General features: G+C 45.0%; 1 protein-coding gene across 2 annotated transcripts; it reads right to left on the bottom strand.

The window, feature by feature from the left end:
• Positions 1-16,759: 16,759 nt before the first annotated feature.
• Positions 16,760-69,421, bottom strand: SLC13A2 (solute carrier family 13 member 2). Of its 2 annotated transcripts, none has more exons than XM_075850849.1 (12): positions 69,296-69,421; positions 68,367-68,503; positions 67,486-67,633; positions 67,320-67,398; positions 64,881-65,043; positions 60,816-60,938; positions 59,482-59,703; positions 53,388-53,488; positions 38,911-39,023; positions 23,115-23,276; positions 20,420-20,557; positions 16,760-17,213 (listed from the first exon to the last, which is right to left on the bottom strand). In XM_075850849.1, the coding sequence occupies exons 1-12, from the start codon at positions 69,392-69,394 to the stop codon at positions 17,085-17,087; spliced, it is 1,614 nt and encodes a 537-aa protein (XP_075706964.1). In that variant the 5' UTR covers positions 69,395-69,421; the 3' UTR covers positions 16,760-17,084. The 2 variants fall into 2 exon arrangements, with proteins under 2 accessions (XP_075706964.1, XP_075706963.1); XM_075850848.1 differs by having other exon boundaries at positions 64,881-65,070; positions 67,489-67,633; positions 69,296-69,418.
• Between the last annotated feature and the right edge of the window lie 2,668 nt (positions 69,422-72,089).

Genomic DNA, 72,089 nt, shown 5'->3' with positions numbered 1-72,089 from the left:
TATGTGTACTTTAACAAAGGCCAAATGTAGGATTTTTAAAGGGGTGTCCATATGGAGATATTTCTGGAGATAGCAACACCCCACCCGATATACTCAGTCTGCCAACTTTCTACATCCACTATATGACATGTTTTTTCATAGGCTGGTATGGGGAAGAAATACCTAATATGCGAAAGAGTAGGGTGCTTTAGAGGTTACTATCTACTATCCAGGGTGGTCTACAGTGGTTAAATGGTGAATATCCTAAATCTTTGGATGTGTAGTCTGGTTTTCTGTCTAATTCAGTTTACATGAACGTGATGCCATGGCCAGTGTAGTTTTTAGGCACCAGTGTACACCTGCTTGGTGTACATTGTAAAACCTATGTGTTACCTTTATTCACTGGGTTAACACGTAGCATAAATACTGCAAATTTTTAGCAACGGATCTCGCAACATAATCTCGAAAAATCTGCAACATAATACAGTAGCAGCAGAGTAGATGAGATTTGAACAAATCCAATCCACACGTGTAGGAGGAACTACCGCGGTTGGTACGCAATGAACAAGACACACCTTCGGTTTTGGGCAACTTCTTTACTGCAGCGGACAAATGACAATAACTTCTTTTCTATGGAGCAGACAGGAAGCTCGAGGTTGAGGACTTCGATCCCGCTGGAAGTCCCCCGGAGAGAGGTTGTGCCTGACCCCACGTTGCCGGCTTGGCTAAGGAAACGCCGCTGTCAGTCACGGCGGGAGCTACCCGCTACTGGCAGCCTACCCTAGGGTAAGAGTCACACTCTCGGCCCACGGATCGCGTCGTGGGAATCAGCGACTAACGTACCTACTAGCACCGTCACGGGTCCTTGCGGAGCTATCCGCTACCTTTCATGACAAACCCTCTCTCTCCTCAGTCGGTGGTCCGAACGGTGGACCACCTAGGACGCAACTGAACTGGCGGGCTGACGCTACGAGTTACACGAAGTCCAGCTAATAGTCCAACAAAGTCCCGTCAACCCGACCGTTCCTTCTGTCTGCTTCTGCTCCAACAAGATTCGTAAATAACAGTTCTATGCAAGGTTACATGCGACGTTCTAGCAATAACAGTTTCATGCAAGAGTGACACGCGGTGCTTTAATTATAACAGTTCCATGCAAAAGTGACACGCGGTGCTTTAATTATAACAGTTCCATGCAAAAGTGACACGCGGTGACTGAGATAGCAAGTCCTCTGCCTTTGGGCCTTTCTGTGAAAGTGTTGTTTGTCCCTTTTGAGACTATTCTTTTGAGAGTAAGGTGGGAGTAAGGTGGCGGTAGTTAGCGATGGACGTCACGCCAGAAACGGTCACAGACTAGGACACGGGTACTTTGGTCATGGCGGGAATCTAGTTCCTGGTCAGGGGTCTTAAGGTCTGGGCACGGTACCTGTGGCTGTTGGCACACTCCTTGTGCTTTGGCTGGTCCTCTGTCCTCCTCCTGGCTCTCCTCAGACACCCGTGCTGTCCTTCTTCCTCTATTCTGAGGCTGCAGCTGAGAACCCACGGCTGTCAGGCTCCTGCCTTCTCTATCACGGTGCCTTCCTGTCCCTCTCGCTTCTCAGTGCACCTCTTCTCTCCCTTTCACTCTCCGTCCCACTCCCCTTCTTCACCCCCCCTTTACTCCTGCTCTCTCCCTCTCCTCTTCGCGCCACTCGCTTCCTCCGCCCCCTCCTTTTTGGCGCGCTCACACTCCTCTCTTCTGTCCTCCCTCTTGCTCCCGTCACGGCCCCTCCTCCTCCTGCTTTCTTCTGTCTCTGCTGGAGCGTCTGCGATGGCTGTCGGCACCGCGGCCGTTTCCATGGCGACCAGGACGCTCCTCCGCCCGACTCCTGTGCCAAAGACCGGCGGTGATTTCCTGCGGGGTTCCCCCTCCTTGCGGACAGGTAAGTGCACCCCTTACACACGCTGCGTAAATGATAAATGGAAAAAATGCTCAGAAATGGACCTGCGGTGCGTTTTTTTAATCTGCAGCATATCAATTGTATTTGCGTAATGAAATTTGTTCAAATCTCAACCACTCTTCTGCTACTGTATTATGCTGCAATCTGTAGCGGAAAATCTGCAGTATTTACGCTACGTGTGAACCCAGCCTTACAGTATGGCTTCTACATTGTAGCAGCTTGTGGCTGGGGTGGGGGGTTAGGAATATATAAGAATTCAAGTTTCTCTTTAATAATAGGGCTTATTTACTTTAATATGGGTAGTATTTGATAATTCACATCCCATGTCAATGCAACCCCTCGAACGGAAATCTCAAGGACTTCCTTGTAAAGAGGTGACTGTGGTTACATATGAATGCCTTTAAAGGCTATGTAAACCTTTGAAATGCAAATTATCTTTTTTAAAAAGGGGGATTAGTGTGTTTTGTGTAACTTTCTAAACACTTTTTATTCAAAATTATTTGTACTTTTTTAGATACAGCTGCTCTGTATTCTCTATACAGAGCAGCTGTATCTAGCGCTATTCACTGAATCCCTCAGTCCCACGGACCTCACGGCTTCAGTGACAGAGGTGGCTCCACCTGTAAACAAGTATAAACTTAGATCAAAATATATTACAGGTGGATCCTGCGTTTCAAAGCAAACAGTCAGTTCTTGAAATTAACCCCTTCCTGCTGCAGCCATTTTTCGGATTTTCATTTTATTTTTTTTCTCACCACTTTCCAAAAGCCGTATCCTTTTTGTTTTTCGTCGATAAAGCCCTATGAGGGCTTGATTTTTGTGGGACGATTTGTAATTTTTCATGGCACCATTTATTGTACCATATAAAGTACTAGGAATTGGGGAAAAAAAATTTGTGTGGTGGAAAATAAAAAAAAACAGTGATTCCTTTATTGTTTTTTTGCGCTTCGTTTTTACAATGTTCACCGTGCAATTAAAATTAGATGTTAACTTATTCTGCGGGACAATACAATTATGGCGATACCAAATTTCTAACGTTTTTTTATTTTATTTTACTAAATTTAGAAGAAAAAACTAACTGTAAAAAATAACATTTCATTTTGTGTTGCCAAATTCTGAGAGCCATAATTTTTTATTCTTATGTTGATTAAGCGGTATGAGGGCTTATTTTATGCGGGACGAGCTGTCGTTTTTTATTGTACCATTTTGAAGTACATGCAAGTTTTTGATCACTTTTTATTACATTTTTTGTGGATGATGTGGTGACCAAAAAACAGCCATTCTGGCGTTTTACTTGTTGAAAAAAAATGATATAAATGATATATTGTAATAGTTCAGACTTTTACGGACGTGGCGATACCAATTATGTTTATTTATTTTTTTCGCACATAAAATAAAACTTTATTTATCCCCCAGGGGACTTATAGTAATGTATTGCAGTATCATGGTTCTGACAGGCTTCCATTAAGCCCTGCTGGAGACAGTGCTTAAAGAGTCTCTGTCACCAGCTATCTCCTACATAATCTGATCAGCGCTGGAATGTATATAACAGCAGTGGTTTTTATTTTGAAAAACGATCATTTTTTAGCAAGTTATGAGCAATTTTAGATTTCGTTTCTTAATGCCCAACTGGGCGTGTTTTTACTTTTGACCAAGTGGGTGTTGTAAAGAAGTGTATGAGGCTGACCAATCAGTGACCAATCAGTGTCATACACTTCTCATTGAAAATGGGCACCAAGGTGGCACTGAACGACACTGTTAATAAATGGAAGATGGGCACATTGTTCAGTTGCTCCATAGTGCACATTTACGATTTGTTGCCTTTTAAGACCCTGTGCACATTATGTTAAAGGGGTTAAAAAGAAATTGTGTTGAAGCAGTAGAGGAGAAGTTAAAATAAAAAAAGAACTTATACTTACTTTTCTCCTCCCAAACATTCCTGTGCTGGTGGCTCCCATCACCTCTGTTCACTGTTTGTACACAGAGCAGCTGCAGCGGTGATGTACTGTCGACGTGATGTCACCACTGCAGGCGCTCTGTATACAAACCGAGAACAGAGGCGACGGTAGCCCCCCGCCTTCCTAGAGCCATAACTTTTTTTATTTTTCCGTCAATAGGGTGGTGGTTATTTTTTGCGGCATGAGTTATAGTTTCTATTGGTACCATTTAAAGTACCATATAATGTACTGGGAAACTAAAAAAAATTCTTTGTGGACTGAAATTAGAAAAAAACTGTGATTCCTCCATAGTTTTTTGGGTTTCGATTTTACGATTATGGTGGTATCAAATTTATATAGGTTATTTATATATTTTACTACTTTTACAAAGAAAACTATTTGTAAAAAAAAACCAAAAATGTCATTTCACCACATTCTGAGAGACATAACTTTTTTTATATTTTTGTCTAAGCGGTGTGAGGGATTATTTTTTGCGTGACGTGCTGTAGCTTTTATTTGTACAATATTTTGGTACATGCAACTTTTTGATAATTTTTTATGATTTTTTTTTTAGAGCTAATGTAAACAAAAAACAGCGATTTGGGCTATTTCTTTTTTTGTGAAGTGTGAAGTAATAAAAAGTACCAACATTGCCCACGTGGACAGCAGTTTTAATATTTTTTTCTGTTATAAAAAAGATAGCCATTGCGTAAACAGAGTAAGGGCCTGTTCACACGTTGCGTAAATACTGCGGATTTTCCGCAATGGAATTCGCTGCAGAAAATCAGCAGCAAATACAGTAACAGCAAAGTGGATGAGATAAAAAAAAATCTCATCCACACGCTGCGTAAACACTGAGCGGAAAAAACTGACCTGCTGTGCAGAGTTTTATTCTGCAGCATGTCAATTGTATTTGCGTAAATGCGTCTTATTTGTTGCGGGTTTTCCCCATTGTATTCAATGGGGAGGTAAATTCCGCAACAGATAGCAGTTGTTGCATTTTTTGCGGTGGGTTCGCAGCGATCCCGCCGCAAAAAACGCCACACAGAAAACACATAATATATTAGGGCCTGTTCACATCAGCGTTGGCTTTCCGTTCCGGGGTTCCGTCGGAGGTTTCCGTCGGGTGAACCCCGCAAAGGAAAGTCAAACTGAAACCACAGCTTCCATTTCCGTCACCATTGATATCAATGCGGGGTTCACCCCACGGAAACCTCAAACGGAACCCCTGAACGGAAAGCCAACTCTGATGTGAACAGACCCTTATACTTACCTAGGAATCTGTGTTTTATCCTCAGTCCTGGGATGACGCTTCATCTCATGTGACCTCCGCTGCAGCCAATCACAGGCTGTAGCGGCGGTCACATGGATGAAACGTCATCCCAGGAGGCCGACCTGGATGATGTCAGAGGGTCGGCCTCCTGGGATGACGCTTCATCCCATGTGACCACTGCTGCAGCGGTCTCCTGGGATAAGAGGTCATCCCAGGAGGCCGGCCTGCAAGCAGGCTGGCTAAGTGCTGCAGTTTTTCGCTGCAGACATTCCAGGCGAGAAACTGCCCCACAGTTTGGTGCGGTTTTTCGTCCCAAATTCCCTGCCGCACACAGGGCGGATACGCTGTGTTCTTTTACACAGCGTATCTGCGCCGTGTGATCTCAGCCTAAAGGTAATTTCACATTACATCCTGCCCATCCGTGTAATGTATGCACCGGGAAAGCTCCCAGAACGTATGGTAAACAGTCCCATACACCTGATGGAGGTTAAAAAAGCCTCAGTTCGAGGGAGACTGCGCTATTTTATGCAGTGGCATCCAGTAAAAAAAAAATGATACTGCATGTTTTTTGTGTCCATTTAATGTATGCGCCAGGAGCTTTTCCACCGCATATGATAAATGGACAGGCAGGACGTAATGTGAACACAGCCTTACCAAAACATAGGCCTTTTTCACATTTTACTTAAAATGGCGGAAAAACATCTGCCCATTGGGAAAACGGCGTGCTGTTCCGACGGGGCGTTTTTTATGCAGCCGTTGTGAAAAACAGCAGCGAAAAAGTGCATGTCACATCTTCAGCCGTTTTTGGGGCCATTTTTCATAGACTCTATAGAAAAACAGTTCCAAAAACGGCTGTTAAAAACGCAGCGAAAAACGCGACTTTGAATAAAAAACGGCTGAAAATCAGGAGCTGTTTTCCCTTGAAAACAGCTCCGTATATTGAGTCGTTTTTTATTTTGTGCGTGCACATACCCTTAAAAACACTAGTGTTTTTGTAAAGTTATTTTTAAACTACAGGCGCTTTTGATGTGTATTCATCGCTTTTTTTGCACGCCTTCAGCGTGTTTTTTGGCCTCTCAATCAGAACTCCCATTGACTATAGAAATTAGGTGCAATTTTGGCGCATTTTCGGCGCGTTTTACGTGCTAAAGAATTGACCTGATGCTTCTTTTTTTACGCGACACATTTTTAAACAAAACGCGTCGTATGCACTAACGGCGCGATATACCATTGTCAATGGGACTCTTAAACCAAACATTTTTTACGCGTTTTTCGGCGTGACAAATGCACAAACAAAAGCACCAAATGCCAACAATACTTAACAATGATAAATGGAGTGGGGGGCACCAAAGGGCAATTCCGCACAGGGCACCCTGTAGCCTAAGGCCGGCCCTGGGGGTCGCCCTGCTCTTTCTAAACTTTAGAAGCCGCAGCCGCTATTGATGGTGGCATCTATGGGGTTACAGTAAAGTGACGGCTGTAACATATAGCCAACACCCACATTGTATGGAGAGGGCTCAGCCGGTGAGTACGCTCCATACTGCCACCTACCCGGCTAGTGAGTATACGTTATACGTCGGGAAGGGGTTAAAGGGAGAGATATATCAAAACTGGTGCAAATGAAAAGTGGTGTAGTTGTCCATGCCAATCAGGTTCATTTTCCAAAAGGCCCCTGAAAAATGAGAAGTAGAATCTGATTGGTTGCCACGAACAACTACTCCACTTTTCGGGTATGTGCACACGGTAGCAGGCTTTTACGTCTGAAATGACAGACTGTTTTCTGCATTTTGCAAGGCTTCTCTGACAGCCGTAAATTTTGAGCTGCTCTTCATTGAGTTCAATGAAGAACGGCTCAAATTACGTCTGAAAGAAGTGTCCTGCACTTCTTTTGAGGAGGCTGTATTTTTACGCGTCGTCGTTTGACAGCTGTCAAACGACGACGCGTAAATGACAGGTCGTCTGCACAGTACGTCGGCAAACCCATTCAAATGAACTTGGCAGATGTTTGCCGACGTATTGGAGCCGTATTTTAAGACGTAAAACGAGGCATAATACGCCTCGTTTACGTCTGAAAATAGGTCGTGTGAACCCAGCCTTCCATTGTAGCAGTTTTCCTTCACTGTGTTGGAAGCAGAAAAAATGGGTATAAGGATCTAAGCAACTTTGACAAGGGCCAAATTGCGATGGCTAGATAAAATGTCAGGTCTTATTGGGTGTTTCCATTATACCGTGGTTAGTACCTAGTCCATGGAAGGACAACTGGTTCACGGGACCCTAAGGCTCAGATAACAACATAGTCTATATAAGTGTATAAAAGATTATAAACGCCTTAAGGTGGTTTTACACGGGCAGATATCGCCTGTGTTTACCATTTTTAAAACAAGCGCCGATCGGTGCTCGTTGCTCCCGTTAAATGGAGCACTGATTGTTTACTATGGGGACGAACGATCATTACTACGATCACACATCCCCATGCATTTGCATCATGTCAGCACCACATCTCCCTGTTTACACTTTACACATGATATTTAGTGCTGCATAAAAGATGCGATCAGACGATGAATGAGCGTTTGCTCATTCATCGGCTGATTTTTGCGCTGTTTACACAGGGCAATGATCAGGAACAGGCGTTCATATGAAACCTCGTTCACCCAATCATTGGTTCGTGTAAAAGGGCCTCAAGGCTCATTGATGTGTGTGAAGAGAAAGCCTAGCCCATCTAGTCTTATCCCACAGAAGATCTACTGTAGCACAAATTGCTGAAGAAGTTAATGCCGGCTATGATAGAGAGATGTCAGAACACACAGTGCATAGCAGCATGCTGTGTTTGGGGCAGGGGCGGACATACCATTGGTGCAACCTGTGCAGCTGCTCTGGGGCCCAGTAGGTAGGGGGCCCACTGCCACCTTAAAAGCACCTTTTGACAGAGCTTTTGGCAGTGGCTCAGAATAATTGATGAATTGTTAGAAAGACATGACCGCAGGATGTTCCTTGATGAGCTAATGGAGAGTTAGAGGCCCACATACTGTTCTTGCACGACTGCCCTCTGCTGTCTTTGTCTGCTACTGGTTTGGGGCTATGTAGCCGAAGACTCGTCAGAGTGCCCATGCTGATACCTGTCCATTGCACACTGCTGAGGGACACCTTCAGACGTCTTGTGGAGTCCATGCCTCGTTGAGAGCTGTTTTGGTGGTACATGGGGAGACAGGGCCGCCTTCAGGAATTTCAGGGCCCCATACAGCTAAATTTTCTGGGCCCCCCTTTTACTGCTCGCTGGAAAAAGACACCGACGCCTCCCATTGAAATCAATGGGAGGCATTTTCGGGCCGTTTTTGACGAGTTTTGCGACGCGGTTTCCGCGTCAAAAAACTCGTCAAAATACTCTGTGTGAACATAGCCTTACACGTATAAATTCCCTGCGAGTGGTGCAGCACCCCAGCCTACTGTATAATGACATTCTGCAGCTTTCTGTCTTCCTGCTTCAGTTCTTCATGATTTTCAAGATCTCTGCCTGCTGTCTGTGAATGAGAACATTAAAACCAGTCCTGGCTTATTACTTTCACAGCTGATGGTCTTGTTACAATGTATCAGTGTAGATAAGAGCCATCTGCCTGGAGTCCAGCACAGGAGAGGGGTTTGTGCTGTTGCTGCGTTTAGCTCACAGATGATTGACTGATACATTGTAACAAACTTTCTTATATACAACTTTGACGCAGTACAATGGCAGAAAACGTTGTGCCCCCATATAGAAGTAAGGCCCTGTTTATGCCCCTATATAGAAGTTAGGCCCCAATTTTGTGCCCCTATATATTTAGTTCCCTCTGTAGATAGTGCCACAGTGCCCGCTGTAGATTGTGCCACATGGCCCCCCTCCCAGATAATGCTACACAGCCCCCCTCCCTGGTAGTGCCACACAGCCCCTATCCTTGGTGGTGCCATACCATCCCCCCTCCTTGTAGATAGCGCCATTGGGGCTTCCTCTAGGAGTGGAATGCCCAGCCAGAGCATTCCCGACGCTCTGGCTGGGGATTCCCAATGTGACTGTCCTTATATGGGTAGTGACGTCAGGGGCAGTGGCGTAACTACCGCTGTAGCAGCCGTAGCGGCTGCTACGGGGCCCGCGGCATGAGCGGGCCCGTGTCGCCCGCCGGCACGGGCCCCCACCATGGCCGGAGGCTCCGCTAGCAGCTGCTATGGCTGCTACAGCGCGACGCCACTTAACACTACGGCAGAGCAGGGAGGTATCTCCCCGCTCTGCCATTAAACAAAAGACATGTATCCCCTATCCACAGGATAGGGGATACATGTGTGATCGCTGGCAGCGATAGGGAGAACGGGGGACTGAAAGTCCCCTGAAGTTCTCCATCACAAACCTCGGACTTCCGGGGTCTGTGTCGGCAGCTCCGTAGAAATGAATGGAGCGCCGGTCACGCTTGTGCGCATGCGTGACCAGCGCTCCTTTCATTTTCATTGAGCTGCGCAGACACCGGAAGTCAGATTTTAGTCATGGAGAACTTCGGGGGACTTTCGGTCTCCCTATCGCCGCCAGCGATCACACATGTATCCCCTATCCTGTGGATAGGGGATACATGTCTTTTCACACTGTAGGTCGCATTATTTTGGGGGTTTGGGGACGCTGTATGGCATTCCCTACAGGGGGGGGGGGGCTGTATAGCGTTCCCTACAGGGGGGGGGGTTGTATGGCGTTCCCTACAGGGGGGGGGCTGTATGGCATTCCCTACAGGGGGGTCTGTAAGGCGTTCCCTACGGGGGGGCTGTATGGCGTTCCCTACAGGGGGGGCTGTATGGCGTTCCCTACAGGGGGGGGCTGTATGGCGTTCCCTACAGACCCCCCCTGTAGAGAACGCCATACAGCCCCCTCTGTAGATAACGCCATACAGACCACCTGTAGATAACGTCAAATAGCCCCCCCCTGTAGATAACGTCAAATAGCCCCCCCTGTAGATAACGCCATACAGCCCCCTTTGTAGATAACGCCATACAGCCCCCTCCGTAGATATCTACAAAGGGGGCTGTATGGCGTTATCTACAGGGGGTCTGTATGGCGTTCTCTACAAGGGGGTCTGTATGGCGTTCTCTACAGTGGGGGCTGTATGGAGTTCTCTACAGAGGGGGCTGTATGGCGTTCTCTGTGGGGGGGGTGTATGGCGTTATCTACAGGGGGGCTATATAGCGTTACCCACAGGGGGGCTGTATAGCGTTACCTACAGGGGGGGCTGTATAGCGTTATCTAGAAAGGGGGCTGTATGGCGTTATCTACAGAGGGGGCCGTATGGCGTTCTCTACGGGGGGGGGGGGGTGTATGGCGTTATCTACAGGGGGGCTGTATAGCGTTACCCACAGGGGGGGCTGTATGGCGTTATCTACAGGGGACTCTGTATGGCGTTCTCTACAGTGGGGGCTGTATGGCGTTATCTACAGAGGGGGCTGCATGGCGCTAACGCTATACAGCCCCCCCTGTAGGTAACGCTATACAGCCCCCCTGTAGGTAACGCTATACAGCCCCCCCTGTAGGTAACGCTATACAGCCCCCCCTGTAGGTAACGCTATACAGCCCCCCTGTAGGTAACGCTATACAGCCCCCCTGTAGGTAACGCTATACAGCCCCCCTGTAGGTAGCGCTATACAGCCCCCCTGTAGGTAACGCTCAACAGCCCCCCCTGTAGGTAACGCTATCCAGCCCCCCTGTAGGTAACGCCATGCAGCCCCAACCCCCCCAAAAAAATCTGACCTACAGTGTGTCCTACAAAAGACATGTATCCCCTCTCCACAGGACAGGGGATACATGTGTGATCGTTGGCAGCTATAGGGAGAACGGGGGACCGAAAGTCCCCCGAAGTTCTCCATGACTAACCTCTGACTTCCGGCGTCTGCGCAGCTCAATAAAAATGAAAGGAGCGCTGGTCACGCATGCGCACAAGCGCGACCGGCGCTCCATTCATTTCTACGGAGCTGCCGACACAGACCCCGGAAGTCCGAGGTTTGTGATGGAGAACTTCAGGGGACTTTCAGTCCCCCGTTCTCCCTATCGCTGCCAGCGATCACACATGTATCCCCTATCCTGTGGATAGGGGATACATGTCTTTTGTTTAATGGCAGAGCGGGGAGATACCTCCCTGCTCTGCCGTAGTGTTCAGTGGCGTCGCGCTGTAGCAGCCATAGTGGCTGCTAGCGGAGCCTCCGGCCATGGTGGGGGCCCGTGCCGGCGGGCGACACGGGCCCCCTCATGCCGTGGGCCCCCGGCGGTAGTTACGCCACTGGCCGGGCCCCTTACAGAAGTACCCCTAATACCCCCCTGATGGCGGCCCTGTGGGGAGACCTACCCAATAATAGGCAGGTCAATTTAACGTTATGGCTAAACGGTGTATTTCACAACAGGAATGCGCCTTTCCATATATTGGAGGTTTATATCAGTCATAATAATTTTCTAATAATTTCCAGTATGGGAATCAATAAATCAATTAAGAAATAAGCATAATCTAATCTGTACATGGAGGTGTAGAATTCTAAAGAAGAAAAAAAAGCTCATGACAAACTCTTAATTATGAGTAAACCCTGGTATTTATTGAGCAGGTACAAGAATTATGAGTTGGACTGAAACTAAATTCATAACGTTTATTGTTGAAAGTGATTATTTCCATGGGATCTATGCAACAGAACAAATGCACTAATCACTGTGCCCTAAGCCTCAATTAAGAAACATTATATGATATTACGAAATAATGTTATGTGCCAATTAATTCGGCCTAATTTTCTCAACAATATCCTTCTGCAATTAAAATATGTTAATACTCGTACAACTGGTTGGAATGTGTTTCTACAAGTACTGATTGTGTTCTCACAGCCCCCTCTGCTGGTAGTGCTTTGAAATGGCTTAAAAACTTTTGTATTGTGTCTCTGGAAAGTAAAAATTAAGTGTCAATGTGGTTATATTTTACGGAAAAACGTTAGTAAGGGCAACAGATAAAGTGTACCTCCAATTATAATGAACTTCGCATTTATAATTAGCACAGATCACCAACAGTGTCTTTGCAAAATGTGTGTTTTACCTATTATGTAGCATTCGTCTCGTACGTTGCTTGCTGTTTCCTGCCATAGGTGACAATGTAAAGTATTTGATTAACGTTCTCACCGCATTACCTCTGAGTTTCTGTATCCAGCACTAGATACGGATTCTCTATACGTGCTTCCACTGCTGTTGTACAGCAAAATAGCGGGTGCTCTCCCTCATTCTGGACATACTGTCATTGTTGGAGAAGTTAAGACAGATTGTGGTCTGCATGGCCTGTGTCCTTGGCCCATATGTAAACGTGGGTCTTTTTTTCTTATTACAATTTTTTCAATTATATTAGGCCTATTTTCCTTTGTCCACCATCATTTTTCGGCACAGGTGCGAGGCTGCATTGCATTTAAAATATAAACATCACAACGAGAAGGCTTGAGCAATAAGAAGATTTTCAACAAGTAAAAAGAAGAGACTTCCACAAGCAGGGTATGGTTGAAATGATCTTTTGACTGAGAAGTTCTAGGGGGCAGAAAAAAGAAGCAGCTTCACGTCTAGCTTAATTGACGCTGTTTTTCTCCATTGGTTCTGCGCGGGCCGCTCTGGTGTTTCTCATTTTGTTCGCAGGGATTCATGGTTTTCATTAGATTCCCTCAATGACATCACAGAGCCTTGCTCCTTGGGTTTTCGGCGAGCCTATAAACTACACAACTCCCTTGCTACCGTCCGTCCCCCGTATCCTTTGCTCGTGCTAATACCCCGCCGGAAACTATGTATTCGGAGTCAGGCAAAGTTAGACACTCCCTCTCATTGATATACGCCATGTTGGGGACCAATCCAGAACTGCAATCCTCAACCTTCATCTCGATTTGGGAAAGGGATTTGAATCTATTCTCCTCTGAGGCACCAGCTATATCTCCTGGCCCAAAGCTCATCGATCTCAAGTCGCCTTCAGACAGCAGGCTACAAATTGCTCTCCAGTTGGTACCGGGTACCCTCCAAATTGCATATGATGATGCCCTCGTTCCCTTTCACCTGCTGGTGCTGCTGTAATGCAGAAGGCACTATCCAGCACATTTTTTGGGATTGCCTGGCCTTGGTCTATTTTTGGAGAGAGGTGCATATCTCCCAACTTTTGAATTCGGAAAAGAGGGACATTTTTAAGCCACGCCCCCTAACCACGCCCAATATTCTGCATAAACACATCAAATCACACCCAGATCCTTCTGCAAATAACGCGTGCACATTCTCACTGCGGATCTCTAGGCTGTCTGGATATCACAGATATTATGGATCCGGTTATATCATCACTTAAATCGTCTTTGTTACTTTTCCTATCTTGGGTATATCATTTGCTCATCACGGCGGCAGCTGCAGGACAAACCAAAAGGCTGAGAACAATGAAAGTCAAGAGGGAGACCCTGTGGTGGATGACTTTTCAATTGACAGGTAGCAGAGTTACATGATGGGGATTTTTTTTTCCAGTTGTGTAACTCTGCTACCGGTCAATGGAAAAATCATCCACCAGAGCCCCCCTGTAGATTGCTCCACACACAGCCCCCCTGTACATAGCGCCAGGCACAGCCCCCCTGTAGATAGCTCCACACACAGCCCCCTGTAAATAGCTCCACACACAAGCCCCCCTGTAGATAGCTCCACACACAACCCCCTGTAGATAGCTCCACACACAGCCCCCATGTAGATAGCGCCAGACACAGCCTCCTTGTAGATAGCTCCACACACATCCCCCTGTAGATAGCGTCAGACACAGCCCCCCTGTACATAGCTCCACACACAGCCCCCCTGTACATAGCGTCTGATACAGCCCCCTGTATATAGTGCCACACACAGCCCCCTGTAGATAGCGCCAGACACAGCACCCCTGTACATAGCGCCAGATACAGCCCCTCTGTACATAGCATCAGATACAGCCCCCTGTAGATAGTGCCACACACAGCCCCCTGTAGATAGGGCCACACACAGCCCCCTGTAGATAGCGCCACACACAGCACCCCTGTAGATAGCGCCACACACAGCACCCCTGTAGATAACGCCACACACAGCACCCCTCTAGATAGCTCCACACACAGTCCCACTGTAGGTGCCACATTGCCGCCAGAGCGGAGAACTGTAGAGGTAGGTTTTATTCACACGACAGGGTCCGAGGGTCGGCCGATAAAAACGTCCGTTTTGGGCCGTTTTTCCAGGCCGCTTTGCATACGTTCCAATTCTGTTCCGGGCCGTGTTGCCGTTTTTAACGGCCGATTTTGACCCGTTTTGCATCCGTTTTTTTCCCTATCCGTTTTAAAATTAATTAGATTAATTTCATTTAAATTTGTTGCAACACACAGCCCTCTGTAGATAATGCCACAACCCCCCTGGTAGGTAATGCCACCCAGCCCCCTGTAGGTAATGCCACCCAGCCCCTGTAGGTAATGCCACACAGCCCCCTGCAGGTAATGCCACACAGCCCCTTGTAGGTTGCACCCATCCCCCTCCTCACAGGAGAAGTCACTGACTTCAATGTCCATATATGGACAGTGTAGTCACTGACTTCTCCTGGAGAGGAATCCCCGGCCACAGGGTCGGGATTCCGCTTCAGAAGTGAGTGACGTCACTGTGTCCATATATGGAAGGTGTGGTCACTCACTTCTTCTGTAGCGGAATCCCCAGCCACAGGGTCGGGGATTCCGCTTCACAAGTTAGTGGCGTCACTGTGTCCATATATGGACAGTGTAGTCACTCACTTCTCCTGTAGCGGAATCCCCGGCCACAGGGTCGGGGATTCCGCTTCAGAAGTGAGTGACGTCGCTGTGTCCATATATGGACAGTGTAGTCACTCACTCTCCTGTAGCGGAATCCCCAATCCCCGGTCGGGGATTGGGGATTCCGACTCCTACAGGGAGCAAAAAAAGACCCTCCTCCTCCTCACATGAACTCTGCACTGTGAGCAGGAGGAGGAGAGAGAGCGCGAGCGACGGAAGACACGGCCGTCACTCGGGACATATCCGGTGATGGCTGTGTATTACCCGGCCCCATAGACTTCTATGAGAGCCGGGTGGCCGGGTAAACGGCCGAAAAAAGGGCATGTCCCATTTTTTGACAGCCAGGTTTCCCGGGCCGTCAAAAAATCGGTCGTGTGAATAGCCCCATCACTCATCGTCAGAAGAAGGCAGGAGTCTTGGAGCGGCGTTCTCACTGGTGTCGATGCCGGCCCGGGAGTGAACCAGTCCAGTCACCTGACCGGTGAGGTCAGATGACAGGTCAGGTGACAGGTCAGTGAGAACACCACCGCAAGACTCCTGCCTTCTTCTAATCGCTGCTACAGTCAGCAGCGATCAGCTGTTCTCATTCAGCGCCCAGCGTGGCATTTACAGACCGCTCGGGACGGCGGGACAGCGGTGAGAAACCGGGACTGTCACGCAGGATCTGGGACGGTTGGGAGGTATGGAGGTGTACAGAATTACCACCACAGTTACGGATTACTCTATACCTTTCATGCCTGCCATCTTCTTTCTTCATTACGCGACATTCCCATGAGGTCATATCGAATTTCCATTCTGAGACATCTGGAGAATGCGGCTAGAGGCTGCATTCCAGTCCTAAGGAGGCTTACAGACCCCTTCTTCTTAAAAATGTGGCTACAAAAGGTAGAGGATCTGCGATGCGTGGAGGATCTGACAGATCAGATTTATAACCGCCACGACTCATTCCTTAAGTCATGGCAGTAATGGCTAGTGTCCCAAGACTACTAAACAATGTTAGCACAATTTCTGCTTTCGTGCTGGGGCTATCACCAGTGTGGAGGGCATGTTAGAGAGCTCCCCCCCCCCGCTGATTTCCCCTTCCCCCCATTTAATTGAAGAGAGAGCAGAGCGGTGGAGAGAGCAGAGTGCACCAGCGTCCCAGAGTGGGGAGACGCAGAGAACAACGAGCCTGGCGGCTGCTGTTTATATCACTTTGGAATATACCAAGACAGTCTTTCCCAAAGCCAATGTTATATTCTGTTAAGCACATATAGGATATTTTCTTTTAGTATTGTTTTAAGATTTGTATGAGAGTTTTGATATAAAAAAACAAATGTAAAAATGTATAGGGCTGCGTTCACATCTGCGTCAGGGCTCCGTTCCGATGTTCCGTCTGACCTTTCTGTCGGAGCAGAGCCCTGACTAACACAAATGGAAACCATAGGTTTCCATTTCCATCACCATTTCAATGGTGACGTATCCGGTGCAAATGGTTTCCGTTTGTCTCCGTGGGGCAAGGTTTCCATAGTTTTGACTAAATCAATAGCGCAGTTGACTACGGTATTGATTCCGTCAAAACGACGGAACCCTTGCACAACGGAGACAAACGTAATCCATTTGAACCAGATCCGTCACCATTGAAATCAATGGTGATGGAAACGGAAACTTTTGTGTCAGTCAGGGCTTCGTTCCGACGGAAAGCTCTAACGGAATGTTGGAACAGAGCCCTGATACAGATGTGAACACAGCCTAAGATTATTTAAGTTAAGTAAATAAACAATGCTGTTACAATGTCAAACTTATAGAGTGTTTTATAGTAACTTCTGTTACAAAACATGGTCTCTTCAACTACTAAGCATGGTCTACAGCTACATTGTGTTTTTTTTAATAATCCTGACCTGCAAAGTGGAGGACATTTTGAACATGCTATTTTCTTTTTTGCAGTCATTTGACTTTTCTAATTCATTGTTAGGCACATTACTTGGTGCTAAGCTGGCGTGTTCTGTGCCCATTTGTGGGTGTCTGTCAATTCAGAGTCCAGGGTCCTGAGCAGTCCTGATAGGATAATTTGCTGTTACACAATATTGCAGGGTCCTTGAGGAATGAATGTGACCCTAAGTGGGCATCCATTTCTGCTTCTCGGTGTTAATACTAAGTATGTGTTCTCTCTCCCCAAATGGAAAGTTGTTATGGCTTTACTGTGGAGTTTGCCCAAGAAGGGAATGTACCCAGATCAAACATATAAAATCCCCAGCTGTTAATTGCCAAAGTAATAACAAGAACTCCTATGATATTCAACAAAAATCCAGATTTAGCCTGCAATTAGAATAGAAAGAAAATTATATTTAATCTTAGTGTTATAAGTGTCTTTTAAGTATCTAGTTTCACATTCACATCAAAATTTAGCTACCAAATATATGCGAAATGAGACAAAGTATTGTATTTTATTCATATTTAACATTAACCTTAATCATGTTCATATCAAATGTCCGGAAATGCGGTTAATTGCTGTTTTAAAGTCATTTTCAGTGTTTCTGGGATATAAAAATATTTTTCTCATCTGTTTTTGCTCTCTGTGTCCCTGTAAAGGACACAGGGACACAGTGCAGGGAGCCGGGCTCCTAGCATCATACTTATGTACGATGCTAGGAGTCCCTGCCTCTCCGTGGAACTACTGTCCCGTACTGTAATCATGTTTTCAGTACGAGACAGTTGTCCTGCAGCGAGGCAGGGACTCCTAGCATCGTACATAAGTATGATAGTAGGAGCCCGGCTCCCTGCACTGTGTTCGGTCCGGTACTTGCGGCCGAAATACGTCCGTCAATTACAGACGTAATTAGTGTGTGTGCACATACCCTTAGGGCTCATTCAGACGAGTGTAAAACTCATCCATGTGATGTGCGTGGAAGTCACTCACGGCACACGGACCCATTGATTTCAATGGGGCGTTCACACATACAGGCGGTTTCACGCAGCGAGAGTCCGTTGCGTGAAACTCACTGCATGTCCTATATTGGTGCATTTTCACGCAGCTGCGCACCCATTGAAGTCAATTGGTGCGTGAAAACAACGCACAGCACACGGATGCAGTGCGTGATTTGAGCATCATTTCCATTGGAAAAAAAAAAAGAAGTGCTTTGCGAGTGTGTGAAAAACACAACATGCCACTCGCAAAGCACAGATGAAATAACGCAAAGCACATGGACCAGATTTACGCAAGTTTTTTGCGCGCGTAAATCTGTCACGCTCATGTGAATGTAGCCTTATTGCTTCTGCTTATCTGTGCTTCTGAGGGCGTGCTATGAGCAGAATCAGTCTTCTTCCCGTCTGACAGCTGAGAATATTGTCCTTTCTTACTTTCCCTGCATATAGTTAACATTGAATCCAGAGTAATGAAGATATACTGTATACTGTGTGACATCCACAGTATGCACTCCATTAGAAACCAATCAAAATATAATGAAATAAAATAATAAAGACTGAGTAAGCATGTGCAGGGTTCATATCTGCTGTCAGGATGCAGAGCTTTACAATCCTAACAAGGGGTCTGGTCCAGGGTCTGAAATTAAGGTGTCTGGTCTTGGGTCTGAATAAATTTAGAGATCTGGGATCTGAAGTAATATAATAGTCTGGTCTGGGGTGTGAAGTATTTTTACGGTCCGGTCAGAGGTCTGAATTAATTTAGAGGTCTGGTCTGAAGTCTGAAGTAATGTAGGGGTCTGATCTCGGGTCTGAAGTAATTTAGAGGTCTGGTCTGTGGTTTGAATTAAATTAGAGGTCTGGTCTGCCGTCTAAATTTGTCTTCCTACAAAGGGTGGGAATAGACTGCAGAAGCAAGGGGCCAAAGGTGTCTAGGAAGCAAACTCTATGGTCTTTGGGAGAAGTTGTCATAGCAGTCTGGGCCGGATGGAGAAGGAAAAGAAAGTGAACGACTCAGAAAAGACGTCACCTGTGAATCACCAGATTTAATTGACATTTATTCTGCTTGTGACTGCATCTGATCAATACTATAGTCTGTTGTATAGTCTGCAGTGGTCTGCACTAATGATACTCTGCAGACCATCTGTGTACAACTGGTATCTATATGGTCACTGTATGCTGGTATTATTGGTTATATGGATTTTTGTATAGTGGTAGTAAACACTTGTCACTGACTGAAAGAGCGAGTGTACGCTAGTTCCTGACTGTGTTATTAGGTATTTCTGTGATCCAATTTTATTTCCCGTCTTGTGTTCAAAGTGTGGCTTACATATTTACAGGAGTAGCGAGAGGCGTAACCAAACAAAGCAAAATTTATCACATTAAGCGCTGCGGTTTTCCACTGCCCCTTAGAATTCAATCTCGGATCAACCCCTGCTCCTTAGCTACTGCCATTCTAATGTGGAGGCTCTGCTCCTACCCTGACAAGAAGGGTAAAAAGCTATTTCTATTGGCTGCTCTGCAGCAAACAGAATATCACTAAACTGAGACATGGCTGTGGCGGGAGTGAATAAGCATGTGTGTCCACCAGCACTTAGCTCAATAGGTGGATGTGCACATTCCTATAGTCTATGAAAATCAGATGGCACCATACTATGTAAGTAAATGCCAAAACTCCTCATTAAATAGTTTTTGTAACAGCATGTAAATAGCAAAAATTGTTTATTTTTTATGATCTATACAATTATGATATTAAAGGTGGGACAGCCTCTTTAATACACATACACGTGAACACCTTTAAATATATTGTGATGGATGCTGGCATCTGTGTATTTCTCTGCTCCATCATTTTTAGTTCAGCTAGCCTCCTTTTCACCAAGCTTTTTTTCTTTTCTTTTGGTGACTAGAATAGTGAAGTCAGCTACTCTAAATGGAAACATGAAAAAATTTAAACCTGAATGGATCCTATCTATCTATCTATCTATCTATCTATCTATCTATCTATCTATCTATCTATCTATCTATCTATCTATCTATCTATCTATCTATCTATCTATCTATCTATCTATCTATCTATCTATCTATGTTTTTCAGAAGAAATAAAGGTTACATAACATGTTGCAATATATTGGTTATGGAAGCAGCAAGGGAAAATATTGTTTACAATGTTTTATTTACACAGTTAGTATAAGGCTCTATTTACATCTGTGCTACGGCTTCTATTTAAAACAGAAGCAATACCGCTGTGCCGGATCCGGATTATAACGCTGCATGTCTGGAGGAAAGTCTCAACGCAGATGTGCCTAAATGATATACCAAATATAATCTGCACCATTTGAGACTTCAGCATTCACTGTGAAAGATGTTTTATGTGGGTCTAGACACCTCTCTGATGGATTATAGTGCCACCTACAGGCATTGCACTGTCAATAGCAGTGATCTTGATTTCCCAACTATCTATATCTAATTATAAAGACCCGACCTCTCACATTTACAGTAAATGTCACAAATGTATACACAAGAATTCAAACATATAGTAAAAATAAATCTAGTTTAGACTGTACAAATCAGACAACTTAGGTTTAGCGCAGGGAGATACATACCATATCAACAACTTTAAGCTGCCCATATGAAAAAGCGATGGCATTAGGAGGTGTTGCGACTGGTAACATGAATGCAAACGAGGCAGAAAGTGTGCATGGAAGCATTATGTATAATGGGTTCAGGTGTATTGCTTTTGCCTAAAAGATAAAAAGGAAGTTGAGTTTTCAATTGTGTAAGTATTATATCTGATAATAGATCAAATGGAATATAATATGCAGCACCACAATAGGTGAAATAAAACTTTACCCAAATGTATTGAAACCAATGGCTAGGTCTGAAGTTTTTCTGTGCTGAGAAAAATATGAATGGGGTTGCAGTGCTTTACAAGCTTTGCAGGTCTTTGTTCTAGGGATGAGTGGTACCTTACTTTAGGCCAGGAGCACACTTAGGCTAGGGCTGTATGGTCACTTTGGCGGCAACACAGGTCGCACGTCCAAAGACCGCTGTGTCAGACTGCATACATCACAGTAATGAGAGTCAATGTGGCTGCGTTGTGACCCGCAAGTTGATGCGACTGTCAAAAGAAATCAAAATCAAAACTTTTGGGATTTCTTGCGACGGTCAAGTCGATGTTGCGGCAATTTGCTGATCACAACGTGGCCACATTTATTTACATAACTGTAATGTAGGCAGTGTAATACAGCAATCTTTGCACGTACAATCAAAGTCACCATGTAGCCCTACCCTAGGGGAGCTTTTCTAGTGCCTGGAAATCCCCATCTGTGTGCAATTAAGTAAAAAAAACTCTGACCAGTATAAGAATTCTGGACCTATTTATTAAATACAATTAAATTATAGGTAACACTCCTGCCCCAGACCACCACTGCCCCCGAACCATCCTAAACAATATAATAATATTATGTAAATATATAATTACAATAAATGGTTAAGTACTAACCACTAAAACACCATAGACCTCTAGGGATATTAGATATTAAACTATAACAACAATGTATATCAATACCCCTTTATCACCTTAGACCAACAGACCACCAGATGTACGATAGGAATACGATTGCTAACCCCTAAATCCACCATTTAAAAGTGTATGATGTAATTTATGCATAGACGTTGGCAAAGGTTGTTTAATTAGGGGCACTTTGTGGCCACCAATGCACCTGGAAACTCCCCCTTAAAAAACCTGTGGCTTTCCCTGCTTGTACACCAGACATTAAACCCAGTGGCGTAACATATCAGCTGCTACAGGGCCCGCGGCAGGAGGGGGCCCGTGCCGCCATGGCCCCCCCATGGCCGGTGGCACCGATAGCAGCCGCTACGGCTGCTACAACGGTAGTGACACCACATTCAATAGTATCTGCGTCCTTAGGACGCAGATACTATTGAGCTCTATGACAGAGCAGGGAGGAATCTCCCTACTCTGCCATTTACTAGGCTACAGGCCATGTTTGTCCTGCCGCCTATCAGGCGCAGGGACGGGATCCCGTCGGCGTTGATTCGCTCTGGGAACGGGGCCTAGGAGAGTATGACTTTTTTGTTTTATTTGTTTGGGGGGTCACCATATGGCGCTATCTATTGGAGTGGGGCTGTGTGGTGCTATCTACAGGGGGGCTGTATGGCACTATCTACTGGGGGAGCTGTATGGCGCTATTTACAGGGGGAGCCTATGGCGCTATCTACAGGGGGATGCGTATGGCATTGTCAACAGGGGGGCCATATGGCATTGTCAACAGGGGGGCCGTATCGCACTATCCACAGGGGGGGCATATGGCACTATCTACAGTGGGGCTGTATGGCACTATCTACAGGGAGACCGTCTGGCGATATCTACAAGGGAGGCTGTCGGGCACTGCTTACACTGGGGCTGTAAGGCGCTATATACAGGGGGGCTTTATGGCGATATCTACAGGGGGGCTGTATGGCACTATTTACAAGGGGAAGATGGGGTGATATCTACAAGTGGGGTGTTACAGTGTCTACAGGGGGGCTTATGGCACAATCTACAGGGGGGGCTGTATGGCACAATCTACAGCGGGCTGTATGGCACAATCTACAGGGGGGGATGTATGGCACAATCTACAGGGGGACTGTATGGCACAATCTACAGGGGGCACTATCTACAGGGTGCATTATCTACAAGGAAGGCTGTGTGTCGCACCTAGGGCAGGGGCGGCAGTCAAAAGTTTGCTACTAGAATTTCCTAGTTACGCCCCTGATCAAACCCCTGATAAGTATCTTCATGATAAGGCATCATTTTAATGCATGAAAAAAACAAACGGGAAACCTTTTAAAATGAAATACATTAGATAATGCAATTTATTAGAAAACTACTAAAAAAAGTTGATTTCTGTTATGTTAAAAATGTAACGCCTTGGTCTGTATGAAGCAGTTATTATATGACTATAGAAATATGAATCACCCATTTATGCCCCTTTTGATTGTTTTTGAAACACAAGGACGTACATTACAATGATCACGGTGATGTTCTGTGTGCTATGAATGTATATCCTAGATGTGCTTATGTGCGATGATTTATGTGTCACACTGGATGGTAAAAGATATGTATTACTAGTGATGTGCCAACATGTCTTTGATGAGTCAACCCCTTTAATGTATTCAAAATGACAAAATAGCATATTTGCAAACGGGACTGAAAAAAATGGATATTATTTAAAGAAAAAAGGTCAGAATTAATATCAGCTTAGACAGACGACAAGTTCTCTTTAGTACTTTTACCATGGATGCCAGGATGGGTAAGAAAAGTGTTGTTGTGGCCACATTACTGGTACATTCAGTGAACGTAGCAACCAGCAAGCACAAGACCAGCGCAATGGCTACAGGGGGTATACTCTGAAGTGGCGTCAATTTCTCTCCAAGCCAAGTGGATAGTCCTGATTCCTAAAATATATAAAAAGTAAATGTTTCATTTGTTTTTCTTGTCTTAGGAAATAAAACTATGGTGTTCAATATCTTATAGAACCCAGGACCAAAGTAACCTGTTACAAAGGTACAAGGCTGCAATGGTACACACATTAAGGCTATGTTCACACGGAGTATTTTGCCGAGTTTTTTGACGCGGAAACCACATCGCAAAACTCGGCAAAAACGGCCCGAGAACGCCTCCCATTGATTTCAATGGGAGGCGTCGGCGTCTTTTTCCCGCGAGCAGTAAAACTGCCTCGCGGGAAAAAGAAGTGACATGCCCTATCTTCGGGCGCTTCCGCCTCTGACCTCCCATTGACTTCAATGGGAGGCAGAGAAAGCGTATTTCGCTCTGTTTTATGCCCGCGGCGCTCAATGGCCGCGGGCGAAAAACGGCGCGAAAATCGCCGCGAAAATCGGCGAGCAGGGAGAGGAATATCTGCCTCAAAGTTCCAAACTGAATTTGAGGCAGATATTCCTCCCCCAAAATACTCCGTGTGAACATAGCCTAATGAAGACAAGGCAGATTATATTATCTATAATTGTCTTTGCTTTAACAAGGAACTTGTGTAATATAAGGAATCTGTAGATTAAATGCAATAGATGTCAATTTGGATTGGTTTAAACGTTCTCTGTCGATCAGAATACATTGACCTATGTATAATTTACAGGTGAGTGGTATTCTCAATAGTACATCTGTATTATTATGTGCTATGACATTTTAATGTAAGTTTATGCTCTTCCATGTCTAAAATAAAATGTAAATCTTACAATGCAGCATCAGGTTCCATTCTATAGAGAATATGTAACTTCATTTGTTACCCTTTCATACAGGATTTACACTTGACCTTGAGGTATAATTTTGTAGAAAGCTGGCTCCAGGGGTGGACTGAGAAGATTGGCAGTGCCCAAGGGATTGTCCAGGTTTCCCCTTTGCCCCACAAAGATAATTATATCCAACAGTGGATCCCTGCCGGAGCTTGTCAGTGGAGTCGATTACATTAAATGGTGTCATATCATTAAGCGGAGTGACTTCACTAGACCCAGTATGAAGGTCCACATCTACCAAAAAATACCAGCCGAATAAAAAAAAAGGAGTGTAATTTTAGGATTTTAATTTCTTATATCCCTAGAGTAGTGGAAGGGTTAATACTAACCTCCTTAGCGGTCTAGGGTAGTTAAGGGTTAGTACCAGCTCCCCAGGTGGTTTAGATACTGAAGTGGTCGATGCCAAGATCCCTGGTGGTCAAGTGTATTGAAAAGTTCAATGTCAAAATTTCTGGTGGTCTAGAGCAGAGACGGGGTTAATTTCAGCATCCTTGGTGGTCTAGGGGCAGTAACGGGTTAATGTCTGCATCCGTGGAGATCAAGACCAGTAAGGGGTTAATGTCCGCATCCTTAGTGGTCTAGTGCAGAGAATGGATTATTGTATAGCGGTTAATGTAAGCATTCATGGTGGTCTAGTGTGGTGAAGGGGTTAATAATTCCTGCTGTCTAGTGGATTACTCCCCTCCCCAGGCTCCAGCGAACCAGCTTCTTGTTACAGAGATCAGAGCTGGGAGGGAAAGAGAGGATTCTGCGGCTGTAATTGACAGAATCTTACACCGGCCTTAGGATATATGGTGCCCCATCCCAAAAAATTTTTCAGTGCCCCACCCCATCATAAAAAAAATGCCCCGTAAAAAAGTATAATGCCCCCCCACAGTATAATGCCCTTTAAAGTGCCCCCACACAGTATAATGCACCCCCACACAGTATAATGTCCCCTAAGTGCCACACACAGTATATTGCCCCCTGTAGGGCTTCTACACAGTATAATGTCCCTTTAGTGGCCCCCACACAGTATAATGCTCCCTTAGTGGCCCCACCCACAGTATAATGTTCCCCCTCCCCTAGGTGCCACACGCAGCCCTCCTTGTAGATAGCGTCCCCCTGTAGTTTGTGCTATATAGCCCCCCCTGTAGAATATGCCACACAGCCCCCTGTAGATTCTGCCATACAGCCCCCCACGTCCCCCTTGTAGACAGTGCACCCCACCTCCCCTTTGTAGATAGTGTCATACAGCCCCCACCTCCCCCTTGTAAACAGTGCCATACAGTCCTCCACCTCCCCTTTGTAGATAGTACCATACAGCCCCCACATCCACCCTGTAGATTCTGCCATATAGCCCCCCACGTCCCCTAGTAAACAGTGTCCCCCCACCTCCCCTTTGTAGATAGTGCCATACAGCCCCACCTCCCCCTTGTAAACAGTGCCATATAGTCCCCCACCTCCCCTTTGCAGATAGTGCCATACAGCCCCCCACCTTCCCTTTGTAAACAGTGCCATACAGCCCCCACCTCCCCTTTGTAGATAGTGCCATACAACCCCCCACCTCCCCCTTGTAAACAGTGCCATTCAGCCCCCACTCCCCCTTTGTAGATAGTGCCATACAGCCCCCAAACTCCACCTTGTAAACAGCACCATACAGCCCCCACTTCCCCTTTGTAGATAGTGCCATACAGCCCCCCCAACTCCCCCTTCTAAACAGTGCCATACAGCCCCCACCTCCCCCTTTGCCGACAAGATCCCTGCATAGGCCGGCATGATCCAGTGGCGTCCTCACGCCGGCCTGCGCATTGATCCTGTCCCTGGGCCTGAAAGGCTGCAGGCCAAGAGGCCTGTAGCCTATGGCAGAGCAGGGAGATATCTCCCTGCTCTGTCACAGGATTCAAATGTATCTGCATCAGGGGAGAGAAGGTGCTCCCGGCGGAAAGGCAGCTGCAGATTCGCCGGGCCTGCGCGCTTCACAAGCAGGAAAAGGGAGCCAGCACAGTACCCCCCATCCACCTGCTGGAGTGATGCGCCCTGTGTAATGGCACAGGTCGCACACCCCAAAGGCCGGCCCTGCCTAAGACACTTCCCTGGCAGGATTTGTATGGATTATATATATCTTTGTCATTGTCGTTACAATGTGCTGCATGGGTATGATCAATGTAACTGTCAGGATTCTGTTGTTGTACTGCAAAATTACCACTAGTGGCCGCTGTTTTACACTTTGAAGAATTGTGCTGCACTTTTACTCCTTACCACTGGAGGCTGCTGTTTTGCCCTTAAACCTGCCCTTAACCAAGATGGCAAATGTTGCATCGTGTGTAACCACCTTGTTTCCTGTTTGGGCCTACTTCAGACCACATGGAATACCAAACAGTGCTTGAGTATTGTGACTTGTTCCAGTCTCCTGCTCCTGAGAACTGTCTTTGCCAGACTGTTCCTACTTCCTTGCTATTGACTACTACTCGTGTTCCACCCTCCAAGCACTGTTCCTGGGGACGTCTCACCGGGTTCTGCACTGTGCTCCGCTCGCTACTTCTGACCATAGGATTCCAGCAGTGTTCGCCAGTATCGTAACAGGATACTCAAGCCATTTCCATGGAATCCGCCAGAGAAGCAAGTTTGGAGGTTCGTGTGAACAATATGAACTGTTTGCTTACTAACATCTTTGCTGACATGCAAACTTTAAAGACTAAATATTTGGCGTTTGAAAATCAAACAACCCATGATGTTCAAATTTATGGACAAGCTACACAGGATTTACAAGGTATGGTGGCTCAGCAAGCAGAGCTGATCCGGGAACTTCAGAATCGAGTTGTGACCCCAGCCTCTTCATCTACCCTGCCGCTTCCACCATTCAGGTTTGGTGGGGATCGTGACAAATACCGTGTATTTATAAACCAATGCAAGTTATATTTTGGTGCACATCCTGCTCACTTACCTACTGATAATTCAAAGGTGCTGGGTATTATTATGCTTCTGACACACAAGGCTGTAGCCTGGGCAAGCCCCCTTATTGAAACCAACGATGCTCGGCTTGATGACTTGGACGCCTTCCTAGCAGCCATGAGCCAAGTATTTGATGATCCTAACCGGTGTACTACAGCAGAAGCAGCGTTGATGGCTCTACGTCAGGGCAGACGCTCTGTTGCCGAATATGCCACAGATTTCAGACAGTGGGTGATGGATACTGAGTGGAATAATGCTGCGAAATTAACATTCTTTAAAAAAGGACTATCTAGTGCACTTAAGGACGAGTTAGAACGGGCTGAAGCTCCCACAGAGTTTGATGATTTTGTACACCATTGTATTCGAATAGACACTCGGCTGTCAGAGCGTCGACAAGAAAAATGGGGTTCTACCTGGTCCCGTAATAATAACTATTACTCGTCTGCTCCAGCTCCCACTCCTAGAGACTCTGAAACAAAGAATTACCAAGAACACCAAGCTGAACCTATGCAAATTGACAGTATACAAAAGCGTGAAAGTGCCGACAGAAGAGAACGAAGGTTTCGAGAAAATCAATGCTTCTATTGTGGTAAGACTGATCACTTCCTTATCAATTGTCCATGTCGTCAACGCAAGATGGTGGCGGTAGTAGCAGATCATGAATTCTCTGATGTAGAATCTGTTTCTTCTGAACAAGTGCCACCAGTGCATGCACTTATTCATTCAGTCTCCTGCACAGCACCCAATATTAAAAAAGAACACAAAGACACTCATTGCTTTATTCCCATCAAGTTTAGAATTGATTCTCAATGGATATCCGCCTCTGCCATGGTGGACTCTGGAGCAAATGGGAACTTTATGGACATTTCTTTTGCTAATAAACATGGTGTAAAATTTCAAGAGAGACTGTCACCCATTCTTATGGAAACTGTAGACGGATCCCCTCTGAACTCAGGTCCAGTTGATCAAGAGACTGAACCATTGGAGATAATTATGAGACCTAATCACCATGAGGTTCTATCTTTCCTATTAATTTCATCCCCACATTTTCCAATTATTTTTGGACTACCATGGCTGCAGGCTCAGAACCCTACAATTGACTGGGAAACCAAAGAAGTGTCTTTTCCATCGGAGGTCCCCTCCTCAGAGTCTTTACCAGAACAATCTCACGAAAAGATTGAAGGGGAGCTTGAAGTATCTCCTAAATTACCTCCTCTATATGACGAATTTACTGATATATGTGACAAAGAGAATGCTAATAAACTTCCTCCACATCGACCTTACGATTGTCCGATTGAACTGTTGCCTGGAGCAGCTATACCTTTTGGATGCATCTACCCATTAGCAGAGCCGGAACTGAAGGCTCTTAAAGAATACATAGATGAAAATTTAGCTAAAGGTTTTATTCGTCCATCTTCATCGCCAGCAGGTGCACCTATATTTTTTGTTAAAAAGAAAGATGGCTCTTTGAGACCTTGCGCTGACTATAGAGAATTAAACAAAGTCACAATTAAAAACCGTTACCCTCTGCCATTGATTCCGGAGTTGCTGGATAGAGTTCGTCAAGCTAAAATATTCACCAAATTGGTTCTTCGAGGTGCATATAATTTGGTTCGCATTAGACCAGGTGATGAATGGAAAACAGCGTTTAGATCACGTTATGGACATTATGAATATCTAGTCATGTCTTTTGGACTTTGCAATGCTCCTGCAACCTTTCAGCATTTTATTAACGATATCTTCAAGGACTTGTTAGATCAGTTCGTAGTCATCTGTCTGGATGACATATTAATCTTTTCTAATTCTGCAGAAGAACATCAGAATCATGTGAGAATGGTGTTGGAGCGTCTGAAAGCATATCAAGTCTATATCAAGTTGGAGAAATGTGAATTCCATCAAATGGAAATACAGTTCTTGGGTTATATCATTTCTCCCCTAGGGTTACACATGGATTCTAGCAAGATTCAAGCAATTAGAGACTGGCCAACTCCAAAAAATGTGAAAGAGGTCCAACGATTTGTAGGATTTGCTAATTTCTACAGACATTTTATCAAGAATTTTTCGGGCATTATTACACCAATTACCCAATTAAGAAAGAAAGGGATACCTTTTGTGTGGTCTCCTCAGACACAAGATGCTTTTTTCAATCTGAAAACAAAATTCACAACAGCCCCTATACTGGTTCATCCTAACCCTGAAAAAGCGTTTATTGTTGAAGTGGATGCTTCAGACGGTGCAATAGGGGCTATTCTATCACAGAGAACTGGAGAGAAAGATTTGCTGCACCCTTGTGCTTACTTTTCTCGAAGTTTGACTTCTGCTGAAAAGAATTATGACGTGGGGAACAAGGAACTCCTAGCCATCATTGCTGCTTTCAAAGAATGGAGACATCATTTAGAAGGCACAGCTCAACAAATAGTGGTTCTAACTGATCATCGTAACCTTGAATTTGTTAGATCTGCCAAATGTTTGTCTCCCCGCCAAGCCCGGTGGAGTCTGTTTCTAAATCGTTTCAACTTTGTGATCTCTTACAGGCCTGGTTCCCGAAATGGTAAGGCCGATGCCTTATCTAGGTTGTTCTCCAATGACTCCTCCTCGACAGTACCACCAACAACTATTCTTTCCGAGTCCAATTTCCTGGGGGTGATCCATAGCAAGGACTTGCTTGATGAGATAAAGGAAGCCTATGAGACCGACCCAATTCTTTTGCACCCACCAGATGAAGTGTCCCTAACTTTCAAAAATCAAGTATGGACTAACAAGCACTGCATTTACGTTCCAGAAACTGTAAGATTAAACGTGCTAAAATTAATGCATGACTCTAAACTAGCAGGTCACAAGGGGATTCAGAAAACACAAGAATTTCTTTCCCACTTCTTTTGGTGGCCCAATTATCAAAAAGATGTGAAGAAATATGTTTCTTCTTGAAACACCTGTGCCATGTACAAAACTCCTCGTACCTCACCCATGGGATTATTGCAGCCTCTGTCCATTCCATCTCGTCCTTGGGGATCTATCTCTATGGACTTTATTGTCGACTTACCAGTCTCCAAAGGGAAGAATTCCATCTTAGTAGTGGTTGATCGGCTCACTAAAGCAGCCCATTTTATTCCTTGCCCTGGACTACCTTCTGCTAAAGAGACTGCTGATCTTATAATTCAGAATGTGTTTCATCTTCATGGAATACCAGATGAAGTGGTTTCGGATCGCGGAGTACAATTCACATCAAGATTCTGGCGGAGTTTTTGCACAGCACTCGACATAAATGTCAGTTTGTCTTCTGCTTTTTATCCCCAGTCTAATGGTCAGACTGAGCGCACAAATCAAACGTTAGAACAGTATCTCCGATGCTACATCTGCCATTTACAGGATGACTGGGTCGATTTGCTTCCAATGGCGGAGTTCTCCTACAATAATTCTCAGAATGCCTCCACTAAACAAACACCGTTTTTTGCAAATTTGGGTTACCATCCCAGTATTCTTCCTAATCTTCCAAGAGAAACTTTTATTCCTGCAGTGACTGACAGAATACAATCACTTCAACAGAATCTGGAAATGCTAAAAATCACATTATCAATTGCCCAGGAGAAATATAAGGAAACAGCAGATAAATCTCGTAGACCTTCTCCAACCTTCAAAGTGGGAGATGAAGTATGGCTTTCCACCAAGAATCTGAAACTTCACTTACCTTCAGCAAAATTAGGCCAAAAATTTATTGGTCCTTTCAAGATTATTGGACAAGTAAACTCAGTGGCTTTTCGTCTCAAACTTCCCAGACCAATGAGAATACATCCAGTGTTCCATGTATCCCTACTGAAACCTGTTGTTCCAAATCCATTTCCAGGACACCACCTGCCTCCCCCTGATCCTATCGAAGTTGATGGACAAGAACATTATACTGTTGAAAACATCCTAGACTCCAGGATATTCAGAAATCGGTTGCAATATCTAATAAAATGGCAAGGATATGGCCCTGAGGATAATTCGTGGGAACCCGTAGGCAATCTCAATTCTCCTCGACTGGTTAGGGAATTTCACCAAAGATATCCAGATAAACCAAGTCATACATCGTCCTGAGGCCGCTGTCGAAAGGAGGGAGTAATGTCAGGATTCTGTTGTTGTACTGCAAAATTACCACTAGTGGCCGCTGTTTTACACTTTGAAGAATTGTGCTGCACTTTTACTCCTTACCACTGGAGGCTGCTGTTTTGCCCTTAAACCTGCCCTTAACCAAGATGGCAAATGTTGCATCGTGTGTAACCACCTTGTTTCCTGTTTGGGCCTACTTCAGACCACATGGAATACCAAACAGTGCTTGAGTATTGTGACTTGTTCCAGTCTCCTGCTCCTGAGAACTGTCTTTGCCAGACTGTTCCTACTTCCTTGCTATTGACTACTACTCGTGTTCCACCCTCCAAGCACTGTTCCTGGGGACGTCTCACCGGGTTCTGCACTGTGCTCCGCTCGCTACTTCTGACCATAGGATTCCAGCAGTGTTCGCCAGTATCGTAACAGGATACTCAAGCCATTTCCATGGAATCCGCCAGAGAAGCAAGTTTGGAGGTTCGTGTGAACAATATGAACTGTTTGCTTACTAACATCTTTGCTGACATGCAAACTTTAAAGACTAAATATTTGGCGTTTGAAAATCAAACAACCCATGATGTTCAAATTTATGGACAAGCTACACAGGATTTACAAGGTATGGTGGCTCAGCAAGCAGAGCTGATCCGGGAACTTCAGAATCGAGTTGTGACCCCAGCCTCTTCATCTACCCTGCCGCTTCCACCATTCAGGTTTGGTGGGGATCGTGACAAATACCGTGTATTTATAAACCAATGCAAGTTATATTTTGGTGCACATCCTGCTCACTTACCTACTGATAATTCAAAGGTGCTGGGTATTATTATGCTTCTGACACACAAGGCTGTAGCCTGGGCAAGCCCCCTTATTGAAACCAACGATGCTCGGCTTGATGACTTGGACGCCTTCCTAGCAGCCATGAGCCAAGTATTTGATGATCCTAACCGGTGTACTACAGCAGAAGCAGCGTTGATGGCTCTACGTCAGGGCAGACGCTCTGTTGCCGAATATGCCACAGATTTCAGACAGTGGGTGATGGATACTGAGTGGAATAATGCTGCGAAATTAACATTCTTTAAAAAAGGACTATCTAGTGCACTTAAGGACGAGTTAGCACGGGCTGAAGCTCCCACAGAGTTTGATGATTTTGTACACCATTGTATTCGAATAGACACTCGGCTGTCAGAGCGTCGACAAGAAAAATGGGGTTCTACCTGGTCCCGTAATAATAACTATTACTCGTCTGCTCCAGCTCCCACTCCTAGAGACTCTGAAACAAAGAATTACCAAGAACACCAAGCTGAACCTATGCAAATTGACAGTATACAAAAGCGTGAAAGTGCCGACAGAAGAGAACGAAGGTTTCGAGAAAATCAATGCTTCTATTGTGGTAAGACTGATCACTTCCTTATCAATTGTCCATGTCGTCAACGCAAGATGGTGGCGGTAGTAGCAGATCATGAATTCTCTGATGTAGAATCTGTTTCTTCTGAACAAGTGCCACCAGTGCATGCACTTATTCATTCAGTCTCCTGCACAGCACCCAATATTAAAAAAGAACACAAAGACACTCATTGCTTTATTCCCATCAAGTTTAGAATTGATTCTCAATGGATATCCGCCTCTGCCATGGTGGACTCTGGAGCAAATGGGAACTTTATGGACATTTCTTTTGCTAATAAACATGGTGTAAAATTTCAAGAGAGACTGTCACCCATTCTTATGGAAACTGTAGACGGATCCCCTCTGAACTCAGGTCCAGTTGATCAAGAGACTGAACCATTGGAGATAATTATGAGACCTAATCACCATGAGGTTCTATCTTTCCTATTAATTTCATCCCCACATTTTCCAATTATTTTTGGACTACCATGGCTGCAGGCTCAGAACCCTACAATTGACTGGGAAACCAAAGAAGTGTCTTTTCCATCGGAGGTCCCCTCCTCAGAGTCTTTACCAGAACAATCTCACGAAAAGATTGAAGGGGAGCTTGAAGTATCTCCTAAATTACCTCCTCTATATGACGAATTTACTGATATATGTGACAAAGAGAATGCTAATAAACTTCCTCCACATCGACCTTACGATTGTCCGATTGAACTGTTGCCTGGAGCAGCTATACCTTTTGGATGCATCTACCCATTAGCAGAGCCGGAACTGAAGGCTCTTAAAGAATACATAGATGAAAATTTAGCTAAAGGTTTTATTCGTCCATCTTCATCGCCAGCAGGTGCACCTATATTTTTTGTTAAAAAGAAAGATGGCTCTTTGAGACCTTGCGCTGACTATAGAGAATTAAACAAAGTCACAATTAAAAACCGTTACCCTCTGCCATTGATTCCGGAGTTGCTGGATAGAGTTCGTCAAGCTAAAATATTCACCAAATTGGATCTTCGAGGTGCATATAATTTGGTTCGCATTAGACCAGGTGATGAATGGAAAACAGCGTTTAGATCACGTTATGGACATTATGAATATCTAGTCATGTCTTTTGGACTTTGCAATGCTCCTGCAACCTTTCAGCATTTTATTAACGATATCTTCAAGGACTTGTTAGATCAGTTCGTAGTCATCTGTCTGGATGACATATTAATCTTTTCTAATTCTGCAGAAGAACATCAGAATCATGTGAGAATGGTGTTGGAGCGTCTGAAAGCATATCAAGTCTATATCAAGTTGGAGAAATGTGAATTCCATCAAATGGAAATACAGTTCTTGGGTTATATCATTTCTCCCCTAGGGTTACACATGGATTCTAGCAAGATTCAAGCAATTAGAGACTGGCCAACTCCAAAAAATGTGAAAGAGGTCCAACGATTTGTAGGATTTGCTAATTTCTACAGACATTTTATCAAGAATTTTTCGGGCATTATTACACCAATTACCCAATTAAGAAAGAAAGGGATACCTTTTGTGTGGTCTCCTCAGACACAAGATGCTTTTTTCAATCTGAAAACAAAATTCACAACAGCCCCTATACTGGTTCATCCTAACCCTGAAAAAGCGTTTATTGTTGAAGTGGATGCTTCAGACGGTGCAATAGGGGCTATTCTATCACAGAGAACTGGAGAGAAAGATTTGCTGCACCCTTGTGCTTACTTTTCTCGAAGTTTGACTTCTGCTGAAAAGAATTATGACGTGGGGAACAAGGAACTCCTAGCCATCATTGCTGCTTTCAAAGAATGGAGACATCATTTAGAAGGCACAGCTCAACAAATAGTGGTTCTAACTGATCATCGTAACCTTGAATTTGTTAGATCTGCCAAATGTTTGTCTCCCCGCCAAGCCCGGTGGAGTCTGTTTCTAAATCGTTTCAACTTTGTGATCTCTTACAGGCCTGGTTCCCGAAATGGTAAGGCCGATGCCTTATCTAGGTTGTTCTCCAATGACTCCTCCTCGACAGTACCACCAACAACTATTCTTTCCGAGTCCAATTTCCTGGGGGTGATCCATAGCAAGGACTTGCTTGATGAGATAAAGGAAGCCTATGAGACCGACCCAATTCTTTTGCACCCACCAGATGAAGTGTCCCTAACTTTCAAAAATCAAGTATGGACTAACAAGCACTGCATTTACGTTCCAGAAACTGTAAGATTAAACGTGCTAAAATTAATGCATGACTCTAAACTAGCAGGTCACAAGGGGATTCAGAAAACACAAGAATTTCTTTCCCACTTCTTTTGGTGGCCCAATTATCAAAAAGATGTGAAGAAATATGTTTGTTCTTGAAACACCTGTGCCATGTACAAAACTCCTCGTACCTCACCCATGGGATTATTGCAGCCTCTGTCCATTCCATCTCGTCCTTGGGGATCTATCTCTATGGACTTTATTGTCGACTTACCAGTCTCCAAAGGGAAGAATTCCATCTTAGTAGTGGTTGATCGGCTCACTAAAGCAGCCCATTTTATTCCTTGCCCTGGACTACCTTCTGCTAAAGAGACTGCTGATCTTATAATTCAGAATGTGTTTCATCTTCATGGAATACCAGATGAAGTGGTTTCGGATCGCGGAGTACAATTCACATCAAGATTCTGGCGGAGTTTTTGCACAGCACTCGACATAAATGTCAGTTTGTCTTCTGCTTTTTATCCCCAGTCTAATGGTCAGACTGAGCGCACAAATCAAACGTTAGAACAGTATCTCCGATGCTACATCTGCCATTTACAGGATGACTGGGTCGATTTGCTTCCAATGGCGGAGTTCTCCTACAATAATTCTCAGAATGCCTCCACTAAACAAACACCGTTTTTTGCAAATTTGGGTTACCATCCCAGTATTCTTCCTAATCTTCCAAGAGAAACTTTTATTCCTGCAGTGACTGACAGAATACAATCACTTCAACAGAATCTGGAAATGCTAAAAATCACATTATCAATTGCCCAGGAGAAATATAAGGAAACAGCAGATAAATCTCGTAGACCTTCTCCAACCTTCAAAGTGGGAGATGAAGTATGGCTTTCCACCAAGAATCTGAAACTTCACTTACCTTCAGCAAAATTAGGCCAAAAATTTATTGGTCCTTTCAAGATTATTGGACAAGTAAACTCAGTGGCTTTTCGTCTCAAACTTCCCAGACCAATGAGAATACATCCAGTGTTCCATGTATCCCTACTGAAACCTGTTGTTCCAAATCCATTTCCAGGACACCACCTGCCTCCCCCTGATCCTATCGAAGTTGATGGACAAGAACATTATACTGTTGAAAACATCCTAGACTCCAGGATATTCAGAAATCGGTTGCAATATCTAATAAAATGGCAAGGATATGGCCCTGAGGATAATTCGTGGGAACCCGTAGGCAATCTCAATTCTCCTCGACTGGTTAGGGAATTTCACCAAAGATATCCAGATAAACCAAGTCATACATCGTCCTGAGGCCGCTGTCGAAAGGAGGGAGTAATGTCAGGATTCTGTTGTTGTACTGCAAAATTACCACTAGTGGCCGCTGTTTTACACTTTGAAGAATTGTGCTGCACTTTTACTCCTTACCACTGGAGGCTGCTGTTTTGCCCTTAAACCTGCCCTTAACCAAGATGGCAAATGTTGCATCGTGTGTAACCACCTTGTTTCCTGTTTGGGCCTACTTCAGACCACATGGAATACCAAACAGTGCTTGAGTATTGTGACTTGTTCCAGTCTCCTGCTCCTGAGAACTGTCTTTGCCAGACTGTTCCTACTTCCTTGCTATTGACTACTACTCGTGTTCCACCCTCCAAGCACTGTTCCTGGGGACGTCTCACCGGGTTCTGCACTGTGCTCCGCTCGCTACTTCTGACCATAGGATTCCAGCAGTGTTCGCCAGTATCGTAACAGTAACACAATCTCTATTGCAGAATAAAGCACATTGTGGACCGTTAATATCATCAGCCTCCAATCAATACTCACAATTGTGTAAATTATGTTCATATTGATTATTATAATCGTCTAAAGGTTCATTTAAATCAACTGGGCAAAGTGCCAGAGATGTTATCACAGTAAAGCTCTTGAAAAAACTACAGATAAATATATTACCAGACAGAGCCTGGGTTTGGGGTGGTTATATGGGTAGATTTGTTATTTTGCTGCGTAAAAGTTTGTACTTTGCTATTACTGTTGTAAAATAATAATAATAATAATAATAATAATAATAATAATAATAATTCTGCACTGGTAATATCCAATTAGCTTTTTAACATTGTTAATAGCTGATGAGTAATAATTGCTGATAAGTAAGGCTGGGGCTAGACCTGTACTTTCATTTTTCCATCGTCGCATTTAAAGAGCTATAGCTTTTTTTCTTTTTCTGTTGACATAGCAGTTGTTTGAGGACTTGATTTTTTGAGAAATAATTTGTATTTTTTTAATGGTACCACTTTGGGGTACTTATAATTTTTTGATTAACTTTCATTAACCTTTTTTTGGGGGGTAGAAAAAAAACAGCACTGTACTATGCGTTTTAATTTTACGCCGATTACTGTATGGCGTAAATACCATGTTACCTTTATTTCATGGGTCGGTACGATTATGATGACACCACAAATTTATAGGTTCTTTATGTATTACTACTTTTGCACAATATAAACACTTTTGAACTAAAATTATTTGTTTTTGCAATGTCGCTTTCCAAGAGCCATAACTTTTTTATTTTTCCGTCAATGTAGTGATTGTTTTTTGCGAGACGAATGTAGTTTTCATTTGAACTTTTTTCGGGGTACATGATTGATTTTTCTTATTACTTTAGTGGGGGCAATGGAAAAAAATTGGTTTTTTTTACAGCGTTCACCTTGCGGTGTAAATTACATGTTAACTTCAGTGTTCGGGGCATTACGTTATTACACTTTTACTAAATAAAACCACATTTTATGGAAAAAAAGGGGTTTATTTTTTTTGTGCACCTTTATTAAAATTTTTCATTTCACATTAATTATTTTTTTTTTTTAGTCCCTCTAGGGGTGGTCACTATGTGATCTTTTGATCGCTTATATAATGCTTTGGTACACTTAGCATACCAAAGCATTATTGCCTGTCTGTGTAAAACGAACAGGCAATCTATTAAACCATGCGTCTGGCACGGCCTAACAGGCATATAGCCAGGGCAGGCCTTGGGGCCTTTGTTAGGCCACCAGTTGCCATGGCAATCCATCGGAGGATCGCGATCGTATTTACAGGCCGCTGATGGGTGACACAAGGAGCCCCCTCCCTCTGAAAACCACTTAAATGCCACGGTCGCTATTGACCGCAGCATTTAAGGGGTTAAACGGTCGCGATCGAAAGAAACTTTGATCGCTACCATTAGAACAGGAGCCCAACTGTCATGAGGCAGCCAAGCACGTGCTTCAGCCTGCACGGGACACTAGTACAGGACTTAGACTAGGCTGCCGTGAAAAGACGGCGGCCTAGACTATGGCCCGTTAGTGACCGCCGATAAAAGGCGTATTGTGGTCACTAACGGATTAATAGTAGCTTGAAGATCTCATCAAAGTCACTCCAGGCAAAGCGATTTGCTACCGATACTTGTCTGGATTAATTTGGAGGAGATTTTCAACCTACTCAATGCATTCCTATGGACAGCGATTTATCATAGCGACATCACAGTGAATTCTTGTAGTGAAATAAATAATTCTAGTCAAATGCAGTCATAGGGACAGCAATTTATCACTCACTACAGAGAAAAGTTTTGGTCTAGCCCCAGCCTTAAAGGCTTTTTTTTTTTAATCATTGTGTTTTGTGATTTTAAGCACTTTTTGAATTGAGTTTTAAACATTATATATTATTTTAACTTTTTACAAATCAGCTTTTATGTATTCTGTATACATAGAAGCTGTATCGTTCTCTCTCAGTCTATTCTGTCAGTTCAGCTGAACTGACGGCTCGACTGAGAGTGGGTCCTGTGTGTTAGAGACACATTCTCCTTTTATCGATCACATCTAAGTTCATCAATTTAGATGGGCCTTGAGAGCAAAGCCTTTCCCAAAGCTCTCACGCGTATTGAATTGTAGAAATACTCTTATTTCTTTTAGGCCTCATAAGATGCTTTAGATGCAAATGCTTCTTTGCTATATCTTGTATAGGTAACTAATAGAACAGAGAAAGGGAAACAACAGAATCCAAATGTAAATATAAAGCCACATTCAGATATGATGGATTGGCTAGGGACTACGCACCATAAATCCAGTACAAAGTACAGTACAATACAGTACATGTAATGAAGAATAAGACCCCTGTAATAAAGAAATTGGTGGTATTTGTATCTAAAAGTGGTAAAGGTTGACATATGACTTACCTCACTGCCTTTAGCCAGAGCAAAGCCACCTCCCAAAAGAATGACAATATTCCATGGCATCTTCTGGTTCACAGTCTTCCAGTCCAAAAGTGCTGGGGGTGGGTGAAATCTGCCTTTTTGACCTAGTTTAAAAACATTAGCAGAATATATGTTTGGTTCACGGATAGGACTGATCAATATCAATGTGTATATGCACTGGGGTTTTTTTTTTCACAAGGGATGTCTGTGATGCAAATAGGCTATTTTGACCAGTAAATCTAAAACACAGATATGATCAATCGCAAGGATCATGCAATAACTGGATCTGAATTCAGTTGGCGCATTGGTTAATCTGGTGGCGCAGGCATGCATTGGCTTATTTTTCTCTATATGCTGCCCTGCACCCACTTTTGGAACTTAACAAAATATGTACAGCAGTTGTTCAAATAAAGACAAAATCTGATAGAGTCGCTGCATGTAAGTATGTGTGTTTGTCTAATATGGATTCCTGAAGAATGGAAACCGTATCATGATACGAGGTCACTGGTACCAGTTTTATATGGTTGATTTGAACTCCAAGAAAATACTGGATAATGTTGGAAAATATTAAGGGCTTGTGATCATCAGAAGAGCTTGTTGGCTCTCAATACAATACAATAATTGGCCCTTATATGGTTCCTATAGATAAACTTATCGATAACCCTTGTCAATGTTGACAGCAAGAAGGGGCAACAAATTTACAGGTGACCTGCGTGAAGAGTTGTTTTTCCAATTTAGATATGAGGAATGGTTACTTGCATCCTGGTGTACTAGGGGCTATTATTCAGGTTTAGAATATTGGACATAATGGCGGCAAAAGGTACAAAAGTGATTGGTAGGAGGGTAGAGAAGCGGTAAGCTTTAATGTTGCTGAACTGCTTCAATTCTGATCCCCCCCAATTCTTTTTTTTGCTATTCGGAATTGTCTTGACATATGAATGTAAAGTGTGGATTGTGGCACAGCGTGTGAGCTTTTAGCTTGTACAGCAAAGCTGCCTATTTGTGGGGCAATATGGTTTGGTGGCCCTGGATAATCACGGCTGTCAGTCAGAAGGAACCAACTGCTTCCTTCGGGCTAGCTAGGAGCAGGTCGGACCAAGCTGGAAAATAGCAGCCACTAAAAACTCATTCATAATTGTGATTTTACAATCATAGTTTAAGTGCCAAGCAGAATGCTTTAGCGGGAATTTATGACAAAAAGTTTGGAACTTTGTACCAAGACCTCTGTGCATGTGCAGAACTTCTAGTACAAGGTCATTAAAGTATTGAGAACTGTTTGCTTTGTTTTCTGGGGAAAAGTTTATCTCACTGCTACATCTGAGAACAGATACTGCCCTTTACCATGAGAGATTAATTTTTTTAAGCAATATTGTAATCCTCTAAGTACTTGATTGACTCAAACAGTAAAAGATTCTTTCACCATTCATCAACTATGTTGATAGCTGATGAATAAGGAACATATGAAATGCCAAGTCAGGTAAAATGTGTTATTTGCAATATTCCGTATCTGATCATTTCTGCAGGATATGACAACATTTTATTACTGAGGATCAAGACAATTACAATTTATAGACGAAGAAAGGTACCGTAAACAACAACAGGAACAGCTTGCACTTCTTAAAGAAATATTTCGCTTTTACACGCAATAGAGCAAAGAGGGGGGGGGGGGCAGGCATGACATGCTGCCCCAAGTACCACTGAAAGAGATGCCACGTCAGGGGACGCACAGCAGACAACTAGTGGATGTAGTGAATGGAGCCCCTTGGGACATATAGATCCAGGTTTGACTTGTCAAAATGGACACAGTCATGTTCTTTAGGGTACCACAGATAGAGCCTGGGCACTCCGCTTATTGTGCAAATTATTTTAGGTTTTATAATTATATTACAAGGATTTTACCAACTTCACCAAATTGTGTAACAAAATTTTACTTAAAAGATGACAGTAAAAAACGTACTTAAGTCTCATGCACACAATCGTAGTTTTTTGTCCCTGTGCTATCTGAAAAATTGCTAGGACCTCTTCATTTCTGTGGAGCAATGTACACGACTGTGATCTTCATGGATCTGTGTAGGGGCTGAGAATCCAGGTGGCAAAAACTCAGGACAAGTAATTTTATAGTTCGGATTTGTGGCTTGACAAACTTGTGGCATACATTTTTTTTGTTGAATACTAATGACACACGGATGCAGTCCGGAAGTTTTTTTTGCGAAAAACGTCTCGCAAATCCACTTGTTATGGAATCACTGGTTGCACAATTCCAAAAAGGCTTCTGGAGACTGTTGGGAGTAAGCGTGCAAATAAAACCGCAACCCCAAATCGGTCACAACTCTGATTGACAGAATCTAAGGCTACTCTGAGGTATTCGCCAGAGCCCACTGCAAAGCGGGATGGTTTCTGCTGCACAGAACCCAGGTTGTTCTAACAGAGTTCAGTGTTGGATAAGGGGTGCAATGCAGGCTAAACCTGAACAGGTAACCAGACAGCCAGAGGGTGAAAAGAAAGTCCAAAACAGAGCTAGTGGAAATCAGGTACAGCAGAGGTCAGAACCAGCTGGGAGCAGATTAACAAAAATCGGTAGACAAGTGGTTAACGAGGGACAAGCTGAGGTCAGTTTCCAAGAAGTCCAAAAGTCTAGGGCATAAAGAAAGTGAGAGCTTGATCACCACACCTAAGAAAGGAGAAAACATTCACAAGCAAAGAAAGAGGGAGGAGGCCTGGTATAAATACCCAACCACACACCTGACAGGAAGAAAACAGAGAAGTGGCATAGGCTCAGGAAGTAAACAGAACCACCCAGAAGCTAGATCATGGTGATCCTAAAGACACAGATGCTTCCTAACACCACCACAGTCATGAGTAGAGATGAGCGAACTTATGAAAAGTTCGGTTCGGCAAGTTCGCCGAATTTCGTGCAAAAGTTCGATTCGGACCGAACTAGTTCTGACCGAACCTGTAATACAAGAAAGCCCCTAAAAATCGTGTATAACACTGTTTTAAAGCCCTAGAAGCCCTGTATAACACTCTTAGGTCACCCATGAGTGTATCCAAGTACTTTTGAGCTGTCTTTAATGCAAAGTTGGTGTCAAAGTTACGCCAACATGTATGGCTCTAGGAAAACGGATGGGACACGGAGATAACTAACAGAAACCACTGCACTTGTGCATGTTGTATGCTTAATGCATTGTTAAAAAAGGTACAAAAATTTACCATTTTAGGCGGCTGATGCCTGCCAGGGTTCATACATATAAGGTGGTAAAAGAAGAAGCAATGGCTTTTGACAAGCCCTCCAAAAATTGACCCTTTTTATTGGCAGATGCCTGCCGGGGTTCATCCATACATGGATGTAAAAGCAACAAGCAATGGCTTTTCACAAGCCCTCCAAAAATTGACCCTTTTTATTGGCAGATGCCTGCCGAGGTTCTTCCATACATGGATGTAAAAGCAACAAGCAATGGCTTTTCACAAGCCCTCCAAAAATTGACCCTTTTTATTGGCAGATGCCTGCCGGGGTTCTTCCATACATTGATGTAAAAGCAACAAGCAATGGCTTTTGACAAGCCCTCCAAAAATTGACCCTTTTTATTGGCAGATGCCTGCCGGGGTTCTTCCATACATGGATGTAAAAGCATTAAAGCAACAAGCAATGGCTTTTCACAAGCCCTCCAAAAATTGACCCTTTTTATTGGCAGATGCCTGCCGGGGTTCTTCCATACATGGATGTAATAGCATTAAAGCAACAAGCAATGGCTTTTCACAAGCCCTCCAAAAATTGACCCTTTTTATTGGCAGATGCCTGCCGGGGTTCTTCCATACATGGATGTAAAAGCATTAAAGCAACAAGCAATGGCTTTTCACAAGCCCTCCAAAAATTGACCCTTTTTATTGGCAGATGCCTGCCGGGGTTCTTCCATACATGGATGTAAAAGCATTAAAGCAACAAGCAATGGCTTTTCACAAGCCCTCCAAAAATTGACCCTTTTTATTGGCAGATGCCTGCCGGGGTTCTTCCATACATTGATGTAAAAGCATTAAAGCAACAAGCAATGGCTTTTCACAAGCCCTCCAAAAATTGACCCTTTTTATTGGCAGATGCCTGCCGGGGTTCTTCCATACATGGATGTAAAAGCATTAAAGCAACAAGCAATGGCTTTTCACAAGCCCTCCAAAAATTGACCCTTTTTATTGGCAGATGCCTGCCGGGGTTCTTCCATACATGGATGTAAAAGCAACAAGCAATGGCTTTTCACAAGCCCTCCAAAAATTGACCCTTTTTATTGGCAAGGGTGAGTAGTAGCAGCACATTAAAAGACACTGGACGACAGTCACAGGACAAAGCCCTGTGGTGGGGCAGGCCTGCTTGTAGCAGACGGGCGGCAGTGGAGGTTTATTGGTGGTAGTAGTCGAGGTAGCCAACACAGACAGCAAGGGTGCAAGCAGTAGTAGCAGTAGTAGCAGCACATTAAAAAAAGAGACTGGACAGTCAGAGGAGGACAAAGCCCTGTGGTGGGGCAGGCCTCAGGCCTGCTTGTAGCAGACGGGCGGCAGTGGAGGTGTATTGGTGGTAGTAGTCGAGGTAGCCAACACAGACAGCAAGGGTGCAAGCAGTAGTAGCAGTAGTAGCAGCACATTAAAAAAAGAGACTGGACAGTCAGAGGAGGGCAAAGCCCTGTGGTGGGGCAGGCCTCAGGCCTGCTTGTAGCAGACGGCAGTGGAGGTGTATTGGTGGTAGTAGAGGTAGACTAGCCAACACAGACAGCAAGGGTGGTAGGACTGGTAGTAGCAGCAGCACATTAAAAAAAGAGACTGGACGACAGTCACAGGACATAGCCCTGTGGTGGGGTAGGCCTGCTTGTAGCAGACGGGCGGCAGTGTAGGTGTATTGGTGGTATTAGAGGTAGCCAACACAGACAGCAAGGGTGCAAGCAGTAGTAGCAGTAGTAGCAGCACATTAAAAAAAGAGACTGGACAGTCAGAGGAGGGCAAAGCCCTGTGGTGGGGCAGGCCTCAGGCCTGCTTGTAGCAGACGGGCGGCAGTGGAGGTGTATTGGTGGTAGTAGTCGAGGTAGCCAACACAGACAGCAAGGGTGCAAGCAGTAGTAGCAGTAGTAGCAGCACATTAAAAAAAGAGACTGGACAGTCAGAGGAGGGCAAAGCCCTGTGGTGGGGCAGGCCTCAGGCCTGCTTGTAGCAGACGGGCGGCAGTGGAGGTGTATTGGTGGTAGTAGTCGAGGTAGCCAACACAGACAGCAAGGGTGCAAGCAGTAGTAGCAGTAGTAGCAGCACATTAAAAAAAGAGACTGGACAGTCAGAGGAGGACAAAGCCCTGTGGTGGGGCAGGCCTCAGGCCTGCTTGTAGCAGACGGGCGGCAGTGGAGGTGTATTGGTGGTAGTAGTCGAGGTAGCCAACACAGACAGCAAGGGTGCAAGCAGTAGTAGCAGTAGTAGCAGCACATTAAAAAAAGAGACTGGACAGTCACAGGAGGACAAAGCCCTGTAGTGGGGCAGGCCTCAGGCCTGCTTGTAGCAGATGGCAGTGTAGGTGTATTGGTGGTAGTAGAGGTACTAGCCAACACAGACAGCAAGGGTGCAAGCAGTAGTAGCAGTAGTAGCAGCACATTAAAAAAAGAGACTGGAGAGTCACAGGACAAAGCCCTCTGGTGGGGCAGGCCTGCTTGTAGCAGACGGCACTGGGGTGGATTGGTGGTAGAAGTAGTAGCAGCTGCAGCACCAACAGCGGCACATTAAAAAAAGAGTGGACAGGACAGAATCCCATAGTAGCAGGCGGCAGTAGCAGGCGGCAGCAGCAGCAGCAATGTAAGATCTAATCAGTGGCATCAGGCACAGGGGTTTTAAAATCCTCACCGATCCACGCTTGATTCATTTTCAGAAACGTGAGATTTTCCAAGCTGTTGGCGGACAATCTTGTTCGCTTAGGGGTGACGAAGCCCCCTGCTGCGCTGAATACCCTCTCTGACGCTACACTGGAGGGTGGACAAGACAGTACACCCATGGCAAACTGGGCCAGTTCTTGCCAATGATCCAATCTGCTGACCCAGAAGTCCATGGGGTCTGGGATCAGCATTTCTGACGGAGAAAGGGCACAGTCCAAGTACGAGTGAACCTGGTTGTTTAGGTGCTGCACCTGGAGATGGTGAACATCCCTTTGGTGACTAGTGCTACGATGTGTGTCAGGTCGGGGTATTGGATGTAAAAATGTTGTCATCATATTTTCCAAACTGAATTGGCTGCTGCTGCTGCTGCTGCTGCCGCTGCTGCCACGGCTGCCGCCTATTGCAGAGGTAGCTCTGCCAGAGGCGGTGGAACGATGAGACAGTGGGGAGCGGAGAGTGGCCCCCCGGTCAGACATGCTTGCAGCGGGTGTCTGCCGTTTGAAAGCCATGACAAGCTGGCTGCATAGCTTCTCTCTATAATAAGCCAATTTTGCCTCCCTCTCGGAAGGCGCAAAAAACTCCCCCATTCTGGCTTTATACCGAGGGTCTAAAAGTGTGGCTATCCAGTAGTCATCTCTTTGCTTCATGCTAACAATACGACAGTCAGCGCGCAAGTAACGAAGCATACAGCTCGCCATCCTGGCCAGCGTTTCAGAGGGCCCGGTTGGTTCCATCTTCGCCCCATACTGCCATGGTTGTCCATCATCAAGGTCGTCGTCAGACTCGTCATCACCACCATCACTGTCATGTTGTGCGGCTGCCTCGTCCCCTATCCCTTCCTGTGATTCCATCTCCAAATCCAGCTCCTCTTCAGGTCCTGTTTCCTCATCCTCCTCCTCCTCCTCAACATCCATAGCCAGATGTGATCCTTCCTCCATCCTTTGCTGAATCATCGCTGTGAGCGTTTGCTCCATAATGAATATCAGCGGCATAACATCGTTCATTCCGCTAGCGTCACGGCTCACAAATCGTGTGGCCTCTTCAAAGGGCCTCAAAACGCGACATGCGTCTCTAACCAGCTGCCAGTGCCTGAGCTCGAAATTACACTGGCTCCAAACGCTGCCCGTCTGCTGCATCAGGAAATCATTCACGGCTTTCCGCTGTTCGTACAGACGGTCCAACATGTGCAGGGTGGAATTCCATCGTGTTGGAACGTCGCAAATCAGGCTGTGTTCTGGGAGATTGTTTTGACGCTGCAAGTCCAGGAGGGCGTGCTTAAATGCATACGAACGTCTAAAGCGAACGCAAACCCTCCTGGACATGGCCAGCACACCCTTCAAACCAACATATGACTTTAAGAAGCGTGTTATGACCAGATTGATCACATGTGCCATGCAAGGAGCGTGTGTCAGGTGACCTAGACGCAGTGCAGCCACAACGTTCTTGCCGTTATCAGAGACAACATTGCCCAGTGTGAGTTTCAGAGGAGACAGCCAGCGTGCGATTTCCTCCTTGATGCACAGCAGCAGCTCCTGCCCTGTGTGGCTTTTCTCGCCCAGGCTCAGCAGGTGTAAGACAGCGTTGTGGCGCTTCACCTTGCACCTATGAAAAGAGGAGGGAGGAGGAGTGGAAGATACGCTGTGTCCTGTCGGGGACGGGAAGACCTCCAAGGAGGAAGGCAAGGAGGAGGAGGAGGAGTAGGAGGAGAAGGATGGTAGGCGCCTGGTGTCCGGAGTTGAACTAGAAACATACAAGCGTGGAGGTGGTAATGCCTGGCATTGCTGCGGTGGTGCATCGGACTGCAAAATATTGACCCAGTGGGCCGTGAAAGACATGTACTGTCCCTGCCCATAGTTGCTGCTCCACGTGTCGACGGTGGCATGTACCCTGCTGCACACGGATAATTGCAAGGACTTGGACACCTTTTCCTCCACATGCTTGTGCAAGGCAGGGACAGCTGTTTTGGAGAAGTAATGTCGGCTAGGTATTCGCCACCTAGGCTGAGCGCACGCCATCAATTGCTTGAAGCCGGCGGAGTCGACCAGGTGGTATGGCAGCGACTGCACCACCAACAACTTTGCCAGGTGTGAATTAAGCCGCACGACAAGTGGATGACTGGGTATATATTGTTGCTTATTGGACAACGATTCCGTAATGGATAACTGACGGGACATAGGAGGAGCACTAGATGACAGTGATGATGATGATGACAACGACATGGTGGATAAGGCCTGGCTACTACTTAGATGACAGGGACTCGGAGCAGCAGCAGCAGCGGAAGAGGGGTCTTCATTAGATGTACATGATGGTGGGGCATGTTGATTGTCCCACATGGCCTTGTGATGCCGTTCCATGTGTTTACGTAGAGCAGTAGTTCCTACATTGCTGCCCTGCCCACGCCTTACTTTCTGCTTGCAGATACGGCACTGTGCCATGTTTTCCTCCTCTGGGAAGGTACAGAAAAATTGCCACACGGCAGAGTACCGTAAAGAGGTAGTACCACGTCCACCACCACCACCACCACCACAACCACCCGAGCTTGCCCCTTGTCTGGCAGGCTTTTTTCGGGAACCTACACCAGCATCTGTGTCGCCGTCACCGGCTCCTGAGCTGACCCTACCGCTGCAACGTTTTGCAGATTGACTTCTGCCCCTACCTCGGCTTGGCTGTTTATCACATCCAGTGCCGCCACTACTACCCTCCTCCTCTGACGCCGTCATCACCTCGTCACCTGGTTCCCACGTCCTGTCTAAAACAACATCATCATCATAGCCTTCCTCATCATCCCCGCCACTTCTGTCACTGTGTTGTGAATGTGATGTGACATCATGGCGGGCTCCATGCCCCCCCTCATTACTGCGTCTGCCACCACGGCTACCACCACCAACACCCCCACTACCGCAGCTATGCGTCTCGGTCACCGCTTCCACCTCCACCACCGCCGCAACACACTCCGTTGGCTGACTCGCGGAAAACAAATCATCATCATCACTATGTTGTTCAGTATCTTCCTTCGCACCCGAGGAGATGTCTCTTAGGACTCTCAGGAAAGATGGCTTCCCGCTAGGAAGGGGGAGCGAAGACATAGATGATGGAATGGAAACGCTAGAAATACCTATATTACTACTGTCACCGTGCCAAGGAACTGTAGAGGATCTGGAATCCAACGAAACCTGGCTTGAAGCCAGATCGTCAGAGTCTTCCTGCTGAGATGACCGCGAGCCAGCCAACCAGTCCACAATGGCCGTATTGTCTAAAGTAACCCGCCCACCGGAGGAGATGGACAAGTCTGGCTTGCTGATACTACTACTAGCAGGCACATGGCAGCTGCTACTAGTGGAACTGGGCACATGTCTTGTGCCACAAATGCTGCTACTGGGTCTGGCACCAACAGATCCAACATTTGGACTGGAAGAGGAGACGGCATGGGTGTTTCTTCCTCTACCCCGTCCTTTCACAACCTTTTTTTTCCCAGACATTTCAGAGCCCCTTTTAAAAGCGTATTCACACACGGACACTGGCTTGGCAAATGGCAATGAATGAGAATTTCAATCAGCCTCGCTGCAGTGCACTCAGGGAATGCTGGGCCTTGTAGTACTACTAGGCTGCCTGTATGGCAAGTTGGATTGTTATTCCAGGGATGAGCCCCTTTTAAAAGCGTATTCACACACGGACACTGGCTTGGCAAATGGCAATGAATGAGAATTTCAATCAGCCTCGCTGCAGTGCACTCAGGGAATGCTGGGCCTTGTAGTACTACTAGGCTGCCTGTATGGCAAGTTGGATTGTTATTCCAGGGATGAGCCCCTTTTAAAAGCGTATTCACACACGGACACTGGCTTGGCAAATGGCAATGAATGAGAATTTCAATCAGCCTCGCTGCAGTGCACTCAGGGAATGCTGGGCCTTGTAGTACTACTACTACCACTACTACAAAGGCTGCCTGTATTGCAAGTTGGATGCAATGGGGATGAGCCCCTTCTAAAAGCGTATTCACACACGGACACTGGCTTGGCAAATGGCAATGAATGAGAATTTCAATCAGCCTCGCTGCAGTGCACTCAGGGAATGCTGGGCGTTGTAGTACTTCTAGGCTGCCTGTATGGCAAGTTGGATTGTTATCCTGTTAATAACGGCCAGGGATGAGCCCCTTTTAAAAGCGTATTCACACACGGACACTGGCTTGGCAAATGGCAATGAATGAGAATTTCAATCAGCCTCGCTGCAGTGCACTCAGGGAATGCTGGGCCTTGTAGTACTACTACTACCACTACTACAAAGGCTGCCTGTATTGCAAGTTGGATGCAATGGGGATGAGCCCCTTCTAAAAGCGTATTCACACACGGACACTGGCTTGGCAAATGGCAATGAATGAGAATTTCAATCAGCCTCGCTGCAGTGCACTCAGGGAATGCTGGGCCTTGTAGTACTACTAGGCTGCCTGTATGGCAAGTTGGATTGTTATTCCAGGGATGAGCCCCTTTTAAAAGCGTATTCACACACGGACACTGGCTTGGCAAATGGCAATGAATGAGAATTTCAATCAGCCTCGCTGCAGTGCACTCAGGGAATGCTGGGCCTTGTAGTACTACTACTACCACTACTACAAAGGCTGCCTGTATTGCAAGTTGGATGCAATGGGGATGAGCCCCTTCTAAAAGCGTATTCACACACGGACACTGGCTTGGCAAATGGCAATGAATGAGAATTTCAATCAGCCTCGCTGCAGTGCACTCAGGGAATGCTGGGCCTTGTAGTACTACTAGGCTGCCTGTATGGCAAGTTGGATTGTTATTCCAGGGATGAGCCCCTTTTAAAAGCGTATTCACACACGGACACTGGCTTGGCAAATGGCAATGAATGAGAATTTCAATCAGCCTCGCTGCAGTGCACTCAGGGAATGCTGGGCGTTGTAGTACTTCTAGGCTGCCTGTATGGCAAGTTGGATTGTTATTCCAGGGATGAGCCCCTTTTAAAAGCGTATTCACACACGGACACTGGCTTGGCAAATGGCAATGAATGAGAATTTCAATCAGCCTCGCTGCAGTGCACTCAGGGAATGCTGGGCGTTGTAGTACTTCTAGGCTGCCTGTATGGCAAGTTGGATTGTTATCCTGTTAATAACGGCCAGGGATGAGCCCCTTTTAAAAGCGTATTCACACACGGACACTGGCTTGGCAAATGGCAATGAATGAGAATTTCAATCAGCCTCGCTGCAGTGCACTCAGGGAATGCTGGGCCTTGTAGTACTACTACTACCACTACTACAAAGGCTGCCTGTATTGCAAGTTGGATGCAATGGGGATGAGCCCCTTCTAAAAGCGTATTCACACACGGACACTGGCTTGGCAAATGGCAATGAATGAGAATTTCAATCAGCCTCGCTGCAGTGCACTCAGGGAATGCTGGGCCTTGTAGTACTACTACCACTACTACAAAGGCTGCCTGTATTGCAAGTTGGATGCAATGGGGATGAGCCCCTTCTAAAAGCGTATTCACACACGGACACTGGCTTGGCAAATGGCAATGAATGAGAATTTCAATCAGCCTCGCTGCAGTGCACTCAGGGAATGCTGGGCCTTGTAGTACTACTAGGCTGCCTGTATGGCAAGTTGGATTGTTATTCCAGGGATGAGCCCCTTTTAAAAGCGTATTCACACACGGACACTGGCTTGGCAAATGGCAATGAATGAGAATTTCAATCAGCCTCGCTGCAGTGCACTCAGGGAATGCTGGGCCTTGTAGTACTACTACTACCACTACTACAAAGGCTGCCTGTATTGCAAGTTGGATGCAATGGGGATGAGCCCCTTCTAAAAGCGTATTCACACACGGACACTGGCTTGGCAAATGGCAATGAATGAGAATTTCAATCAGCCTCGCTGCAGTGCACTCAGGGAATGCTGGGCCTTGTAGTACTACTAGGCTGCCTGTATGGCAAGTTGGATTGTTATTCCAGGGATGAGCCCCTTTTAAAAGCGTATTCACACACGGACACTGGCTTGGCAAATGGCAATGAATGAGAATTTCAATCAGCCTCGCTGCAGTGCACTCAGGGAATGCTGGGCGTTGTAGTACTTCTAGGCTGCCTGTATGGCAAGTTGGATTGTTATTCCAGGGATGAGCCCCTTTTAAAAGCGTATTCACACACGGACACTGGCTTGGCAAATGGCAATGAATGAGAATTTCAATCAGCCTCGCTGCAGTGCACTCAGGGAATGCTGGGCGTTGTAGTACTTCTAGGCTGCCTGTATGGCAAGTTGGATTGTTATCCTGTTAATAACGGCCAGGGATGAGCCCCTTTTAAAAGCGTATTCACACACGGACACTGGCTTGGCAAATGGCAATGAATGAGAATTTCAATCAGCCTCGCTGCAGTGCACTCAGGGAATGCTGGGCCTTGTAGTACTACTACTACCACTACTACAAAGGCTGCCTGTATTGCAAGTTGGATGCAATGGGGATGAGCCCCTTCTAAAAGCGTATTCACACACGGACACTGGCTTGGCAAATGGCAATGAATGAGAATTTCAATCAGCCTCGCTGCAGTGCACTCAGGGAATGCTGGGCGTTGTAGTACTTCTAGGCTGCCTGTATGGCAAGTTGGATTGTTATTCCAGGGATGAGCCCCTTTTAAAAGCGTATTCACACACGGACACTGGCTTGGCAAATGGCAATGAATGAGAATTTCAATCAGCCTCGCTGCAGTGCACTCAGGGAATGCTGGGCCTTATAGTACTACTAGGCTGCCTGTATTGCAAGTTGGATGCAACGGGGATGAGCCCCTTATAAAAGCGTATTCACACACTGGCTGAGTAGTGAGTAGTGGATGAGCCCCTTCGATTTCTGAATTCCTGCCTTTTAGATTCCTAAAGCTTTCCCTTACTGCACAGAGATGCTATTCCTACAGCTCCTGTCTGTAAAATGGCCGCTGAGCTCCGTGCATAGACTTTTATTGCAGGCTTGAGCCCGCCCCTATGCTGCCTCCCGATAGGCTGGGAGAGCCGTTTGCAAGGCATTATGGGGTAGCCTGATGTCAGGTGATCTTCTGTAATCCTCCATTTTAGATGTAACATGTGGCAGGCGCCAAAATGTAGCCGGGTTCGGTCAAAACGGGTTCGGCCGAACCCGGTAAAGTTCGGATTCGCTGCGAACCGAACTTTTCCTGAAGTTCGGACCGAAACCGGGTTCGGTTGTCCCGGTTCGCTCATCTCTAGTCATGAGCATTAGGCCTGAAAGGGAAACTTCAGGGAAAAACTGAGTTTCCCGATGCTCTAATGAATAATTTCAGCAAGTAACATCATTTCTAGGTAACACCCAAATAAGTTTGGGTGTGCATTGCAACAACATTTTTTATTTATTTATTTGTTTGAGTGTTTTCTGTGCCGCCGGCACACTGGAGAGAAAAATTCTAAAGAAGAGCACATTTTCATTTTGTTTTTCATTTTTCAAAATCTTTTGAGTAGAGAACATATGTTGGAGGGGAATTAGCGGGAAAGGCGCAATGTACATGTGCAAGGTTTTATAATCACTCCCATTAGCTGCCTGCCTGTAACAACAGAGGGCAAGTGCACAGTCAAAACTAGCAGAAGTAAGGGCAGACGGCAGACAGTCGCATACGGTAAGGCTAGTCAGACATCAAGGCAGGCAGAGTTATGTCGTATTTAGAGATGGGCAGAAGGTTAGGGAAGGCGGCAGACGAGACGTGGTCAAAGGTCGGGCAGAGTCAGTAACAGTAATCCAAAAGGTAATCCAGCAGGAGAACAAGCTACAAATAACCTTTAGTACAGAGTAACTTGTGTGGATTGGAGCACACTGGCTCTTTAAGAGAGGAAGAGTTAGCGCGCACACTAGCAGCAGCAGGACAGCAAAGAGGAGAGCGCCGGCAGTGTGAGAGGCCATGAGCAGAGCAGCCCAGGAGTACAGAGGCTCATTGGCTAGGACATAGCAGGATGCTGAGTAGCGGTAAGTATATTGGAGCGAAAGCGGCGCAGACTGGCCATGATACCTGAAGATCCACTGCTGCACCAATAGGACTCTGTTCATGCAAGATTTATATATATCTGATGTGTACCAAAGCATACAGTTTCTGTGGGACAAACAAATGCCAAAACAGTGTCCTTTTGGCTTATATTTGACAGGTTATGACTAGAGAATTTATAAGTTCTGAATATTTTTCTTTTATTCCAATCTTTAATGAATATTTCAGGAAAGTGAAATTTTCTATAAATAAGAACCGGATATTTTAGAACAATATGTAACTGTTAATGTAAAATAAATGACTAATTCATAGGCGAACATAATGGCTGTGCATCACGTGCAGCTGTATACGGGCAATACGCACAAACAATTTCTGCAATGATGAGAATATATTTTCCTAATCGAAAATGGTCGCATCATTGTAAATACTGTGGCATGTATGACATATATCGGAAGACTTGTTAGATCACAATATTATAGATTATGGACCATCCAGTCCATTAAAACATTAATCTACATCAACAATCTGGAGCTAGGTCATTTGTTATCTATCACTATTGATAAAGATGATATAATAAAATTTACCTGCCTGCTGGGGTTCCCGGCGCTTACATGAGGGTAACTCAGATGGAAATAGAAACATCATAAGAGATACAAATACAGCAACGGTTGCATCCGTGACATACCTGAAAACAAAAAGTCATCTTTTAAATTTGTCAATAAGTATTTATAAATTTGAAATATTATATAATGAAATGACACATGATTTCTTCGATATATATATATTAGGTTGCATAGTCTGATGAGGTATTTTATCTTTTTCTTTTGAGATAAAGATGTTCATATACACAGTAAATATTATTCTTAGCCCTACTAGAGAAATATTTCCAGCAGACAGCCACATTGTAATGGCAGGAAGGAGGTGAAGGGAAAGTGAGCCCTAATCTACCCAGCGCCCTGTCCCTGCCTACTTGCAACGACCCACCCTAGGCGACGGGGTACAACTGGGCGGCGGTCCCTACGCTGTCTAAGTGCACGGGAGAACAAACAGGGAACACGCAAGGGAAGGGGCAGTAGCCCACGGAACGCCGCGAGGAAACGGAGCGGTGAATGAGTAGTCAGGACCAGGATGAAGTGGAGTATACCAACGTGAGCACGGAGAAGGAAGCAAGCCAGGGGCAAAGCGAAGCAGGTTAAGCAGAACTGCAGCAAGGCAGAAGCACGGCAGAAGCAGGCTGGAGCAAGCAGCAGTGGGGCCAGGAATCCAGAAGAATTACAAGCACTGAGGAAGAGAACACGGCAGGTAATAATGGACAGGGGGCGGAGCTAACTCCAACTGACCAGGCCGCGATAGGCTCTCCCACTCCTGAGCCTGCCACCCTGGTTGGTGGGAGCCGGTGTCAGTCTAAGAGGTCTGGCCTCAGGTGTGGATTGATTAATCCCAGGAGTATACCGAGACGTAGTACCTGGCAGATCCCTAACAGTACTCCCCCTTTTATGAGGGGCCACCGGACCCTTACTAAGAGGACCCGGTTTAGTAGGGAAGAGAAGGTGGAACCTCCTGATCAATACCCCAGCGTGAACATCACGAGCAGGTACCCAAGTCCTCTCCTCAGGCCCGTATCCTCTCCAATGGACCAGGTACTGGAGGGAGCCCTGGACCATCCTACTGTCCATAATCTTGGCCACCTCGAATTCCACCCCCTCAGGGGTGAGAACGGGAACAGGAGGTTTCCTTGAGGGGGACCAGGTCGGGGAGCAGCGTTTAAGGAGGGAGGCATGGAAGACGTCATGTATGCGAAAGGATGGGGGCAGCTCCAGACGGAAGGATACAGGGTTGAGGACTTCAATGATCTTATAAAGGTCCAATAAATCGGGGAGCAAACTTCCTGGACGGGACCTTAAGGCGCAAGTTCCTGGACGACAACCAGACCAAATCCCCGACGACAAACCGGGGGTTAGCAGAACGTCTACTATCAGCCTGAATCTTTTGTGCGCTCTGGGACGCCTCTAGGTTCTTCTGAACCTGGGCCCAGACTGTGCACAGTTCCCGATGAACATCCTCTACCTCAGGATTATTGGAACAACCAGGGGAAACGGAGGAGAACCTTGGGTTAAACCCGAAATTACAGAAAAACGGGGAGACCCCTGACGAGTTACTGACCCGGTTATTCAGGGAAAATTCAGCAAGGGGAAGGAATGAGACCCAATCGAATTGACAGTCAGAGATGAAACACCTTAAATATTGTTCCAGGGATTGGTTAGTCCTTTACGTTTGGCCATTAGTTTCGGGATGGAAGGCGGAGGAGAAGGACAGATCAATCTCCAACTTTTTACAAAAAGCTCTCCAAAATAAGGAAACAAATTGTACCCCTCTGTCAGAAACGATATTGACAGGGGCCCCATGGAGACGCAGGATGTGTTTCACAAACAAAGAAGCTAACGTCTTGGCGTTAGGTAGCTTCTTAAGGGGCACAAAGTGGCACATCTTGCTGAAGCGGTCTACTACCACCCACACCACCGACTTGCCCTGAGATGGGGGCAAATCGGTGATAAAATCCATGGAGATATGGGTCCAAGGTCTCTGGGGAATGGGCAAGGAACGTAGTAGGCCCGCAGGTCGGGACCTAGGGGTTTTGGACCTAGCGCAAACCTCACAAGCGGCGACGTAAGCCCTAACGTCTTTAGGCAACCCAGGCCACCAATAGTTTCTGGTAATGAGGTGTTTGGTGCCCAAGATGCCAGGATGACCAGATAGAGCGGAGTCATGGTTTTCCCTGAGTACCCTTAGCCGGTATTGCAGGGGAACAAACAGTTTGTCCCCAGGGACGTTCCCGGGAGCAGAACCCTGATCAGCCGCGATATCAGAAGCTAAATCAGAATCCGTGGCAGAAACGATTATACCAGGGGGTAAAATACAAGCAGGATCCTTCTCGGAAGGAGGATTGGCCATGAAACTACGTGACAGAGCATCAGCCTTAATATTCTTGGACCCAGCCCTATAGGTAACCAAGAAATTAAATCTGGTAAAGAATAGTGCCCACCGAGCTTGTCTAGGATTAAGCCTCCGGGCCGATTCTAGGAAAACCAGATTCTTGTGATCAGTAAGGACCGTTACCTGGTGTCTGGCCCCCTCCAGGAAGTGCCGCCACTCTTCAAAAGCCCATTTAATGGCTAGAAGTTCGCGGTTGCCAATATCATAGTTACTCTCCGTGGGCGAAAACTTCCTAGAGAAGTAAGCACAGGGGCGGAGATGGGTGAGGGAGCTGGTACCCTGGGACAAGACGGCCCCCACTCCCACCTCGGATGCGTCAACCTCCACAATAAATGGCTCCTCTTGGTTGGGCTGAATCAGCATGGGGGCCGAGATAAAGCACTTCTTGAGGGTCTCAAAGGCCTGGCCGGCCTCAGGGGGCCAATGGAGGACATCAGCACCCTTGCGAGTAAGGTCCGTAAGAGGCTTAGCGACGACCGAGAAGTTGGCAATAAATCTCCTGTAATAGTTGGCGAACCCTAAAAAACACTGTAACGCCTTAAGGGAGGCAGGTTGGACCCATTCCGCCATAGCCTGAACCTTGGCAGGGTCCATGCGGAATTCATGAGGAGTGAGGATTTGACCCAAAAATGGTATCTCCTGTACCCCAAAGACACATTTTTCAGTCTTAGCAAACAGATTATTCTCCCGAGGGACCTGGAGCACCTTCCTGACATGCCCCACGTGGGAGGACCAGTCCTTGGAAAACACCAGTATGTCATCAAGGTACACAACAAGAAAATTACCCAGGTAATCTCTCAGGATTTCATTAATAAAATTCTGGAAGACAGCAGGGACATTACACAACCCAAAGGGCATGACGAGGTATTCGAAATGACCCTCGTGTGTGTTGAACGCAGTTTTCCACTCATCCCCCTCTTTGATGCGGATAAGGTTATATGCCCCCCGTAGATCGAACTTAGAAAACCATTGGGCTCCCTGAACCTTATTAAAAAGATCCGGAATCAAAGGAAGTGGGTACTGGTTCCTTACGGTGACCTTATTCAGGTTACGATAATCAATGCACGGCCTAAGACCACCATCCTTCTTCCCCACGAAGAAGAAGCCAGCACCTACAGGAGAAGTCGAGGGGCGAATGAAACCCTTGGCCAGGCATTCTTGGATATACACCCTCATAGCTTCACGTTCAGGACATGAAAGATTAAATATCCTACCCTTAGGAAGCTTGGCACCAGGCACCAAATCGATGGTGCAATCGTAATCTCTATGGGGGGGGCAACACCTCGGAGGCCTCCTTAGAAAACACATCGGCGAAGTCCTGAACAAACTCAGGGAGCGTGTTTACCTCCTCCCGGGGAGAAATAGAGTTAACAGAAAGACATGACATCAGACATTCACTACCCCATTTGGTGAGATCCCCAGTATTCCAATCAAACATGGGATTATGCAACTGCAACCAGGGAAGACCTAATACCAGATCAGACGATAATCCCTGCATCACCAGTACAGAGCACTGCTCCAAATGCATGGAGCCAACCAGGAGTTCAAAAACAGGAGTATGCTGAGTAAAATAACCATTAGTAAGAGGAGTGGAGTCGATACCTACTACAGGGATAGGATAAGGTAAATCAATAAAAGGCATTTTTAGAGACATAGCAAATTCCACAGACATGATATTAGCAGATGAGCCAGAATCCACGAAAGCACTGCCCGTGGCAGACCGGCCAGCAAACGAGACCTGAAAGGGAAGCAAAATTTTATTGCGTTTCACATTAACGGGAAATATCTGTGCGCCCAAGTGACCTCCCCGATGATCACTTAGGCGCGGAAGTTTTCCGGCTTTTTATTCTTGCGCCTGGGACAGGTGTTCAGTAGATGCTTGTCGTCCCAACAGTAGAAGCAGAGACCATTCATTCTGCGAAACTCCCTACGTTGTCGAGGGGACATGGAGGCCCCGAGTTGCATAGGTACCTCCGAGTCCTCCGTGGAGGGGCGAGGAGACGGGACCTCGGGGGGGATCGCAGAAAAGTCAGAGGGGAGCACATTGAAACGTTCAAGCTGACGTTCCCTGAGACGTCGGTCAAGTCGTACTGCTTGGGCCATAACCTGGTCAAGGGAGTCAGAAGAGGGGTAGCTAACCAGCAGATCCTTCAGGGCGTCAGATAATCCTAACCTAAACTGGCACCTTAGGGCCGGGTCGTTCCACCGAGAAGCTACGCACCACTTTCTAAAATCAGAACAGTATTCCTCAACCGGTCTCCTACCCTGACATAAGGTCACCAGCTGACTCTCGGCTAAAGCAGTCCTGTCAGTCTCGTCGTAAATGAGTCCGAGGGCAGAGAAAAAACGATCAACAGAGGAAAGTTCAGGGGCGTCGGGAGCCAAGGAGAAGGCCCACTCTTGGGGCCCTTCCTGGAGTCGGGATATGATGATACCCACCCGCTGGTTCTCGGAACCTGAGGAGTGGGGTTTTAGGCGGAAATACAGTCTGCAACTCTCCCGGAAGGAGAGAAACATCTTACGGTCCCCTGAGAACCGGTCAGGTAACTTGAGGTCGGGTTCTAGAGGTGAGGTGAGGGGTACTACTAAGGCAGCGTCACCCTGGTTGACCCTCTGGGCCAGGGCCTGGACCTGTAGGGAGAGGCCCTGCAACTGCTGGGTCAGGGTCTCAAGGGGGTCCATGATAGCGTCAGCGTAGGAGAAATGGTAGACTAGGTATGGGCTTGTAATTATGTAATAGCAGGAAGGAGGTGAAGGGAAAGTGAGCCCTAATCTACCCACCGCCCTGTCCCTGCCTACTTGCAACGACCCGCCCTAGGCGACGGGGTACAACTGGGCGGCGGTCCCTACGCTGTCTAAGTGCACGGGAGAACAAACAGGGAACACGCAAGGGAAGGGGCAGTAGCCCACGGAACGCCGCGAGGAAACGGAGCGGTGAATGAGTAGTCAGGACCAGGATGAAGTGGAGTATACCAACGTGAGCACGGAGAAGGAAGCAAGCCAGGGGCAAAGCGAAGCAGGTTAAGCGGAACTGCAGCAAGGCAGAAGCACGGCAGAAGCAGGCTGGAGCAAGCAGCAGTGGGGCCAGGAATCCAGAAGAATTACAAGCACTGAGGAAGAGAACACGGCAGGTAATAATGGACAGGGGGCGGAGCTAACTCCAACTGACCAGGCCGCGATAGGCTCTCCCACTCCTGAGCCTGCCACCCTGGTTGGTGGGAGCCGGTGTCAGTCTAAGAGGTCTGGCCTCAGGTGTGGATTGATTAATCCCAGGAGTATACCTAGACGTAGTACCTGGCAGATCCCTAACACACATCATCTCTAATTTTATTATGTTCTTATTTATGGGACATCATTTTTATAAGACATTCCAGCTCGGCCGTAAGAAAAATATTTGCTGTTACTCAAAAATATTACAAAACCATTTTCTATCTCGAAAAAATATTTTGTGGGACAAGATAATATTTTGGGCCATAAAACGTAACATAAATATAATTTGATATTAAACTTATACTGAAGATACAGGTACGGGAATACCTAGGTAATAGTGACCATACCTAGATAAGATTTGTTTTTTGAAAAAAATAAATATATACTGTATGTAGGGGAAAATGAAGAACAAATGCACGGAGGGGAGGAGGGTAGAGCCGTAATGTGCACCATTTGCCTTTCACACATACTTACTCTTTTGCACCTTTGTTAAAACTGATAGTTGCCCAGCCTGGCATGAAACCCGGTTCTCTTGAAAACCACAGAAGAACCAGCAAGATAAACAGAACCAGAACACAGATTTCTGCAAAGGTCATCGGCCCGAGCTTCTTGTGCTCAGTAGAGATAACTTTATATGCTCTCTTCTCTTTTTCCTTTTGTTCAGGATTTCCACCACAGCCAAAGTTTTTCCTAAATCTAGGAAGAGAACAGATTACCCGAGTTGAGCTAAAATAATATTTTACACAAATTATCATTCCTTCCTAGGGACCATTTCAGGTTCCTGGCCTTAAAGGAACACTAAACGTAAAGTCAACAGTATAAGTGAAGCCAATAGACATAGCAGTTACTGTCACATACAGATATGTATATATTTTTCAGGAGTTTTTCAGAACAAAATATGTGACTAAAAGTAGTGATAATGGGGGCAGAAAAGTTTTAGACTTCTTCTGGTCACTAACTCCATTACTGGGGAACATTACAGTCAGCCTTTCCCCAGCCCAAATAGCTCTTCCTAGAAACTAATAAATAACATTCTTCAGCACAGTATATAGATAAAAAATAGACTGAAGATTTTCTGTAATGGTAACGCCATTTAAAATGTAAACTTTTATTTGTCTAGTATCCAGCTGTCCCTAGTACCCGTGCTACTTGTTACCGTCTGCTTTCGAAGAATAGCTATCAAGTATTAACAGTATTTGTATGACTCTCTTAGGCCTCATGCACACGGCCATGCCCGTAATCACGGCCCGTGAATGCGGGCACGGCTGGCCGTTGACGGCCGCATTTTCGTGCCGTGCTCCCATACAAAGTATGAGAGCACGGCCAGTAAAAAATTAAAAGTCGGACATGCTCCATAATTTCTGCCACGGTTCTACGGCACGGACACCTTTCCGTAGCAATACAGAAAGGTGTCTGCGGCCAATAGAACCGGGTGGGTCCGTAATTGCGGACCGTATGCATGAGGCCTTATAATAAGTATAGTCCCAGGGTGGGGTGTACACTGTGGAAAGAGGGGCTATAGCCCCTAAAAAAACAGCTTTGCCAAATGTGGAAGTGACTGCTTAATACTGAAAGCCTCTTGCTATTCCTTCTCGACAGGGTTTTATAGGGTTAGTGTACAGTGGGCACGACGTACATTAGAGACAAAAATGTGTTTGCATATATTTGTATGCTACATGTGTTTATAGTCTCTTCTGAACAAGCAGTGAGAAAACATATGGTCCAGTTTAATCTTTACTCTGATAGGGTCAATTTACCATTATTTTTGGGTCTTTCATTCACTGATAAAAATAACAGCACAAACTTACTTCGTTCCCAGGAACAAGAGCTGCAGCCATATCCAGGAAAGAGCAAGTAGAACAATCATCGTTGGGAAGGCAAATCCAAACCATGAAGCAAAATTGATTATATTGTTATTTCCAGGGAACAGTCTGTAGAAAAAGAATACAGTATGTTCAAGATCCATTATTTAAGGTTCCAGCTGATACTTTGGGGGCTGTTTTTAGAAAAAGGAATGTCTTGATGAGACAACCCCTTTGAGGTTCACTTTTATCTACAAGTAAGGCTTTGTTTACACTTTGCTGCAGTGTATTTTAGGCTTATGTGTTGATCCCGTAAAACCTCTGTATACAGCTCACCCATGGACATTATATATTATCAATACTACTACTGAGATGTTTAGTTAAATTAGCATCAACCTGTACAACAAAATCAAAATTGCGATCACTTTATGGGTATGTTCACACGAGGGCGTCCGTTACGGCTGAAATTACGGGGATGTTTCAGCCTGAAAACATCCCCGTAATTTCAGCCGTACCGGCATGTGCAGGCGCTTGAACGCCGCGTCAATTACGGGCGTAATTAGCGCTGCTATTCATTGGAGTCAATGAATAACGGCTCTAATTACGGCCAAAGAAGTGACAGGTCACTTCTTTGACGCGGGCGTCTATTTACGCGCCGTCTTTTGACAGCGGCGCGTAAATATACGCCTCGTGTGAACAGACAAACGTCTGCCCATTGCTTTCAATGGGCAGATGTTTGTCAGCGCTATTGAGGCGCTATTTTCGGGCGTAATTCGGGGCAAAAACGCCCGATTTACGTCCGTAAATAGGCCGTGTGAACATACCCTAAAAGTGAGAAACTGGAATTTGGATATTTATAAAATAAGTATAATCTGAAAACACCTGCAAATAATTTCTGTGTTAACTTTTGTTATGTCCTCATGGACCTAGGTTTTACTACATTTAGATTGTCTGCTTAATGATGTTAAAACATGCTCACGCGATATTTTGCAGCGATTCGTGTGGCACAAACCCCTAAGGTTTTGGATTTCACAGGAATCCATCACTTTTGGGAAATTTGGACCGCATTCGATTTGTGTAGAATAGATTCTCATATATCTCTATTGGAAATGGACATAGAAGAAAGGGGGCATTATAGCAAATGTCAAAAAGGGCTGGGTTTTGCCACCCTTGGGCAAATTCACCAACCCCCTTGTTTGCCAACAATGCAATTTCTCTGGGGAAGGGTGAAAAAGCAGGATGACCGCTCAAAGAACAGACTGGTTTAATGAACTGTTTCTAATTTACTTTAGTGTTTTGGTCATAAACAGCAAATCAACAGGTTGCAGGGAAATTACAGATTTGAGGTGAAAACATCCTCGGTACAGGTTGGCATCATCAAATTTAAGGGGCAGCGCCATTTCCCCACACATTTCAACCGGAATGGAGAATAACCCAAGGTGGAGTATACTGTGTTGTTGTATACTCACACCAGTTTTGCAACATAGATCGGCCAGTTTTCTTTTATTTGGATTTCCAGAGTTCATACCAACTGTAGTAGCATGCAATTCATGTATTCATAGGCACCATTTCTTTGAAAGGTGATACGGGGTGGTGTAAAACGTCCTTATCTCAAAGAGCTTACACAATTCTTCAATCATTCTACCTTTTAAAGCAGGCCCCTGGTCTGAGTGGAATTGCGCTGGACATCCATTCAGCAGTATGAAATTTTTCCATAGAGCCTGGGCAGCAGACTCCGCTGTCTGGTCTCGGGTGGGGATTGCCACTGTGAACTTAGTAAAATGATCAATGATAACCAATAGGTACTTGTATCCTTGCAGCGCTTTTTCTACTGGACAGTCCATCAGCACCATCTGCAAGGGATAGGAGTTGCATATGGTACTCACTGGGGCCTGCTGTTCTACAGCCTTACCTAAATTGCAGTTCCTGCACCTCGTACAGTTGTCACGGGCCACTATCTGCATTTCTGGGTGGAAGAAGAATCTCTGCAGTCAGTCAAACGTTTTCGCAGGCTCAAAATGCCCTTTCTCATGGATCAATGTTACCACTACCCTAATATCTCTTTCCGGTAACACAATCTGCCAGATGGGTCCTTTCTCAGTTGGTCATTTTACCCGACTATACCGCACAACTGCACAGATAGCCAGCCAGTCCTATTGCTAAAGCAGCTGTTTCCCTATTGGTGGCAGCGTCTCTCTTTCCCGATTTGGCTGGAGCCCATTTATGAGCCCCCGTTTAACTGCCTCAATATGCCTGTCCCTCTTTTGCTCATTCCGCCATTGTTCAGCCGATTTCTCAATCTCTGGACCTTCGGAGGACAGTTCATTCTGGAAGGCCTTAACCCCATCCTGAGGTATGCCTGTAGTACTTTCCCCTCAATCAGCATAAAGTTGACAGTTTCTGTCTCCTCTAGCATATCATCAGTGGGCCCACTTGCCGGTTCTACCAGATTACGCGACAGGGTCTCCGCATTACCATTACTGCAACTAGGTTGGTACCAAACCTTGTACTTGATATTTCACCAAGCTTACCAACTATCTCTGCTCCAGTGAGCCCAGCCCGGCAGTATCCATGCGAATCAGATGATTATTAACAGTCCACAGCTTGAAACTGCCCCTTTGGGATTGTTTGCAAATTTTTCTGTGACCACCCAGACAACAGTGACAACCCAGCTGTACATGGTTGAACAAGCTGTAACTCTCCGGGTCCTTCACCCCATCCCTCAATGTCCTGTTGGCATAGGCGATGACTCATTCTTTTCCATCCTGGACCTGGGCCAGAACCGCCCCCAGTCCTTTCAGGCTTCCATCAATATACAGTACAAATGGCTTGGTGAAGTCTGCATTAGTCAACAGCATCTTAACTTCCTGGAAGGTTTGCTCTTCCTCTGAGCCTCATTTCAAAGCTTTCTTCTTGGCCACTTCAGGCTTCCCCCATTTAGTAAGGCATACCAGAGTGCAGCAATCTGAGCAAGGTCTTTGATGAACCACTGGGGGAAATGTGTTGGTAATACTCTCGGATCAGCCTGGCATCGCCAGTTGGGATCTCATGCTCTAGGGTCTGTATCAATCCGAAGTCATTTTCTGTGCAGAGAAAGGTGTTCAGATGTTGCACCAACATATCAGCCACCTCTCCCAACTCTCCTGGCGACAAATCAGTCCCCTCTAACTGTATATATTTTAGCAACTGTTCTCCTGTGGTTCCATGATGCCCAGTGGTGACCTAGCACAACTTAATGGTATCTGTGCACCCTTTTGATGGGCTCTATCCATCATCTTGCCTCTTGTACTACTTGTTCCTTAAGTATCAGAAACACCTCCGCCACTAATTCTCTGGTCATCAGGACAACCATCTGCTTAGTGACGTTCAACATCCGGAACAGCACCGATCTGGCTTGCACAGAGTCAGGGCCACAGCCACTCCTTCTCGTTGCAGCACCGTCTCCACTAAGACAGTGGCCCCCGTTAGTTCTTGCTTGGTGCCGATAGGTAATGGCCACAGCACTACATGCCTTTAAGTTTCTTCAAGTGGCCGGGTAGAGGGTACTTTACACAGCCTACCTACCTTGGTATGTTCTGGAGCCTTTGCATGATTCTGCACTGATTCAGGGTTCTCTCCACACACTAGATTTGGCCTCCCCTACTATTTCCCCAGGAACTAATGTTTTTTCTTTAGTACTCTAGAAACAAGGGGAATCCTGCACAAATTCTTGCTAATCAAAAGGTAGAAATCTCCTTCTCTTAGTAACAAAGGGGATGGGACCAACGAGTGCTGGGCCCTTCTCTGTAAGGGCCCCATAAGCGCTGTATGGTCCACCTCTGTGGTATGTACTGTGTGTCTTTGACTTTAATGTTTGTGGTATTGCACATGTATCTTAGAAAAATAATATGAAATTCAACCAATGTACTCCTATTCAATCAGTATGTTACCTTAACAATATAGGAATAAAATCCAATATTCATGAAAGGCAGGTCTAGCAGGAATTTCTCCATTAGATGGTATTATTTATAAATTATGACAGCTCTTTTGAGACATGCATTTTAACTCGTCTTGAAAAATACAAGTACCTACTCGTCCATCTGTCCTTTCATGACAAGGTTGGGTGTGGTGCCAGTTAGTGTTGCAATGCCACCAATGCTAGCGGAATAGCAGACACAGAGACTCATTCCTTTGCTGAGTTTTAGGTGCTTCTGTAGCCTTAGCGCTTGCTTCTCCTCTTTCAGTTTGTCATCTACTGGATCAATATCAATTGATGTGGCACCTGAAATGCAAAGTTTACAATTACATGTTAATTCAAAAAGTTTGGAAAAATGTAAAAGTTACTCCATAAAAAAAAGCATAGCAGGACTTTAACCCCTTAACGCATTATCAGTAACTGTATGTGACAGGTGTTAAGGGGTTGTAGGGAGCAGCCCCAGGGGTTGAGTCGCTCCATACTGAGAGGGTGTCGGCTGTATATTACAGCTGACACCTCGCTGCAACGTGCAGAATCAAAGATCACTTTGATTCCACTTGTTTAACCTCTTAGATGCCACAGTCAATAGTGACCGCGCCATCTAAGCGGTTAAAAAGAGAGGCGCGGCCCCCTCTGACAGCCCATTAGGCCCCCCGGGATGTGATTGCAGAGTGCCGATGGTTATCATGGCAGCCTGGGACCTAATGAGGCCCCCAGGTCTGCCATCTTTCTGCTCATATAAGGCCCTGCTAGAGGCAAGGCTTAATTGGAGCCTGTCAAAATCACAATATACTGCAATACATTAGTATTGCAGTATATAGTAAGCGATCCAATGATCGATGGTTCAAGTCTCCTAGGGGGACTTATAAAAAAATATATAAAAACAGTTGATAACGTTTCTTTCAATGTACAAAAAAATTAAATATTAAAAGTAAAAACCAAAATGTTTCCCATTGTTTCCCTAAAGTGTTAAAAAAAATAAAACATAACATAACTGGATTCACCGTGTCCGTAAAAGTCTGAAATATTACAATATAATGTTATTTATGACATACAAAGAGAAAGGAGTATATAGCCATATATAACAATATTAAAAATTAACAAAACAAGGCAAAAGACATGGTATAGCAGAAAAAGACCAAAGACGCTGAATCAAAAAACTGTCTTCGATCACTGTAGTACAATTATCTAGCATAGTATATGGACGGCTGTATATAAATAAGTGAATTTCTAGTATAACCCCAAATGATCCTATAAACACTATTCCTATTCAGGAGTTTATATCATTGGGATAAGAAAAAGTGCCATTGCAAAATTATATATTAATATCAAAATCAAAAGACAGCCTTACCCATCTCAGCAGTCAAATGGTCCTGCATAACCAGTATATACCACTATATTATGCAGGTCCATTTGACTGCTGAGATGGGTAAGGATTAGGTCAGAGGCGGTACTCAATGGCCATAGGTGAAAAATTCAGCGAAAAAAGTTGCAAGAACCGCGGCAAGAAAGTGCAGGCGGTTGAAAATCTGCCTGGAAAGATTGGTAGATTTTTTTTCTGCCTGACAAATCCTCTGTGTGAACAGGGCCTTACATTGTCAAAGTGATATATTTTTAAAATCATGTATTTGTTTAGTTTTACAGTATTTTTGGCTATTGGCACTCATTGCTTTTGTAGGTTGTACTCTCACTTCTGATTTACTACTATATGGTAAATTTTACATTTTAAGTGGTAATTCTCTTTACTTTCCTTTGTGCCCATCCGGTTTACATCACAGATAATGCATAAATATAGATCTATTTATTTGAACAGCTGTTTCAGGCTTGTTAGCCATCTTCAGTGCGAGATTAGAAAATCCTGGCTTAACATAGTGAAGGGCTTGATAAGTATACTCACAAGTTAGGGTGGGAGTGAGTAGGACTTAATGGGATATTCCCATGAAGGACATTTATGACATATCCACAGGATACACCTATCTCTAGAACGTGGCCCCCTGAACCCTGTTCTACCGTTGTCTGTTCTCACTGCCTCCCGGCCACCTCCTGACTATATGGTTGGAAGTTACAAAAAGAGTGTAGCTCGCTGAGTAGTGAGTTGCAGTTACAGAAGCAGCGTAGCATGCGAGTTACGCTATTTCCGTAACTACCATTCACTTCTATAGGACTTACGGAAACAGCGTAGCTCAGCAAGCTACACTCTTTTTGTAACTTCTGACCATATAGTCAGGGACCCGCATCTATCTGACATTTATGACACATCTTGTGGATATGTCATAAATGTCCCTTATGGGAAAACCCCTTTAAAGGAAGCCGGGAAACCAAGAAAAATATCTGCCATTCTGTATGTACTTTGTATTCCCTGAATTCATTTTTGAATTTCCTGAAATGTTGCACAATGTTAGTGCGTTACAAATAAAAAAATTATAATAATAATCCTAATCTATGAGAAGACAATGGAGCTCTATTTATTATTTTATATTATGGAACAGTAGCATTATTCAATATTGATATATATAACCTAAGTAAAACAGAATTTGTATTTTTTCAAAACTTACATTTTTCCAGTTTCGTGGGTTCTACATTTGTTAACTGTTTTTCCTTCATTTCAAATGCATGATTTATATTCCCATTTTGCTCATTATTAGGGGCCACTTTGACATCCCCATTTAGCTGAGTGACATTCCCATTCTGTTGGTCTTCACTTTTCTCTGTTTGATCAACAACAAATGCGCGCTCATCTAATTTTTTCTCAGAGCTATAAAGTTGCTCAAGCACAGCCTGTGCTATTGGTATCATCATGGCGGTTGTAGCAGTATTACTGATCCACATAGATAAGAAAGCCGTTACAATCATAAATCCCAGAAGCAACCTAGAAAAAAATAATCAATGAACAATACAAAGTTTATCCATTAAGTTCTTCAGCAGCCAACAGCTATTGTAATGTTAAAGTAGTTGTCTTCATGCATAAAGTTGATGATAATAGGTGGAATCCATCATTACTCTGAAGTAAGATCCCGTTCTGTAGGTATACTCCACCTGTTATTCTGCGTAAATGTACTGTCTACTGCAGAAATAAAGAACCTTGCTAGAAAACAAACTGGTTGATAAGAAGATTACAGGGGGTCCCACTGCTTGGACCCCCATTGATCATCTATAAACCTGGAAACAAGTGTTCAATTTTCCCGCAAGCCCCACCACAGGGGAATTTAAGCATTACACAGTCTCCATTGAAATTAACGGGCTGTCCATGTAATGCAGGATATACCAGGTCCCTCAAAGCAAAAAGACATTCTATGTAGCCGCTGTCTGCTCTAGCTGGTTTATAGATGACGTTCCTGAATGGGAAGGTGGCTCTATTAACTCAGAATTCTCTAATAGGGTATGCGCATATGGGTTTCCTAAACCATACAAACCCTTAAAACATATGGGAGGGTATTTTTAAGTTCCCAGTTCAATTCAACTTTCCCCCTACAGGTTGTACAGGTGTTTTAAAATCACTTAAATTATATAACTCCCAAAGAATATCTCTAATGTAACTCAAAAGTGGCAACCACCTCCCAAGTGCCAGGTAAAGACAAAAATCGCATAGGGCATAAACTCACAGGGCAGGTTTGACTCCAACAATCAGCAACACCCTCAATGCTATCCGCTTGTGCAAATTCCATTTTTCAACTGAGATTGCCACTAGTAACCCTCCAATGAACAGCATGTTAGTGTCCTTCAAATATTGACTGCACACCTGAAAAAAAAAGAAGCAGTGAAATAAATTGGTTGTTTTAACTGTATGGGTTTTCTTAGACAGGATATAATTTAATGCTAATAGTGACCTGCTGAATTTTGTATTTACTTGGACCATAAAATGATTATGCTTATACTTATCCGTAAACCCTGAAGCATCCAAACCACTTCCCATAAGGACAAACCAAACCCATCTGGGGCAAAACCATGGCTAAATCATGTATGATAAGACACTATTTACCTGCTTAATTTCAAGATGGTCCCATGGTAATAATGACAAACATCTATATACTAGGCTTTTTGGCTGGCTGAATGAATAACTAAGACACCCGAAGTATAGCTAGGCTTTCTTTCCTTTGGGGCAACGATTCAGTGTGCTACCCTAGCCCTGTATCTAAATACCCTGGGCAAGGTAGAGAGGTTTGTTGGCAACCTCCTGACACCCAGTTTCTGGAGCACATGTCCCTTTGGCTCACCCCTAGGTGCATCCCTGTGCTCCCCTGTAAGGCACTATGATAAATAAAAAGCAGTAAAAACTGAAAACTTGAAATTGATGGAGCAAAATGAAAACTAGAAAGAAAGAAAAGGTTCAGTGGGTAAAGTTGTCAGATAATAGCTCTTACAAACTGAATGACTACCATGTTAAATTCAATGATCAGGTCTGATTTACTGTATGTCAGATTTTATACTTTCTTTGCCTATGTCACAATCTTTACAATTAGGTTGTAATAAACTGGTTGGTGTTGTGTAACCATGTTATATAAAACTTATTTCATAAGAGAAGGTAAATTACCGCTGTTGAGTCCATGATGCCCATCATTGGAAAGAGCACCACTGGGAAGAGGGCTGTAACAGCCAGTGGGAGAGCTTCTGTGCACCAGAATAGAGCCATTATAATGATCACATAGCCACAGCTTGCCTCCTGCATAAAAAGTAAAAACAAAACAACAAATTAATGCAAATGATACCTCCTCATAAGAAACCAGTAAGGATCAAGACCCCACAATCAGCTCCTCGTTAAGAGTTTGTTTTAAGGGGTTTCTACAATCCTCTTAAGGAATGAACTGAAAATGATGCATTACTAACATATTCTTTCTCAGATTAATAACCAATGTGTTATATACACTTCTCAAAATTCAAATTGCAACAACAAGTAGGAAAAGTTTTGGAATTATGGAAATTATATTGTCCAAATATCTTGATTTATTCCGTATTGAGTATGATTGCCACACGCAGAAATACACACACTTACACGCCTTGGCTAATGGTTGTCTGAGGAATGTTATGCCATGCTGAATGCACTTGGGCATGCAGATCATCAAGATTGGCTGCTGGCAGCTCCCTTTGCAATCGCCGACCAATGACGTCCCAGATGTGCTCGGTTGGAGACAAGTCCGGAGAAGCTACAGACCATAGTAGCATGTTTAGGCCACGCAGGCTGCTCACGGTAGCACGAGCATGCGGCCTGCTGTTGTCCTGTTGAAAAACGTCTCCTGGGAAACTTTGGAGAAATAGCCGTACGACTGGTTACAAGACTAAATCAATGTAACGCCGAGCTGTTAGTGTACCTGAAATGAAGACTTAAGGGGTCCGGCTACCGTACATTATGCCACCCCATAATCCCAGGAGTTGGACCGGTGTGACGTTCCCTTGTGAAGGTCTCTTCATGGTGTCGCCCGTGTGGTCTCCAGACCAATCTCCGGCTATCATTGTGTCCGTAACAAAAGCAGGACTCATCGCTAAAGAGGATAGACCTCCATTCCAGCCTCCATTGCTGTCTTTCTGTGCACCATGATGGCCTTTGAGAGTGGTGGCGTGTGGTCAATGGAACACTTGTAGCTACTGGATGCCGCCCCATGAGTGGGATATGATGTCCAATTCCACTTGCAGTACAGAATGGATCACTACGCGCCATTCTTCCAATCAGACGATCCATCCATGCAGGGGTTCGCCTCCGCACACCACTTACTGTCATTGCCGTTTGTAGTTGTTCTGCCAACCTCCGGGACACACAATGTTGAACAGTGCTGATATCTCGGCCTAGTCGTGTAGCGATCTGCCGTAGTAATAAATCAAGGTCTCTCAGTTCAAGGATTCTGTCCCTCTCAATATGTGAAGAGTGGCGAAAACTGGCACGTCGAAGAACAGAAGGCATCGCACAATCATCTCACATCTCTTGATCTGATTTTTGAGGTTTCATGTGGCTAAAAAACTTTGCTTCAATCTGGCTTTTATGCCTCCCACATACCACAGATTGGAGCTGGCTGCGTGAACATTTGATCATTTGCAGATCTTAGCAACACCTGCGACTTCCTCGATTTGCATAACCTTACGGTTTGCCTTTCTTGGTGCTGCAATGTCAATGTTGAGGAGTGTAATATAGCAACAACACCTGGATCTTTTTCATGTTGACTGGAGCTTCCAAAAGTATACCTAAATCTCTATCTATAAAATAGAGATATCATGTATAGTATCTGTCAAATGAAGCATGAATACACATGATTTCCAGCATTCAAAATGTATAGGGTTTGCTTGAAGCTGATTACATACTTATGAAGAAACTAATAGTAGGACAAGTGTATGGTTCCCAAGCAAAAGACTTGAGGGCAGGAGTATTAGTTCTACTACATAAAAATTTACCGGTCGCGACAGACACAGAGGGTTGTTGGATGTGTATTCTGCTTTCTGGTCCGGCTGACCATCTAAGTATTTACAATGTTTACCATCTAAGTATAAAACAACCATCCTTTTACTAAGATGTCAGTAAAATCATTGGTGCTTACTTCAGCCAGAATAAAGTCCTGGGAGGAGACTTAATATAGCCTTACATCCTGATGAAGATAGAACTAAGGCACGCAGAACAAAATTTGGCTTGGGATTCACAAAAGATACTACTCTAAGCAACTTCCTTACTGAAACTGGATGATCCTTGGAGACTCCTTAATACAGAAAGCAGGGAATACTCTAATTACTCACATACTGATCAATCATGGTCAAGAATTGACTCTACATTGGTGTCCCAATCCTTCCTGCCACGAGTTAAACGTTGTAAAATTGAACCCATGGTCATATCTGATCATTCCCCAGTTGTACTAGAAATTCACGACTGCATTCCTCGGGGTACAGATTTATTATGGTGCTTCCCTCCTAACCTTGCCCCTGATGAGGCTTTCCAGCAAAGACTCCGTGGATGGTAGCAGGAATATGATCTTATCAATGGAGCTGGAAACCCCCGATTGTACTGGGACACTGCAAAAGCAGTTTTGAGGGGGATACCTGATAGCTTATACTTCCAACCTTTAAAAAACTACTAAAAAGAAAACACAAGACTTTAGCCATAATCTTAGACAAACATATACACACTTCCAAACTCACCCTAACTCACATAACAAAGATTTGTGGCTAAAAGCCAAACACGATTATGAACTGTGGATGCACAGAGGCGAAAAACTAAAATGATCATATATGGAGGCCAAATTATTTCGATTTGGAAGCAAGTCCGGGAGACTGCTAGCTCGATTGGTTAAAGGCATATGGTCCCACATCTATATAGCAAAGCTGAGAGATTCCATGGGACAATCCCACAT

This window comes from Rhinoderma darwinii, chromosome 2, assembly GCF_050947455.1.
Source record: "Rhinoderma darwinii isolate aRhiDar2 chromosome 2, aRhiDar2.hap1, whole genome shotgun sequence".
Taxonomy (NCBI): domain Eukaryota; kingdom Metazoa; phylum Chordata; class Amphibia; order Anura; family Rhinodermatidae; genus Rhinoderma; species Rhinoderma darwinii.
This window is presented reverse-complemented; position numbering and strand designations above follow the sequence as displayed.

Bases quoted from the DNA above. Each gene is read 5' to 3' on its own strand.
- SLC13A2 (XM_075850848.1), bottom strand. From the start codon at position 69,394: ATGGCTCTATTCTGGTGCACAGAAGCTCTCCCACTGGCTGTTACAGCC. The intron at 67,634-68,366 runs GTGAGTTTATGC...ATTTTTTTCTAG, and splicing joins GTTGGAGTCAAACCTGCCCT to GTTGCTTCTGGGATTTATGA. The intron at 23,277-38,910 runs GTAAGTCATATG...TATATATTTTAG, and splicing joins CTCTGGCTAAAGGCAGTGAG to GAATCAGGACTATCCACTTG.